Genomic DNA, 72089 nt, shown 5'->3' with positions numbered 1-72089 from the left:
GGATAAAAAATAATTAAAAAAAAAAAGAGTTTAATGCTGCCAGGAATATTTACTACTTGTTTCGGCTGAAATCTGATGTTATTTGAAAGAATTTTTTTTAAAGATTTATTTATTTGAGAGAGACAGAGAGAGTGTGTGAGCAGGGAGAGGGGCAGAGGGAGCCGGAGAGAGAGAATCTCAAGCAGACTCCCCCCTGAGAGCAGAGCCCGATGCAGGGCTCGATCTCACAATCCTGAGATCATGACCTGAGCCTAAATCAAGAGCAAGTCCCTTAACCGACTGAGGCACCCAGGTGCCCCTGAAATAATTTTTTTTTAAGAGTTCTATGATCAGAAAAGTTGGCCTAATTGGAAGTTGATACTCAGAGCCTGATAGGAGCTTTTCTCTTAATACCTGTTCTATTTGATCCTGTTCCTCACGTGGGAACTTCTCAGTCAACTAAAAGCCCCTTCGCAAATTCCTGCTGATTCTATGCTCCATCGACTCTGTCTACATCCTTTGTGTTGGCATGGTGTCGTTGAAGATTTCCTCGGCTTCTTTTGGAAATTTAATATCCCCCCAAACTGGCTTCTGCTTCTCTTTTCTCCTCATGCCCCCTTCGATCTTACAGTTTCCTAGAATCCTTGATCTGTCCCCCTCCAGCCCTCACCTCCTTCATCCTTCTGTCCATCCCTTCCAGATGTTTTCCTCGCCACTTCAGCCCCTCAGCTCCCTTTAGTCACTGGAACTTCTGGCCCCTTATCTTCCACCAGGGGCTCTCCAGGAGCATAGGGACCTCCAGAAGGAATTACCTGAGGCTGAAAAGAAAAAAGGAGCTCTTTGGAAGCTAGGCAAATGAAAAATCTTTAAAGTTCCTCCACAAATATTAGTAAAAGGCTTTGGCCATCTGAGCAGGTGTTCTGTAATCAAAATCAAAAGATTTACAACAGCCTGTTTCAGTTTTGAAAAAGAAAGAAAACGTTATTTTTGTTATAGAAACCTAATAGAAACAGAAGAAGAAAGGAATCTCTACACACAGATGAAGGTAATAGTAGGCAATAAATGAGAATAAAGCAGTTACATCAAATCGGGTGCTTACAACATCCAACCTTATCAGGTGGGGAAGCCCCGTGGAGACAGCCAGGCTGGAGTCCCCGTTGAGAGGTCTGGGCAGAGCGTCCTCCCCTCAGGTGAGACTTCCACTGACCATCCCTATAAGGGCCATATTTATGGGGCAAATGACAGGGTTTGAAGATAAACAGTTGTTCGCCTATATGCAGTTTAGAGCTAGCTGCATTTTTATGTTATCATGTTTTTATATTTTTAAGGAGCCTGGGCTATGTGTGTCTGCCTCCCCTCCCGGATTCCATTCTGGGGTGCCAGCCCAGCCTGGAGCAGGAGGGGATGTGAGACAACATTTGTAGCTCTTGGGTCCAGAACAGAAAGACCAGTTCTGACCTGGAGGCCAGATCATAGATTTCAAATAACCAGGCTCCCAAGGTCATTCACACAGCATGAGCGTCACAAACATCATTCCTTAGCTTGCCTGTGTGTATATGCAGATCCAGGTGGTCGGTTTTGTGGTTCTGTGGGACACGTCATAAAAACATCTATCATCTAGAACAGTAGGTAGCCTTAACACACTCCATCCGCCAGAAACACAGTGTGGATCCAATTGTTCTTTTATTTTTTTAATTTTTTAAAAAAGACTTTATTTAGGGCGCCTGGGTGGCTCAGATGGTTAAGGGTCTGCCTTCGGCTCAGGTCATGATCCCAGGGTCCTGGGATCGAGTCCCACATCGGGCTCCCAGCTCAGCGGGGAGCCTGCTTCTCCCTCTGACCCTCTCCCCTCTCATGCTGTTTCTTTCTCTCTCGCTCTCTAAAAAATAAATAAAATCTTTTAAAAAAAAAAAGACTTTATTTATTTGAGAGAGAGAGAGTGAGTGAGTATGGGGGAGGAGGGGCAGAGGGACAGAGAGAGAGAGAAGCAGACTCCCTGCAGAGCAGGGAGCCCAATGCAGGACTCGATCCTGGGACCCTGGGATCATGACCTGAGCCAAAGGCAGACGCTTAACCGACTGAGCCACCCAGGTGCCTTCCAACGATTCTTTTATAAACCAATGAGCTTTGTAGTATCCTACCTGTCTTGTGGCTAAAATTTGAGAATGAAAGCTATAAGATCTCTTTTTGTGCCTGTCTGTGTGGTTTATATATGTTTCTGTATGTATGGTATTTTTCTGCCTCTGGATGGTATTACTGGTTCTTGTCTGTTTTGTTTTCCAGAGTTAAGGAAACATTTTTTTTCTCTTTTCTCTCAAGCTATCTATAACTTACCTGAAGTTGGCAAATGACACCTCTGTAAATAGAAACAGAAAGTAGAAAAGTGGTTGCCAGGGGCGGCAGGGAGAGGTTGGTAACAGGGTATGAACTTTCAGTTTTAAGATGAATGAGGTCTGAAGATCTAATAAAAAACATGGTGGGTCTAGTCAATAACACTGTACTGCACAATTGAAATTTGCCAAGAGAGTAGAACTTAAATGTTCTCACACACAAAAAAGGTAACTATGTGAGGTGATTCACTGGATGGAGCAATCTTCACAATGTGTATGTGTATCAAACCATCATCTGTGTACTTTAAATGCCTTATGATGTGTCAATTATGCCTCAGTAAAGCTGAACACGAAATCACAAGACAATCTTACCGATGGGGAAAACACTGACTTAAATCTGCATAGCAAACTTTGCCCTTATTTACTGTGCCTTCCCTGGTAACCTCCCATGACTGGCCTCCTCCTTCCCCTTTCCCTATTAAGATAGTATTTAGGGCGCCTGGGTGGCTCAGTTGGTTGAGCGACTGCCTTCGGCTCAGGTCATGATCCTGGAGTCCCAGGATCGAGTCCCGCATCGGGCTCCCTGCTCTGCGGGGAGTCTGCTTCTCCCTCTGACCCTCCTCCCTCTCGTGTGCTCTCTCTGTCATTCTCTCTGTCAAATAAATAAATAAAATCTTTAAAAAAAAAAAAAGATAGTATTTAACCCTGAATTCTGAGCTGCCTCCCCCCACCAGGGAGTTACTCCTTCTCCACGCCCCCCCAGGTATCTCCCATGTACGCATGAGGTTTACATGTTAATACATCTGTTTATTTTTCTCTCTTTTATTACAGGGACCTCAGTCAAAAACTCAGAAAGGTAGAGGAAGATTATTTTTCCTTCACTGTACCAGCCTTTGGCAAGAACCCTAAGTTGGCTTAGCCAGAATCCCCCCCTTGCCCTTGATGTCCCTCTTAGTAATCTCCTGCTCACTGACCTCCCCGCTGTTGTTCCTTGGCTATGAACCCCCACTTGTCCCTGCTCTATTGGGACTGGAGCTCAGGTCTATCCTCGGGGCTCCTGTTCTCCTATTGCAGTACTTCCTGAATCAAATTTGCCATCACTGCTTTACCCTCTGTCTGATTCTGGTTTTCTTTCTTTTTTTTTTTTTTAAGATTTTATTTATTTATTTGAGACAGAGAGAATGAGAGAGAGAGAGCACATGAGAGGGGGGAGGGTCAGAGGGAGAAGCAGACTCCCTGCCGAGCAGGGAGCCCGATGCGGGACTCGATCCCGGGACTCCAGGATCATGACCTGAGCCGAAGGCAGTCGCTCAACCAACTGAGCCACCCAGGCGCCCTGATTCTGGTTTTCTTTGACACCAATAACAACTCGCTTTCCTTCTCACCAAGATCCGCTAACCATCTCTTTTTTTTTCCTGCATTTGCTTATTTGACTCCTTTTATTTCCTCTCACTCATTCAGCAAATATTGTCCACTGGGAGGAAGAGAAGCAATGCCTCCGAAGGAAGGTAGTGCGGCCCAGGAAGGGGGGGATGGTGGACACACCGAATAATACAAGCCCTCGATGCTCGCTCTTCCTTAAGCAGGTCACACTCCTGTCTTTGTCTCTCTCTTCATCATGGCGCGTCAACTCTAGTTATCTCTTATTTTTCCCATATCGTACGAGTTCCTCTTTCATAATAATTCATGGTAATGGGGGAAGTTGGCTCGTGTCAGACCAGAAAGTGAATTGCTGCCAGTTTGTAAAAATGCTAAAGGAGCTTTAGTTTTGTCCTTGGAGCAAAGGGGAGCTATTGACTGAAACACTCTGACAAGGGAGAGGTGTGGTCACATTTCTGCTTTAGTCGCGAAGTCATTCAACAAACATCACGTGCCCCTGGGTTCCGAGCATTGTTCTAAGCGCTGGGATACCTTCAGCGAAGGGACAAAAATCTGTGCTTTCTTGGAGCACCCATTCCGGTGGGTGGTGGAGAGAAGCAATACGCAGCTTGTACTAAGTAGTAAATTGTGTTTTAGAGGGTGATGCACACTATGGGGAAAATAGGGAGGGAAGCACATAGGAAATGTTGGGCTGTGTTGGGCTGAGCTGTGGTTCGAAATAGGGAGGTCAGGAAAGGGTTCACAGATGACACTTGAACAAAGATTCGAAGTTGTGGAGGGATCAAGCCACGCTGATATCTGCGGATATCAGGCACTTAGGCAGAAGGAGCAGAAGCGAAGGCCCTGCTGTGGCCACATGTCTGAACGAGTCAGCGGGGGCTAAGAGGCCAGGCAGGCAGGATCACCGAGGGGAGGGGAGAGGCCATTTCACAGACTGGCTGAGAGCGTCAACCAGATATAAATCACCAGGAAGGAAAGCAGCGTATCCATCAATGGATGAAGCTCCTCTATACCCAAAATACACCACACTGTACTCATCTTCTAAAAGTCAGACTGTCTCTGGGGCTCAGATACGTCTGGGCCGATGGCATGGGGGCTTCCAGAAGTCCGTTTGTGGGAGGAACTGTCAGATAACAAAGGAGTTCTTGGAAGTGGAGAAGAATGAAATGGTCATCATGTCTGGTGGAGGCCGGTCTCCGTGTGCACATGCGTGTGTGCCTGTGCCAAGGCCCAGCTTCCTGGCTGGTCCACAACCGGGGCAAGTGGGGTCCTTTGTTCTAGTGTAATTATCAATAGCATCCCTCTCCGTGAGAGGGAGCCCCAGGGAGTGAGAGTTCTGTGAGACACAGAGCCATGAATAGCATTGGGGGGGGACCCAACTTTCAAAAAGTGACCCAGCCACAGCAGAGCTGAAGGTTCTCAGCAAAGGTGCCCATCAAAAACAATGATGGGACAAAATCAAACTGCCTTGCAGAAAGGACCAGTCCAAATCATTTAGGGTCCTAGCAGGACACAGACGACACACTCAGATTAAGATACTGTGAGGTGCGTTGAAGAAGAGACCCTTTACAAGGGCAGTGAGAGTTTGCAGAGCACCCCAAGGCTTGAAGGGACGAGCAGATGGAGTGGCTACAGGGATCTGGAGGGAAAGGGTCCCATGGAGAGGCCGCCTGGAGAGGAGCAGTGCCCTCTGTCGATGAATCCAGCAGGAGTGAGGCAACCCAGCAGGGAGGGAGCCAGCTGGGGAAATGCTATGGTCTGAATGTTTCTATGTGCCACCCCAAGCGGATAGCTTGAAATCCTAACTCCTAAAGGTAGTGGTATTGGGACGTGGGCCTGTGAGAGGTGCTTCAGTCATGAAGGTGGGGCCTTATGAATGGGTCTGGTACCTTGTAAAAGAGATTCCTCAGAGATCTCTCACCCCTTCCACCATGTGAGCACACAGCAAGGAGGCACTGTCTATGAACCAGGAGGAGGGCCCTCATCAGAACATGACCATGCTGGTGGCTTGATCTCGGACTTCGGGAAAGAAATTTCGGTTGTTTCTAAGCCACCCAATCTTTGATATTTTGTGATAGCAGCCCTAAGGGACCCACTGTCTTTCCTCCCTCTGGGAGAGACTGCTGGGTCAGAGAGCCAGATGAAGAAAGGTGAAGAATAGAAGGCCAGGGGTGCCTGGCTGGCTCAGTTGGTAGACCATGCGACTCTTGATCTTAGGGTCATGAGTTTGAGCCCCACGTTGGGTATAGAGATTACTTAAAAAAAAAAAAAAAAGAATCTAGAAGGCCGAATGGAAGGTGTCCAGCCTGCAGCCTCTTCAGCCTAGTCCCCAGCGGTAATGGAGCAGAAAAGGAAAATCGTGATGGATGCCACAGGGCTGTGTGAGCAGAGATGAAACATTCCCTACGAGGACCTGCAGAAATAACGAAGGGGGGCTCTTTGGAAGGGGCTGATGCTCTGCCAGACAAGTGGAGGTTTCAAAAGCCACTGAAATGGAGTTTTTTGGAGTCACTGTGACCCCATCAGGAAGGGCCTGAAGGGACCCAGGGAAATGGGGATGTTTACCTGGGAAACATTTCTGAATTTCCAAATAGTCTTCTCTCGGGCATATACGTATTCATTGGTGCTCCTCTCTCTGAACCTAATGATAAATTTTTGCACTTCCTGTCTGGAGGCTCTGTTCTCAGGGCCCCTGGGGTGGCTGCAGAAGGGTCAAGGTGGAGCGGAAGGATGCTGTCATTAGCTTTGTGTGGTTTTGAATCACACGAAGAAAACAGAAAGGATGCAGCTGCACATACACTGGATGCAGTTGAATTCTCAACTGAAGGTGTTTTGATAAGCATGACTGATAAGATGTGAAACCCAGGCCATCCCCAATTGTTCTTTTTTGTAATATAAATAGTTACCTTTGCTTTATTTTTTTTTTAAGATTTTATTTATTTATTTGACAGAGAGAGAGAGAGAGAGAGAGCGCAAGTAGGCAGAGCGGCAGGCAGAAGGAGAAGCAGACTCCCCGCCAAGCTGGGAGCCCGAAGTGGGGCTCGAGCCCAGGACCCCGGGATCATGACCTGAGCCGAAGGCAGACACTTAACCGACTGAGCCACCCAGGTGCCCCAGTTATCTTTGTTTTAGATGATACTTGGTGATTTCTATATTATTTCTGAAAAGGCCATATATACACATGGTTCAAAACTGAAAGCAATATAAAAAGTTCCTTTTCCACTCTGCCATCTTTCTGTTCCCTACCCTTTACACTGATAACCACTTCTTTCTTTGCAGAGATACAGCACTTACAAATAAATATTATGACCTCCCCTATCATTCCTTACACAAGAGGGAGCATTCAATACATAACACTTTGTATCTTGCTCTTTTTCTACTTACTGATATATCCTAGAGATTGCTTCCTATCAACACATAGAGAGATTCTCCCTTTTTGTTATAGCTACATACTGTTCTGTGGGAAAGATGTTACATAATTGATTTAACCCATCCCCTGTCTAAAAATTCAACGCCCACTGCATTCAGTTTCCAAATCTGTGAAATGAATGTCGTAGCAGTACCTACCTGGGGTGGGGGGGGGGCTGTTTTTAGGATTTAATCCTAAAACATCTAAAAGCCCGGTGGTGTGTTTGGCACCTGCTTAATGCTCAGTTAATATTTCATCTTCCCCTTTCCTTTTCTTCCTCTTTCACTTCTCCTCTACTTCCTTTTATATTTTTTAAATTTTATTTATTTATTTGAGAGAGAGAGTGAGCGAGAGAGAATGCACACGTACAGAGGCAGAGGCAGAGACAGAGGGAGACTCACACGCAGACGCAGAGTCCCTGCTGAGAAAGGAGCCCCATGTGGGACTCGATCCCAGGACCCTGAGATCATGACCTGAGCCGCAGGCAGACGTGTGACTGACTGAGCCACCCAGGGGCCCCACCTCTACGTCCTTTTGAATCCTCCTTTTTCCTTTTTCTTTCCCTCATTCTCCTCTTAAGAGCCGGGAAAAGCAGCATATGAACAGTTCTGCCTATGGAAACAATTTTCCTTGTTTCCAGGTCCAGCAGGAGTTATGGGGAACAGTGCCAAAAAGCCACCATGGTGTTGGATAGTGCCATAAATTAATATGTATTAAATACACCTCTTTCCCCTTGTCTCCTTTTTCCCCTTGGTTTTTTTCTCAGTGGCATCAAATATGAAATGGGCTGTCTTCGTATCAGACCCAGGAGAAATGGGAAAGAGCAGCACTAGAGAATGTAAGCTCCATGGGGGCAGGAATTTTTAAAAAAGATTTTATTTATTCATTTGAGAGGGAGAGTGAGTGAGAGAGAGAGAGAGAGAGAGAGCATGAGTAGGGGAGTGGGTTGGGCAGAGGGAGAGAGAGAAGCAGACTCATTGCTGAGCAGGGAGCCTGATGTGGGACTCAATCCCAGGATCCTGGGATCATGATCTGAGCCGAAGGCAGATACTTAACCAACTGAGCCACCCAGGTGCCCCAAGGGCAGGAATTTTTTAAAACATTTCTATTGAGATATAATTCATGTACCTTAAAATTCATCCTTTTAAAGTACATGATGCAATGGTTTTTGGTATATTCAGTTTTGCAACTACCACACAATCCAAATTTAGGACATTTGAATCAACCCAAAAAGAAACCCCATACGCATTGGTCCTCATTCCTCATTCCCCAAACTTGCAGCTCTAGGCAACTAGTAATCTACTTTCTATCTCGATAGATTTGTCAGTTCTAGGCATTTCATATAAATGGAACTATACGATATATGGTCTTTTGCGACTGAGTTTTTTCACTTAGCATAATGTGTGCTAATTATTAATTTTAATATTAACAAGGAATTATTAACCAACAATAAATTATTAATAAATCCAACAAAATATCAATCATCTATTAATCAATTTAAGTATTAACAATAAATGGTCAATTGATAACAGGTTAGTAATTAAATAACTATACTCAGTAATATAATTAATAAATTATTCATCAAATATTATTACATTATTAATATTAATGACATTTGTTTCTGAGTGATGAAGTCATGAGTAATGTAATTTTCTTCTTCACACTCTTAGTTTTCTTTTTATTTTAGGGAGAGAGAGAGAAAGTGTGTGCAGGATTGGGGTGGGGTGGGGTGCGGTAGGGTGGGGTGGGGGAGGGTGGAGGGGAAGAGGGAGAGGGAGAATCTTAAGCAGATTCCCCACTCAGGGCAGAGCCAATCTCCAAGCTCCATCTCATGCCCGTGAGATCATGACCTGAGCCTAAATCAAGAGTTAGACACTTGGGCGCCTGGGTGGCTCAGTTGGTTAAGCGACTGCCTTCGGCTCAGGTCGTGATCCTGGAGTCCCAGGATCGAGTCCCACATCAGGCTCCCTGCTCAGCAGGGAGTCTGCTTCTCCTTCTGACCCTCCCCCCTCTCATGCTCTCTCTCACTCTCTCTCTCTCCAATGAATAAATAAAATCTTTAAAAAAAAAAAAAAGAGTTAGACACTTAACAGACTGAGCCACCCAGGTGTCCCTATACTCTTAATTTTCAAAATTACATCTGAGCATGTGATTGTTATTATAACTTGAAAAAATTATGCGTACATCTGTCACTTTGCAAGAAGGGATATCTTTCTAAAATAAATGTTTGGATTTTACTTTGACTACTAATTACTTGGTAAAATTAGCAGAATTTTAAAACTCTTTAGGTTGAAAAAAATTTAGTTTCAGAAAACACAACAAAATAACCAAAATGTCCTTTAGTAAGTGAATGGATAAGTAAACTTTAGTCCATCCAGACAATGGAATATTATTCAGTGCTAAAAAGAAAGGAGCTATTAAGCCGTGAAAAGACATGGTGGAAACTTAGATACATATTACTAAGTGAAAGAAGCCAAACTGAAAGTCTACTCATTGTAGGATTCTAACTATATGATGTTCTGGAAAAGGCAAAATCAGGGAGACAGTATAAAGATCAGTGGTTGCCAAAAGTGAGGGGGGGAAGGAGGGATAAACAGAGGGGCATGGAGTTTTTGGGCAGTGAAACTATTCTATGTGATACTATAATGGTGGATATACATTGCATTTGTCAAAATCCATGCAATGCACAACACTAAAGGCGAACTCTAAGTAACAATGTCTAAGTAACTGTCGATATCAGTGCATCTTTTGTAACCGGTGTACCGTTTTGTTGGGGGGTGTTGATAGTGGAGAAGCTGTGCATGTTGGGGCGAAGTGGGCATATGGGCACTTTGTATTTTCTGCTTAATTTTGCTGTGAACCTAAAACTGCTCTAAAAAGTTAAGTTTATTAAAAAAAAACAAATCAAAATATAAAAGTCAGTGAATGATCTTCAGCACCCTTACTTTCAACGAATTGCATCTGGGGCTTTGAGCTTTTCATTTGTTTTGTTTTGAGCCTGCTCCGAAGAACACTGCACAGTTGCCTCTCAGATATTCAAGAATGCGCTCCTCCTCCCTCCCAGCTGAGATACTTGACCTTTAGCCTCTTTGTGTTGGAATTTAAGAATTCAACACAAGTGTCCCAGGAAATCAAGTAAACATCTTATAAGAAAATTTGTTGAGAACACAAGTGTCCCAGGAAATCAAGTAAACATCTTATAAGAAAATCTGTTGAGAACTTTCTGGCATGAATTTTGGGGTGCTCTGGGTGGTTTGAAAAGCATATGTGACTAATCTATAAACTGCCTAAGTTGTTAGGAGTGGGCTACATCTGACATCAGCCAGTGGGCTTTTCTTGTTGTTTGTGAAATTTGGCATCTTTTCACTCTTCTTCTGGTGAGATATCTTGACTTTCCTCTGGGGAACTTCCCTTGCTCGGCTCTCAGCCCAAGTGGGGCTCCACCCCCACTCAGGTCAGGCAGCAGGAGACTCAGATGGAATCTAATAAGAGCACAGCAAGCCACAGGCAGTGGTGATTGCCTCAGAGCTAAAGGCAAGGATTTTCTTTCTTTCTTTTTTTTTTAGTTTTTTTTTTTAAATTAACATACAAAGTATTATTTGTTTCAGGGGTACAGGTCTGTGATTCATCATTCTTACATAATTCACAGCGCTCACCATAGCACATACCCTCCCCAGTGTCCATCACCCAGTCACCCCATCCCTCCCACCCCACCCCCTACTCCAGCAACCCTCAGTTTGTTTCCTGAGATTAAGAGTCTTTTATGGTTTGTCTTTCTCTCTGGTTTCATCTTGTTTCATTTTTCCCTCCCTTCGCCTATGATCCTCTATCTTGTTTCTCAAATTCCTCATATCAGTGAGATCATATGATACTTGTCTTTCTCTGATTGACTTATTTCGCTTAGCATAATACCCTCTAGTTCCATGCACGTCGTTGCAAAAGGCAAGATTTCATTTTTTCGATGGCTGCATAATATTCCATTGTTCATATATACACCACATCTTCTTTACCCATTCATCTGTTGGTGGACATCTAGGCTCTTTCCATAGTTTGGCTACTGTGGACATTGCTGCTATAAACATTGGGGTGCACGTGCCCCTTCGGATCCCTACATTTGTAACTTTGGGGTAAATACCCAGTAGAAGGCACGGATTTTCTTAAGTGACTGGCGTGATGTGGGGTGTGTGTGTTTGCTAGGCTAACAGGCAGCCTGGTGTAGAGGAGCATGCGTTCTGGAGCCCACTGTGCAGGTTTAAATCCCAGCTCCCCAGTCCCACCACCTACTAGCTGGTCACCTTGGGTAAGTCACTCATCCTCTCTGGGCCTCAGTTTTACCCTGTAAATTGGGACCAAGTATACTCCTTCCCTCGTGGCACTATTATTGGGATTGAATGAGTACTATCTGTAAGACCCGGCACAATCTTGCCTCCTCATTTTCACCTGGGTTATGTAGTAGGCATCTCAGATTTAACATGCCCCAAACGAATTCTCTTTCATTGTCTCTTCCTCAGTTCAGTTAATGACAACTCCCTCCTTCCAGTTGTCTCAAGCCCACATCCTTGGAGTTGCCTTTGACCTCTCTTATTGTCTCTTTATAAACAAATTCTCCCAGTTCTACCTTCAAAATATATCCAGAATTCAACCACATCCGCGGATGCCAACCTGGTCCAAGCCACTGTCATCTCTTGTCTGGATTATGGCGTCATTGTCTCCTGAGTGGTCTCCTTGCTTCTGCCCTTGCCCCACTTCAGTTTCTTCTCAACAAGGAGCCAGAGCGAGCCTGATAAAATGCAAGTCTGAAAACGTCATCTCCTGCTGCCCCTGTATGCATGCTGTTGCATTTCTGTCCTCAGCTCCTTCTTCTTTCCTGCTTGCTCCTTCTGCGCCACACATCCCTTCTTTGACCTTTGCTCCTCTCTCAACACACTCTTTTATTTTTCAACACTTCCTCCTTTCCCCGCCTCTCTGCTGGAACTGTGTCCTCGGACATCAGTTACCTTGACTTCCTCCGATCCTTACTCAGATGCCATTTTCTCAGTGAGAATATCCTGGCCCTCCACCCGATGTTGTAACCCGCCCCCCAGTCCTTCTGCCGTTCCCTCCTGTTTCATTTCTTGGTTCTCATCACCACCTGAAATACACTATGATTTACTTTTTTTATCTTGTCTATTACAGGTCTGTATCCCCCACCCCCTTTTCAGCCCTGTAAGGACTGAATTTTTTTAAAGTTTATTCATTTTATGTAGTAATCTCTACATCCAAGGTGGGACTCAAACCCATGACCCTGAGATTAAGAGTCACTCTTCCAACTGAGCCAGGTGGTGCCCCAGGACTGAATTTTTGTAAACCGTTGCATCTCAGTACCTAAAACAGTCCATGCAACACAGAAGGTACTTCGTGAACATGTAATGCGTGGATGGAAGAATAAGCAAACGAGGGAAAGAGATTAGCGTTGAAGTCTGATACTCATCAACACACAGTTTTGCAGGGTCTACTAGGTACCGGGGACTTGCTAGTCATTGGAATCATACTCAAGAAAAAGACTGTTTCAGAGTCCCATTTACAGTCTGTGTAGAGCAAAAGGGGATGAGGAAACTATTCAAATCCAAATATAAAATCAGGAAGTATAGGGTGTACAAAAACTTTAGGAAGGACAACAATGAGAAAGCTTATAAAAGATGTCCAAGGTGTGGGGTATCTGAGCTGTCCCCGGGAAGTTCAGGAAGTGCAAGTAAAGGTGAAGAGGTGAAGGGTGAAGAGGGGGTAGGGTGGAGAGAGCCAAGAAGTCACTGAATCTGTGAGGCTGAGGTTAGCCCAAACTGAGGGAGTGGCTGAGAAGTTGACTTCTCCTGCACTCAAACCTCTACCCAGATTAACTAAACAAACAAGCCAGTGACTACCAGTGATGTCCAAGTTAATGAAAAGCATTTCAAGGCATTCTTCAAAGTCCTACTAATTCTTGTGTCATTGAAAATGTAGAAGAAAGAGTGAATACAAGATTCAGCTCTGCTCAGTTTCTGGATGTAGGGGGAGAAATCATGCAGCTTTCCTTTTCACAAGACTACTAGAAAAAAACAGATCACAGCCTACATCAATGGGTGTGCTTTTCTGTTGTTTTTGATATTCAGCATCTATTCACTCTTTTTCTGGGGAAAGTTCTTTAATTTGAGGAGGTACAAAACATGTTGAGACGATAAACACCTTTCTAGGAGAACAGGTCCACTCCAAGCTTTTCAGTGATGCTCAGAGCCTCATGGCTGCCACCGACCCATGCCCAAGACATGTTTCCAGAAGTTCCCACTGTAGACCACAAATCCTTGTCTGGAACAGGTTGAGTCTACCAACTCTGAGCCAGCTCATAGTGGGTGTCCATTAACTATCTGTTGCCTAATCACGTAGAGGTAGTGTTCGCTGGACAAACTTGAAATGAGATTGTCTGGGTTCAAAACCCTTCTTGACTAACTTAATTTTGTCCAAATTGCTTAGCTTTGTAAACCTCTGGTTCCTTGTTGGTAATACGGAAATGATAAACTATTTCTATGATGGCGAAGTTGCAGGGCACATCTGTCAAATACTTTGTCAAACATTCAGTGATGTTAGCAATTACTGTTGAAGGAGGAAAAAGAAGAACTACGTAATTAACTGTAGCCTCTCCCCTCTTTCCACCTCAACACTGTGCTTCACTACTCAGCAGATGAACAACAGATGTTGACGGATGGGTTTTAGCTGGTGAATCTGTTGGAGACCCTGGACCTATCAGTTTCTCCATCTCTGGTGGGTGATCAGTCTGTTGGCACTGGGTTCGCACTGTGGGAGAGAGAGTTCTGCAGGCATTGCTTGAGTGCCAACGGTATACCAGGCATTGTTCTGATGGTAGGGGCTCAGTGGTGGAGAGTGATGGGGATTGGCCCTGCTCTCATGGAGCTGACCTTCTAGCAGGACGTGTGAGGAGAGGAAGAAGCACCATTACTAAGAGGCTGTGTCAGGGCTGTTCTTTACCGGTTCTTACAGGCAGCCCGAGACACAGGGAGATTACAGGATAAGTACTCAGCTCAAAGCTACCAATGGGTACGGAGTTGGGATTTGAGCCCAACTCAGAGTTTTGGGAGGGGAGACATGGTCTGGCAGGAACCATGCATGTACAGTGAAGTGGAAAGAGCAGAAATTTAAAAATGTATACATGTATATATAAAATATTAAATAGCATAGAGTATAACTAATTTTAAGGCCATCAAAGATTAGAATAAAGTCTGGAAGGAAAGATACCAAGTGGTTAGGTAGTTGGGTTAGGGTTTTGGAATGGGCGGCAGGGACATTTTTCTTCTTTTCTCTTTCCAATTTGTAAAACGTGATTGTGTTACTTGAATGATTTAAAAATGGTTAAGGAAGTTGACCAAGGAAAGAAGAGAGCTCGAAACCCACATGCCAGGACCCACACTTCCATGGACCAGCTATGTGGCCCAGTAGCCACTCCTCTGGTGTCTCAGGCATCCCAGTATCCACTCTGCAGTGCTCCCTACAGCTCTCTTTGAATGCCTTTCCCCACTTTTTGCTTGCCCTTCAACAGCCTGATCTAGCGTCACTGTTTTTTCAAAGCCTTCCTAGAATCTACTGATTCCTTGCGATCTTTCTAGTTTGTCCACAGCCATCCCAGTGCTAGTCAAGCGGTCCCCACCTATCCACAGTTTTACTTTCCATGGTTTCAATTACCAGTGGCCAACCATGGTCTGGAAGCAGATGCTCCTCCTGACAGATTGCCCGAAGGTCAAGAGTAGACTAGGGCTATATCACGATACCTGCATCATTCACCTCTCTTCATCTCTGACCTCGCAGGCACTTTATCATCTGATCATCATCACAAGAAGAAGGGTAAGTTCAGTATAATAAGATATTTTGAGAGAGAGAGATCACATTCACATGACTTTTATTACAGTATATCATTATAATTGTTCTATTTTATTATTAATTATTGTTGTTAATCTCTTACTGTGCCTAATATATAAATTAAACTTTATCATTAGGTCTGTATGTATAGGAACAAGCATAGTATATATAGGGTTTGTTGCTAAGAGCATCCACTGTGGGTTTTGGAAAGTATACCAAGGGGGGACCTCTTAGCTGAGTGCCTGGGGGGCCAGACACTCAGCTAAGTTCTCTGTATAGGTCACCTGTTTCAATCCTCAAAATAATTCAGTGATGCCCACAAGTAATTTCCAGCCCACTCTGCAGAAGAGGAACTTGTCCTTCAGAGAAGTTTTGTTACTTGCCCAAGTGGCAGAGTCCACTCAGGTCTCCCTGAGCAGAAAGGCTGTGTGTCCTTACTGCTCTACTCAGAGATTGCTCAGGGTCGCTTTATGTCTGTGCCTTCAGCAAGCTACCATGGTGCCTGGCACGTGGTCACTAATATTGGTTGAATGAATGAATGGTTACTAATATTGGTTGAAAGAATGAATGTCAGAATACGCCATTTTTGGAGTTCAGTGCATGGTAATGATGCGCAAATAAGTCCACAACAATATTACCATGTGTTGAGTGCCTGTCCTGTCCTAAGTGTGCCTGTTATCCCAGTTAATCTCCACTTTAACCTGATAAATAGGCATTACACTGTGTCTATTTTACAGAGGAGAAAACTGAAATTCTAAAGTGCAACTTGCCCTGGGGCGCCTGGGTGGCTCAGTCGGTTAAGTGTCTGACTTCAGCTCAAGTCAATGTCTCAAGGTCCTGGGATCCAGCCCCATGTTGGGCTCTGGGCTCAGTGAGGCATCTGCTTGTCCCTCTCCCTCTCCCTCTGTCCCTCTCCCTGCTCATGCTCTCTCTGCTCTCTCTCAAATACATAAATAAAATCTTTAAAAAAAAAGTGCAACTTGCCCCAAATCATACCACACTTAGATGGTACACTGGGAGGGTGGTCACTTTGTTGGGCCTTTGTGATCTTCCCCAAGGGGATACCAGAATGTTTGACATTTGTAGCTGAACATCTTACTTGTAGAAAGAGAAATACAAAGTGAGAGCGTTCACAAACCAAATGACTTTGCAAGAGCAAAGGATTACAGTGTCCTTTTAGAATTTATTTTCCAAGTGTTCATTACATTTAACAGAAGGAGAAACTGAAAGCCAAGGGCTCCCAAGTCAGTCCTGATTCATAATTAGAAATTAAGACAAAGCAAATCTGAAAGTGTAACTTGTGGATGTGAAAAAAAAACCCTCATTCTCGGTCACTGTTGTGTAAGTGCCAATTGGTACAACCTCTGATTGAGAGTATCTAGCAAACTTCTAAATGTCTGGGCCCTTTGACCCAGGAAACCTATTTTTAGGGGTGTGTGTATTTGGATATGTGAAAAAATTTGCTGACACAAGAATATTTATCCCAAAATTTAATGTCATAACAAAGGAGTAGAAAATCTAAGTGCCCATTGATATGGGTCTAGTTAAACAAACTTTAGTAGGCTATACAGTGGAATACTAGAAGTCATTTAATAGAATTAAGTAGAGCAATGTGTGATGATGGAGAATGTCTTCAACATATATCACGATGTGAAGGAAGCCAGGTGTACAACAGGGCATACAGGACGCTATAATTTTTATGAAATAGTGAAAACTTACTTCTCTCTATCTAAGTGTAAGTATGAATGCTGCCTGCTCCTTCCTATAGTAAGAGGAGAATCCAGGGAAGGAGAAAGAATGATTTTCTACACATATCACTTTGTTCTATTTGACTTTTAGTCCACGTATATTTATTGTATTTATCATCAAAAAACAAATACCCTTTTTAAAGGGGTTGTTTTATGGCAGGTCTTTGATGTTTTACAAGCCAGAATAATACCAGTCTGTTCAGTTGAGTAAGGAATGGGTGCCAGCCTCTGTTACACATTAGGTGATTTTGGACCTTGCACAATATTCAATATAGGAGAAAGTTCGTGCCCAGGACGAAGGGGTGGAGAAAGACACAGCAAGATCAGAGAGCAGATAAATGAATCCCCAGCAAAACCAACATTTCTCATCCCATTTCCACGTAATTTTGTTTAGATCTGGGATTGTGAGAACAAGTCTATGAATTCAGTTTGGAAAGCGTGGAATAATGGGTGCCAGAAATAAAACTTTGGTTGGTCATTCATTCATTTATTCATTCAACAACCACTTGTGGATGCCACTTTAAGTGCTGGGATACTAAAAGAATAAACTTCAATTCTTGCCAACCTAGGCCTGAGAAAACTCATAGTCTAGTTGGGAGACGACATCTTGAAAAAATTTTTAGAGGATGTGTTCCAGGGCTGGGCTAGCCAGACCAGAGCTTCTGAGATCTGTATTGTCCTAGGAGATCTACTGGCATGTGTGGTATTCTGCTAGGAAAGTGTTCCATTTGGAGATCAAACCCAGTTTAGTAGCTATATGGGATCAGGAAAGGCTTCTTTCCTGAGGATGTCACATAGAAGGAGATGTAACATAGGAGTTAGGAGGGGGCAAGGAACGACATCTCTGAAGGTCCCGTGCCAGGGAAGAGCTTAGGCTGGCTGGGGACAGAGAGAAAGCCAGCAGGTCTGGAGTGCTTTAGGGTTGGGGAGAGACATGCAGGCTGGAGGAGTAGCTAGGGGCTTACATGTTTGCTTGCTATGTCTAGAGCAAGTGGAGAGGTGAGATAATCAGAATTATGTTTCAAGAGTTGCTTCTTTACAAAGATTGGTTTAAAAGGAAGCTCCTACCCTGTCTGTGGTGGAGAAAATGGATGGAGGAGGTAGGGAGGGTGGATTTGGAGAGAATGGTTGGAAGTCCTTCAGAGGTGAGAAAGAGGGTAGACTTTCTCTTGGACTAAGCCAGTGGTAGTGGAGATGACCAAAGTGGATACTTAATACATAATTTTTAGGCAGAAGGAACCAACTTCTAGGCAGATATGTGGGATGAGAGAGAAGGAAGGAGCACAGAAGACTCAGACATTCCTAGCTTGAGCAATGGGACAGGGATGTGGGTTCTTTTTACCAGATTTCAAAAGATTAGAAAAGAAGGGTTCCCTGACCGGCTCCATCTGTACAGCATGACCCTTGATCTCAGGGGCATGAGTTCCAGCCCCACATTGGACACAGAGTTTAAGAAAACAAGTGAACAAACAGAAAAGAAGCTAGTTTGAAGGAGGAAGATCAACAGTTGAGTTTTGGATGGAGTGATTTGTAAGTGGAGATGTTCCCTCCTCTAGCACCATTCTGGTGAGACGGGTTCTCATCTTTCCAGTGTCTCGGATCCTCCTTTTGCCCTCCTTCTGCCCTCCTTTTGAAGAGAAAACTCTTCAAAACAAGTCATCTCGCTTACTGATACCACATTCTCTTCACGCACACTCTCGTGAACCTACACTTATCGGGCTTTGTCCTCCACATTCCTCTGAAACTGTTCTTGTCATGAGTACCAATAACTCCCTGTCTGGTCTCAGCCTCTTGTCTCAGGGGTCACTCTTGCCAGCTCCCCAGTTTGGGGGGGACTTTGGTGTGATGGTCCATTATTAAAATCCCATCTTTGCTTCTTTCCTTCCTTTTCTCTTACTCCATTGTACTTACCTGGTGTGACACGCTGAATGGTACCCCCCATCCCATTCATATGTTGAAGTCCTCACCCCCAGTACCTCAGAATGTGACCAGATTTGGAGACAGGGCCTTTAAAGAGGTAATTAAGTTACAGTGAGGTCATTAGGGTGAGCCCTAACCTGATAAATCTGGTGTCTTTATAAGAAGAAGAAATTGGAATGGAGAAGGGCACCTGGGTGGCTCAGTCAGTTAAGCGTCCGACTCATGATCTCATCTCAGAGCATGATCTCAGGGTTGTGAGATCAAGACCTGTGTCGGGCTCTGCCCTGGGCATGGAGCCTGCTTAAGATTCTCTCTCTCCCTCTTCCTCTGCCCCTTCCCCCACTTAAAAAAAAATAAAAAGCATGAAGAAAAAGAAATTGGAATGGACACACAAAGGGAAGACTGTGTGAGGACACAGTGAAAAGGTAGCCATCTACAAGCCAAGGAGAGAGGCCTCAGAGGAAATCAGCCCTGTGGGTATCTTGATGTCAGCTTCCAGAACGGGGAGACAATAAATTTCTGTTGGTTGAGCCACAACAGACTGTGTGGCTTTGTTACGTCAGCTCTGGCAAATCCAGCAAACCCCAACATCCTCATTCCCACACTTTGCCCACTTTTGCCCTTTCTCCTAGGCAGCAGGGAGTAGCCAGACAAAAGAGCACCCCCTCATTGACTGGCCTTTCTTTAAATTCCTGACCACTTCATGATACCCTGAGAACCTCTCTGGTTTCTCTACTCCATCTACTCTGCTGGTCTCCTGCAATTCTACCAGCACTCACCCACTCTCAGTAGGTGGATGACCTCATTCCACTGAGAAGCAGTCAGAAGAGGATGCCCCCACGTCACTGTCAGCCAACCCAATAACCTAACCCTGAAAGCCATGGTCTCCATCTTCCTTCTGCGAGGTAGCAGAGCTTCCACACCCACGCCCCTGTGCCTCCTCGGTTCCTCTCACCTGCACATGAACTTTTCACAAATTTTAAGCTTTTTCCAGCAATTTCCCCCTCGTCTGCATTATCAGCTGTTGCCTGTCTCTTAGGCTATCCAGTCATCCTAGAGACATAATGCTATAGGTCTTTCCTCGGAGAAAGGAGAGACTACACGGTGTCCCTCTTGCTGTGTCCTCATTTCGCTACTCTTTTGACAGAAAACTCTTCAAAACAAGTCATCTCGCTTACTGATACCACATTCTCTTCACGCACACTCTCGTGAACCTACTCTTATAGGGCTTTGTCCTCCACATTCCTCTGAAACTGTTCTTGTCAAGAGTACCAATAACGCCCTGTCTGGTCTCAGCCTCTTGTCTCAGGGGTCACTCTTGCCAGCTCCCTCTGCTGGAACTCTTCTCATCTTTCTGACCTCTGCTACAGGCACCCCCCCCCCCGGTGAGTCTCTGAAACTGCTGTTTCTGCACACGCTCTCTATGTGATCTTATTTATCCTCTGGGCTTTAAAAGCTATCTGCATGATAAAGCCTCCCATATTTATCTTTCCAGCACTGACCCCTTGAATTCCAGATATTTATACCCAAGTAGCTACTTGATGTCTCCTCCTGGGGGGTCTAATAGGCATCTTAAACTTACCTCCAAAAGCAAATTTTTGTTTGGTGCCTTTTCCCCCAAACCAAATCTCCTTCAGCCCCGGTTTTCCCATCACTATAATTGGCAATGCTGCCCTTCTTTTGATCAGTTACTCAGACCAGAATTCTTGGAGTCCTCTTCGACTCCTCTTTCTTGCAAACCCCGCATCCAACTCATCAGTAAATCCTGTTGCTTCTACTTTCAAAATGTATCCAGAATCCAACTGCTTGTTTTCTTTGCCACTTTTGTTACTACTTCCCTAGTCAAAGTCATCATAACTGGTCTCCGCCTTTCCACCTCTACTTTCCTACAATTATTCTCAACACAGAAGCCAGATTGAGCCTTTCAAATATCATGCCTGATCAAGTCACCCAGTGACCTTGAATAGGTTAAAAATAAAATTCCCTGTCCAAAAAGTCCTTATCCTGTCCCACGGGGCTATTAGTGATCTGGCCCTCCGCTACCCTCTGAACGTTCCTGTTCTGCCTCCCTTAACCCTGCATTCCAGCTCCAATGGCCTTCTTGAGGCTCCTGGAACAGGCCAAGGGCCTTTCTTTCTTTCTCCTCAGAGGTGTTTGTTTTTGTTTTTGTTTTTTTCCGCCTCAGCCATGACTTCTGTTATTCCTTCCATCTGGAAAACTTTTGCCCCAGGAAGTCCTGTGGCTTGATTTTTTCACTATCCTTAGGTCTCTGCTGAATGTCACAGATGGTCCTAGTGTTAAGGAACCTTAAGAAAGGTCAGGAGTTGTCTGAGACTAGCCACTTGATTATTTATTGAACCACCACTTAGAGTGCTTGCTGCATGCCAGACACTTCCAAGCACATCCCATGGATTCTAGAATTCCATCCCTAGCCTCACAGAGCAGGTAGTAATCGCTAACATTTGTTGAGCACTTAGCATGTGCCAGGCGTTGTGCTAAACACATTGCAAATATGACCTCTCTTAATCCTCATCATACCCCATGAAGTAGGCACTGCTATGATCCCTGCTTTACATCTGAAGCACAGAAAGGTCAAGTAACTTGCCCCATACCACTCCAGTAGTGGGTAGTGGAGCTGGATTTGAACCCAGGCTTAACTACTGATGTCACTTGAGTTAAGGGGTAAAGGGTGAGGCTTGAGTGGAGCTTTTGAAGGGGGTGGAGCAGGCATTTGTCAAGGCGAAGAAGTAGAGGTAGAGATCTCCCAGCAGTAGACCTTGCTTGTAGGCAGGTGCAGAGGCAGGCAGCCTGGACACTTTCCAGGATCAGGTGTGGCTAAAATGTAAAGGGCAAGGCTGATAAAAGGAGCGCGCGGAGAAGTATGAAGTGATAGTGTCTGTTTTTCAAACACCTGCAGAGAAAGCTTAAGGCCGGGGCTTTTCCCTGGAAATGCAGTCTGGTCCTTCTCTGCTCAGGAGGCTGGAGTGAGCGGCTGTAGTAGCAGAAATCTTTCAAGTTCTTTAAGTCTTTATTGGTCCGGCCGGCCACGGAACTTTGGAGGAGGGGGTGGGTGGGGAAGGAAGCCCATAAAGGGGAAGGGCAGTTTCAGAACCGGCCTAGCTCTCTCCTCTCTTGCTGACCGGCCTCTGGCGGGTCTCTCCTCCAACTTGGCCCAGCAGACCCCTCAGGGGACACCAATGGCCAACCACAGATTCAGTTCCGTGTCCGAGGAAGAACCCTGCTGCAACATTTCCAAGAAAACCCAGATCTGTCTCTGCGTCTTTTTTGGTCTCCTGATCGCGGTGATCATCGCGGTGCCGGTCGGAATCTTGATGTGGCGCCCTCCGCCCAAGCAGTGGAAGGGGGAGGGCACCACTGCCCATTTGTACGAGATCCTCCTGGGACGGTGCTACACCTACACTCAAATCGTGCGACCTGAGCTGGGGTAAGTCGGCGTCCGTGGCGCGCGGCTGGGCACGGCTGGGCACCGCGCGCGAAACAAAGCCTCTTCTATTCCGGGTCAGCAGAGAGCCCGCTGGCCAGGGCTGAGTAGGGAGTGCTGGCCTTGCGATTCCGTGCCACTCGCCAGAGCGCTTGGCCTTGGCACCGAGCGTGCGGACGGGGAGCGCGGGGCTGGCTGGTCCAGCCGGCTCAGCGGCCGAAGCCCCGGCGGAGATGCACGCCTTTTGCGCAAGGTGCTTGGAGCCGGGCGGGTCCCGCGCAGCAGCCCGGCTCAGAGCTCCCTGCCCGGCTGCTGGCGCGAAGGTAACTGGTAGGTGTGTGTGTGTGGATGGGGATCGCTGGCGTTTTCTACTTTGCATGGGATTTCTGTTCGCTGGCCCCAAAGTGCCCGGGCGGTTACAGCTGACACCAGGTCAAGTGGCTTGCGGAGCCTGCAAGGGGTTGGGGGAGCATCAGAGGGGCCAGACCACTAAAGTGAGTTTTTTTCATGAATATAAAGAAGTACTTCTTGCGCGCCCAGAGATACAGGAGACCAGAGAACTCAAAACAATAACCAAAACCAAAACTGAAACAATAACTTTTTTTAAAAAAGATTTTATTTACTTATTTGACAGAGGGAGACACAGCGAGAGAGGGAACACAAGCAGGGGGAGTGGGAGAGGGAGAAGAATACTTCCCGCTCAGCAGGGAGCCCAATGCGGGGCTCGATCCCAGGACCCTGGGATCCTGACCTGAGAGGAAGGCAGACGCTTAACGACTGAGCCACCCAGGCGCCCCAAAACAATAACAACCTTTAAAACTGAGATAAAATTTACACTGTAAGGTGCGTCAGCTGGATGGATCTGTGCAGACCCTGAAAAGACCCTCCCACATCAGTCTGTGGAAACTTTTCGGCCGGTTCCTCATGCCTCCTGCCAGCTAGTTCCTAATCTCCCGCAAAGGGAACCGCTCGTTTTCTTGACTTCCATTCCCAGGGTTTGGTTTCACCCAGAGAACTCATTTTTGAAGTTGTTCATAGAGGGGAACCAGCCAGAAGTAAAAAGCCATCCCTCAGGCTGCCCAAGGCGAGCACTGGGAGCCACGGTTTCTGCTGTAAGTTTGAGATTCCGCAGTTAATTCCGCTTGCAGAACCTCGGAAACCCGCGGAGCTGAGCAGTAAAACCGCGTCCCAACGCCAGACCCCGCCCGCCTCCCAGCGCGCTCTCAGCCCACCGATCCTAATGCAGATACCGGCGGTCTCGCTTGCACATTTTTCAAGGCCAAAGATTGCCAGGATCCCTTAAGTGCTTTGTTTCCAAGTAATTAAATAGTTAATGGAGAAACCAGCAGTTGACGCGTTCCTTCAGGTTACACTTCAAGTATCAATAAAATCAAGCGCTATCCGATCTGACACAGTAATGATAATAGCGGTCTTTTTTTTTTTAAATATATATATATTTTTATTATGTTATGTTAATCACCATACATTACATCATTAGTTTTAGATGTAGTGTTCCATGATTCATTGTTTGTGCATAACACCCAGTGCTCCATGCAGAACGTGCCCTTCTCAATACCCATCACCAGGCTAACCCATCCTCCCACTCCCCTCCCCTCTAGAACCCTCAGTTTGTTTTTCAGAGTCCATCATCTCTCATGGTTCTTCTACCCCTCCGATTCCCCCCCTTCATTCTTCCCCTCCTGCTATCTTTTTCTTCTTTTTTAAACGTATAATGTATTATTTGTTTCAGAGTTACAGATCTGTGATTCAACAGTCTTGCACAATTCACAGCACTCACCAGAGCACATACCCTCCCCAATGTCCATCACCCAGCTGCCCCATCCCTCCCACCCCCCACCACTCCAGCAGCCCTCAGTTTGTTTCCTGAGATTAAGAATTCCTCATATCAGTGAGGTCATATGATACATGTCTGTCTCTGATTGACTTATTTCGCTCAGCATTATACCCTCCAGTTCCATCCACGTCATTGCAAATGGCAAGATTTCATTTCTTTTGATGGCTGCATAATATTCCATTGTATATATATATACCACTTCTTCTTTATTCATTCATCTGTCGATGGACATCTTGTAATAGCGGTCTTTTAATTTTCATCTTAGTGTAACAGTTTTAAAATTTTTGTTGTTGTTCAATCATCTTTGGTAAATTCACACTATTGGTTAGATCATCACTGCTGAATGGCAAGCAAGATGCATCACAGAAGTCACATGACTTTCTAATGTTTGTCAGGGCACTTGCTCAGTATTAAACACACACACTCACACACAAATAGATATAGATATAGATATAGATCTCGATCTCCAACATATACACATACACATACATATATATGCATATGTGTAATGTTCAAAAATAACAAAAGAGGATATCTGTTGTTAATATTTTTTGAACATCCTTCCAGATATCTCACAATATACGCACGCACACACATACACACTATATATATATATGTGTGTGTGTGTATATATATATATATGTTAGTAATTAATATGGTCCTACGTGCCAGGCACTTAAGAAATATCAAATCATTGAGTCCTTCAACAACTATATGAGTCACTTATTACCGCCATCCCCATTTTACATATGAACAAACTGAAGGAGAGAGTGTGAGTAAATTGCCCAAATTTTGGCTCCAGAAACTGAACTCAGCCGCTACACTACGCCTATGCTGCTTATATGTGTTCTGTAAGTAGAGTGTCAATAAAATATACTGACCATGCGTGGGACTTTCTGAAAAGAAAGGGGATGCTCTTAATAATTATATGGAGTCAATAGACTTTTACTAGAACATGCAGTCACTTTATCCTTGGGTGGTTTCACAGGAGCCACACTGCCTGGGTTTAAATCTTGGCTCTGTCACAGTGTAATTACTTACTTAAGAAAGAAATTACTTACTTTCTCTGTGCTGCAGTGCTCTTAGCTGTAAAATGGAATGATGGGGGCCCCTTGGTGGCTCAGTCGTTAAGCGTCTGCCTTCAGCTCAGGTCATGATCCCAGGGTCCTGGGATCGAGCCGCGCATGGGGCTCCCTGCTCAGCAGGAAGCCTGCTTCTCCCTCTCCTACTCTCCCCTCCTTGTGTCCCTCTCTCACTGTGTCTCTCTCTGTCAAATGAATAAATAAAATCTTAAAAAAAAAAAATGGAATGATGGTACCCACCACATGTGGGAATTCTGAGGATCAGGAGGAATAATCTTGATGTGTACTGAGTGCTCATAATGCTACTGTTTTCGGAATTTCAGTATCCCAGACATCTTAGACAATAATAAATATAGATCAAGGCCAACATCAAAATGGATACCTAGTATTAAATTTATTTAAATCACAATCCAGCAAATCAGTCCTCTGATGATAGAATTTATGTCATTTCTAATTTTTTTTTTTTTTTTTTTACTGCTCTTGTTTTTTAAATTAAACACATGACCTTGGAGATCCTTCAGTGTTAGTACATGTAGATTTACCACATTCTTTTTAACAGCTCATGGTATCCCACAGGGTAGAGGTAACTATTTGGACAGAAAATTAGTTACCAATTTTCAGTCCTGTTCATTCATTCAGCAGATACTTGCTGAGCATCTACTATGTTCTAAGCAGCGATCTACTACGGACAACACAGGAGTGGATGACAAACTTCCCACTCTCACGAACCTTTCATCTCGGTTGGGAGTCACATGCTTCAATGAACGTCTTTGTACATATTTTTTTGTGCACTTACAGGAGTGTTTTTGTAGGATAGTTGTCTGGTGGTGCAACTGCTGGATCAAAGGGAGGATCATGCATATTTTAAATTTTGATAAGAATTTCTAAATTCCCTCCAAAATAATAGTACCATTTTAGGCTCCCATTACCGTCTATCACAGGACATGCTTTCCATTGCTCAACAGTATCAATTTTTTTTTTTTTTTTACTTATGAGAAAAATAGCACCTAATTCTTTTCTGATAATCAGAGGGTCTCAGCATGTTGTAAATATTTACTGGTCATTTATATTTTTATCTGTGGATTTTCTGTTCGGACCCTTGCTAATTTCCACTGAGTTGCTTATTTATTTCTTTTTAGGGGGGTTCTTTATATATTGTATATCCTATATATGGTATTTTCTTCCTCTCTGTTCATTGTCCTTGGAACCCTTGTACTTTCTGTTGCCCCCCACTCCCGAGACTTTAACTTCAAGGTTATGACTCTTTGATCAATAATCTCTTTCTTTCTATGTTGTTGCAACGAACGTCTTTGTTGTTGCAATAAAACATGACATGCTGATGTTTTCTCTTTTAGTCATACCCTCTTAGCATTAGAAATCTTTTCCCTGGGGCACCTGGGTGGCTTAACTGGTTAAGCCTCCCACTGTTTGTTGGTTTTCTCTCAGGTCATGAGTTCAGGGTCCTAGGATGAGCCTCTTGAGTCAGACTCTGCACTCAGCAGGGAGTCTGCTTGAGTTTCTCTCTCTCCTTCTGCCTCCCTCCCTGCACCTGCTGCCCCCCACTCCCTGTGCACGTGCGCTCGTGCTCTCTCTCTCTCTCAAATAAATAAATAAAAATCTTTTAAAAAAAGAAAAATATTTTCTCTGATGAGTTTTGAAATCATTCCTGTGATCCTCTTCTCACATCCCTCCCTTGCTGGGGTCTCCTGCTTTGGCCTTTTGTGTTGGGCCATAGCATCCAGTTATGTCAATTATTCAACCTTGTAGCTTCTCAGTATTTCTTTGTAGATCTTAGGACTTTATGTTCTTCATATATTCCTTTTCCTTCGTTTTCCTTTTCCAAAATCTCTTACCCCCATAGAAGTTACTTTTTGCCAGTCTTTGAGTATGGCTAGGCAGGCATTGAAACTTGTCCCTGCTTAGCAAGCTGGGACTTTCTGAAGTTTGACCAGGAGCATTAAATGCAGAGCACCCCCGAACAGATGACACCTGGTTCTGCTGTCTCAAGATCACATCCAGGAGCTGCATTCTGTCCTGAGATGGCCCTGAGCTCGTGGGACCTGAGAGACATGTGGCCAAGACTCACCAGAGTGTTAGCAGATGGTTAGTGCTATTGATACTGTGGGAGAGAGTCACCTGTCCGGGCAATAGTCGGGAGCCAGGGAATGTGCAGGGTCTGCAGGAGGGAATGGAGAGCCACCACACCCAGAGTGAGATGGGCTCTAGAAATGTACCCAGAGGTACCTTTCAGTTCCAGGAAGCTTCTCGCCTTGGGGAAAACCAGCCCTACCCATAAATTTTGGCCATCAGTGATAGCTGCTGGCTGTTTAGGGACAGGAGCAGGCATTCCTTTGACAGCTGTCTCCACCTGCACCATACAAGCTGGGGTTCCCAAAGGGAGAGACTGTTTTATAGTCATACCCTCTGTCGTCCAGCACCCTCTGTCATCCAGCACATTGCTCATCACATTATAGTCCCTTAGTAGATGCTTGCTACGTTGAACTCAGTCAAGTCCACATCATGCTGGTGGAAGCATAAACATACACAGTGAGAGACTTAATAGAGAACTTCTTCATCTGTTTTACTCTGCTTGCTGTTGATCACAGACAGCTAGATCATCTGCACTGGGACTTGTTTCTGATTCCTTTTTCTTCATTTCTCAATTTCCTTTTGCTTCTTCCTCTTCAAAATTTCTAACAAGATTTCTCAGGGGCCAATTCTTTGTTTTTATTTCCCCAAGCCTCCCATTTCAATGACTTTAGCATTTTATTCACTTCTACTCAGTAAAATTAGTGAGTTCAAAATGTACAACATAGCAAATTCCTACAGACACATAGTGAAGACTCCTTGTGTGCCTGGCGCTAGGGTTACTGGGGGGTGGGGGAGGGGTTGCTTCAGAGAGGAAGAAAACACCAGTCCTGCTGTCCAGGGTCCTATGGGGAGGTCTGGGAGGATGGCACTGGAGACAGCACTGCAGGGCAGCGTGATCTGTAACAGCACACAGCTGTGTCCATGGGCGACAGGGGCCCCACGGAGGGCGGAGTGGTTTCTGTTCTCTAAGCCCTTTGCTAGATTCTGTAGGAGGGCTTAAGGGGTACTCAGGTACCTATCAAATAAGAAAATATGTGAATTGCTGTGAGCAAAGTTCCCGCGCCATGCCACAGAGATTCAGAAACGAGCACCACCCCTCTGATGGAGCAGAGTCAGGAAGGACTCCATGAGAGAAGTAGCATATGAGGTCTTCCTTTGACAATAGAATTTCAGGAAAGGACGTGTATGTGTTAACACAGTGTGTGTTAACCCGTTGAATGAATCTGGGAGACAGATAAGATGCTACTTCGGAGGGAAGACGGACCAATGGTTAGATCAAAACTCTTTTTTTTTTTTTTTAAAGATTTTATTTATTTATTTGACAGAGAGAGACAGCGAGAGAGGGAACACAAGCAGGGGGAGTGGGAGAGGGAGAAGCAGGCTTCCCGCCGAGCAGGGAGCCCGATGCGGGGCTCGATCCCAGGACCCTGGGATCATGACCTGAGCCGAAGGCAGATGCTTAACGACTGAGCCACCCAGGCACCCCAGATCAAAACTCTTTAAAGGGTGTAGGACCTTGGCAGGACCCCACTGGTGAGAGGGTGTGGACCTCATGTTGGCCCACCCACAACCTGAACCTTCTCAGTGTGCGAGAGAGTATGAGCGTGGCCATATTTGCACAAGACAGAACTGTAGCATGTTTTCCCTGTGGGTGATGGAATGACCACCTGCTCAACATCTGTATTACCGGTGAGACCCTGAACCTCATCAGAGCAGAGTCAAGTTGATGGCCTCACGTTCACCTGTGTGTCCTCAGTGCTTAGTACTATGATTATCAGCCTTTAACCCCATCTTTCATGCTGGGACTCTAAGGCAGACCAGTGGCCAGAGTCTTAGATGCACTTGACTGAATACAGAAGGTGAAATAGGGAAAGTGAAACTGGTTTCCCAAGTGTGTGACCTGGGTGCAGCTGTGATTGCAAATGGGGAAATCGGACCACAGAGCTGAGTTATCTTTAGAAGGAAGGGTGGAGTACACATGCAAATAAATGGCGTTTTGGGGTAGAATCTTCTGGAAGGAGAGGCTACTTGAGAGCCCTGGGAACACCTCAGATGGCTGAGTGGGGGAAAGCAGAGATAAGAGGAGAGGGAAAAGGAGAGATGCTACTTCTGTGTTTCGCTTCAGAAATTCCTAGAAAGGTCAGGAGTGCTTACTGCTAATGTCATGCCCATGCTTCTTGTTCTGCTATCATTATTAAGAGCTGAAGGAAGTGATGGTATTCCGCCTGGAGAAAACTTTTGTTCTTTATCACAATGAATGCTCATGACTTCTCGGCTTCCCCTTTTCCTCCTTGGAGAGCAAGCCCTTGGAAAGCGGTTGCCAAAAGTCCGTCTAGAAATTTTGAAGAGAGAAAGGTTGGGAATCAATGTTTATGGGTTGTCTGCAATGTACTCGGGACTTTATATAGTTGGTTCTTTTATGAGAGTCCTGTCAGAAAAGTCTCACATCCCGTGGTGGAGGAAATGAAGCCCGAGAGAGGTTAAATAATTGGCTTATCCTACGATTGTTTGGAGCAAGCTGGGTAATTTGTGGGGCCCAGTGCAAAATGAAAATGTGGGACTCATTGTTCAAAAAGCAGGAGGAAGCTTTTACTTTCCTCTGAGGTCTTGTCACCAGCTGGATGGTTTTTATTTGCTATTTAATGTTGAGTTCCCTTGGGGACCAGGATTCTTGCAGGGACAAAGCTGACCCTCACAGGTGCCTGGGGCCGCACTCCAAAACTTCACACCTGGGGAAGGTGCACCTGATCCTACCCACCTGCATTCACGCTCCTGCTGGGGGTGGAGTGTGGCAGCCTGAGAACCCGCCCCAGGGAGGTGTGAGCCAAGGCTTCAAGACCCCAGTGCAGGCTCCAGTGTCCATTGGCCTTGTATCACAAGACGCAAAGCAAAGATAAAATTATTAAGAACTTCCGGACAGCAACTGCAGAGCATTAAACTCCAAGCCTGGGACCTGAGCCCAGGGCCCTGCGTGACTGCTTTGGTCAGATGCCTACAAGTTGGCTTTGTAGTTAGTACGTGGCAGAAACTCATCTCTTTCCGTTTTGGGATCGTCAGACCCATTCGACTGATGGGAAAACCGAGGCATGCAGTGATTTTTTTTTTTTTTTTTCCCCTAAGGACCAGGGCTGGTAAGTGGTAGAGGTGGTTTTTGAACTGAGTGACTGCACAGCTTACAGCCATCACAGCATACGACTTCCAAAAGAGTGTGTTCTCAGCTTGTCTCAGGGCCTGAGGCAACCCATTCCAAAGATAGGAGCATTTGTATAGTCTCCAGATGGAGGCATCTGTTTCTTTCTCTGTCTCAAAGGTGAGTCATGAGGCTGCAGTGTGAGGTCCTTGGGCTCCTCCTTTTAGGGAAGCAAGGTCCTAGAGCCCAGAGCTTTGTCTCTCTACTCCAGAAGCTATTATGGACCTCTGCAGGTAAAGCACCAGAATGCGAGTCCTGCCTGGTCGCCAGGACATTTTCTTTGTGGCTTATCTCTCCTCTTGAAACATCACCTCCCAGAACTGGGTCAGGAAAGATGTAGGGCACACTCTGCACTCCTAATCCTGTGCCTGTGGAAGGCAATCCTCATTGATCACACCTCACTGGGTGAGCCTGGCTTGACCTCAAAACTGTCTACACAGCAAGCTACCAGTTTCTTGGAGCTGTTCCAAGAGATGACATCTGTTTATGATTCTGCCAGAATCACATTGCTTGTCAGCCGAAGTAGGTAAATGTATTTTTTTTTTTTAAGTAGGCTCTACCCTGGGGCCTGAACTCATGACCTGAGATCAAAACCTGAGCTGACATCAAGAGTCACATGCTTAACTGATTGAGCCGCTCAGGAGTCCCTGTAAAGTATTTTTTATCCCACCTGGGGATAGTCACCATCATCCCATCCATTTTCAGTCCTGGGAGCTTAAGTTCAAAGGTGACTAACAAGTGAATAGGTCCTAAGGTAGGGGCAGCAGAGGAGAAGCTGGATCAAGAAATCTGAGGGCCTAGGGCAGCTTGGCTTGGAGAAATCTGATGGCACAGAATATCGGTGACCAGGTGGTCTCTACTGGTGGAAGAATAGTCTTTTTTTTTTTTTTTAAGATTTTATTTATTTATTTGAGAGTGAGAATGAGAGAGCATGAGAGGGGGAGGGTCAGAGGGAGAAGCAGACTCCCTGCCGAGCAGGGAGCCCGATGCGGGACTCGATCCCTGGACTCCAGGATCATGACCTGAGCCGAAGGCAGTCGTTTAACCAACTGAGCCACCCAGGCGCCCCGGAAGAATAGTCTTGATGCCCAGGGATCGGGTGTGTGTTATGTTGCTCTCTCTATAATGCAAACTCAAAACCTCAGATAGCAAAAAGTCAAGAATAATGGCCAATATTTGCACAGTTCATCACAATTTGTGTTCATTTGTCAGAGTAGAAGTTTCAAAAAGTTAAGGGCATGACTTTCATTAACATACAAAATCACTGCATGCCAAAGATTTATTTGCTCGTTTACGAAGGAATCAGGGAAATGATAAAGTCAGTTCAAAGAACACCTTGGGGGCACTAAGTATTTATATGTATTTAAAATAGAATATTAGAATTAGGTTGATAGGTCAGATATAAAGCTGGTTAATGTTCTACAGGTTAATTAAAAGCCATAACATTTGGGGTGTAGCTTTTCTATCAGACAGAAATTATTTGCATCTTTAACCAACAAAATGTATATTGTTAGCATCTAACTTCATAAACTTTGATAGTAAATAGGAAAGACAAAGACACATTCTGCTACATAATTAAATATTTCTAGGGGCAACCTGTCAATGCCCTTGTAAGATATTGAAAGGACATCTTGCCCACCTTCTTGCCTTATTTCCAAATTGTAAGTATTTTTTTGTTACACATTTATTCAATAAGTGTTTCTCAAGCTCCTATTATGTCCCACAGACTCTTCTAGATCCTGGGGATATAACAGTGAACAAAACAGACTATATTCTTGCTCACATGGGTCTTTTATTCTAGTGGGATTGGGATAAAGACAGTGAATAAAACAGGAAGATACACAGTGTGGCAGGTGGTGGAAGGTGCTAAAAAGAGTGCTGGGCAGGAGTGTTAGGGTGTTAAGTACAATAATAAAATAAGAAAGGCTTCACTGAAAGCTGACATTTTAGCAAAGACCTGGATAAAGAGGGAGAGCGAACTTAGAAACATCTGGGGGAGAGCCTTCTGGGCAAAAGGAAGGACAAAGACAGAGGCAGTGAGAAGCAGCAAGAATGCCAGGAGGATTGGATCTTTCTGTTACGGAAATATTAAAAGAAATGAAAAGCTAGACAAAATAGCCTCCTTTACCTAATACCCCTTGTCAGTAATTAACATTCTGCTCTTATTTCATCTACCTCCTCACTTTTTTCCCCTCTAAAGTGCTTTATTTATTTAAACCATTTTATTTTTAAAGATTTGTTTATTTATTTGAGAGAAAGAGAGAGAGAGCACGAGAGCGAGGGAGCTGGGAGGGGGAGGGGCAGAGGGAGAGGAAGAGGAAGAGAGAATCTTTAAGCAGACTCTGCACTCAGCTGGGGCCGGATCCCAGGACCCTGAGAGCATGACCTGAGCTGAGATCAAGAGTGACTCAACAGACTGAGCCACCCAGGGGCCCCTCCCCTAAAGTACTTTAAAGCAAATTTCAGACTTCGTATCATTTTGTCTATAAATACTTGTCTGTATCTCTCACAAAAAATAACATTAAAAAAATAGTTGACATACCATTGTCACACCTGACAAAACTAAGACTAATTCTTTAATATTACCCCGTATCCACCCTGTTTATTTTTCTCTGAGTTTCTTAAAAATGTAGTTTTATAATGGATTTGTTCAAATAAAAATTCACATGTTGCATTCAGCTACTTTATCCTTTAAGTAGTATCTTTTTTTTTTTTTTTTTAAGATTTTATTTATTTATTTGACAGAGAGAGACACAGCGAGAGAGGGAACATAAGCAGGGGGAGTGGGGGAGGGAGAAGCAGGCTTCCCGCCGAGCAGGGAGCCCGATGCGGGGCTCGATGTGGGACTCGATGTGGGACTCGATGTGGGACTCGATGTGGGACTCGATGTGGGACTCGATCCCAGGATCCTGGGATCATGACCTGAGCCGAAGGCAGACGCTTAACGACTGAGCCACCCAGGCGCCCCCTTTAAGTAGTATCTTAAAGGATACCTTAAGCATCCTTTTTTTTTTTTTTTTAAAGATCTTATCTTTATGTAATCTCTGCACCCGACACAGGGCTTAAACTCAGGATCTTGCTTGACCGCAAGATCAAGAGTCACATGCTCCACTGACTGAACCAGCCAGGTGCCCCTCTTAAGCATCCTTTAACTCCTAACCATTTTTCCTTCTCCATTTTTAAATGCCTATTAATTTGGAAGAGACTGGGGAGATGGATTGGATTTGAGGGTGGGCAACAATGCATTACAGAGGGAACTGTGGAATTCCTTGGGCATCAGTCACAGCAGGGGGCACATAATGTTGCAGCACCCCACATTTAGGGGGTTAACAGAATTGGGTATTATCTGCCTGATTCATCTATTATAAAGTTCTTCGACAACTTTTCATTTCATTAGTTTAGCACCATTTGATCATTGTTGCCAAGATCGATTATGTCCATAGGGGCTATACAGTGGATATTTTATAATTCTAAGACTCCTGCATTTATTTACTCTGATTCATCTAAACAGAAGCCTTTCTCACTTAACCCTGAAATAGAGTCCACAAAAGAAAGGCAGGAGAGATGCTTGATTCTTTTCCCTTATTTATCAGTTTACAGAATAATGAGTTGGTTAATGCCCTATCAATGTCTAGAGATTACCAACGAGTTTCTTTTTGGTTTCAAGTCTGTAACATTAAAAAAAAATAATAAATCACCTATGGTCATTTTTACCAAGCCATTCAACTCGGTTTTCATAGTTTAAAAAAAAAACAAAACAGGTTTTTCTTTTTCCACTTATCCAATTTATGTACAATTAAATTAAATTATATAATGAAAACAACAAGTATAAGCATATTTACAAATAGATAAATAAACAACCAAGCTGGGTGTACTAGACAGTAGCCTATTAATTATGTAGAGAGAATGAATAGTGTTGGTTAATGCAGTGAGTCACTGAGATAGGGGTCAGGTAAGAGTTTTTGCAATAAGTGAATTGAGAAGTGGTCAGGTATTTTTTTCTTGCCATTAAGGAACCTCTTAGAAATAGATCAGTTCAGAAAATTACCAAGACAAAGTTGTTTTTTTTTTTTTTTTAAGTAGGCTCCACGCCCAAGGTGGGGCTCAAACCCACACCCCTGAGACCAAGAGTTGCACGCTTCACTGACTGAGCCAGCCAGGTGCCCCAAGACAGAACAAAAGAGGAAACTGAATGAGATAAAATCAAGAATTGATTTGTGCGCGCGCGCGCGCGCATATGTGTGTGTGTGTGTGTGTGCGTGCACACACGGGTGTTTCAAGGATTCAGGGTTTGCTAGGGGAGGAATAATTATATTTGTGGATTTTTGTAGTTTATCTGAGTGGGGATCGTCTTTTTCAACAAAATATCACCAGGAAAATTTTCTACTGTGGAGGGAGGGGATGATGAGAATCTTGTTTTGAAGGCAAAAAAAAGTGAAAGTTGAGGTCAGAAATTTGAAGAATAAATGGAGCAAGAGAGTATCTTTCTTTTTCCTTGCAGTGACTCTTATTTTTTTCTAATTACAAAAATAAAACAAGCCTATTGGAGGACATTGAAAAAAAATACAAAAATATAGAGAAGAATACAAAATCACTTGACCCCCAAAGTGGAATTCTAAATAGTGATGAATGCCACAATTACAAAAAAGAAAAAAAAAAAAAGGAGAGTCACAAAAGGAAGATATAGAGCTGCTTAAATGGATGGTTTCAGCATACACAGTTTTTTTTTTTTAAAGATTTTATTTATTTATTTAACAGAGAGAGAGAGAGAGAGAGAGCACAAGCAGGGGGAGCTGGAGAGGGAGAAGCAGTCTCCCGGATGAGCAGGGAGCCCCATGTGGGCCTCGATCCCAGGACCCTCAGCGTATGCAGTTTTATAGATATAATTCAAATGTCTTCTATAATATGACATTTAGGAAAATCACTAAGCTCAGTTTTCTATTTCCTAATAGAATGTATCAAACATGATGCATCCACATGGTAGAAAGTTATCTACGTCTTTGATCCTTGGATGTTAAGAAGCAGTAAAGTCTGATTTGAAGGAACATGAGAAATTCCCCCAAGGCATATTTTTACTTGGCCTCGATCCATATTTGCCTTGATACCATTCAAATGTTACTTTTATTATGACTATCCAGCAAATTTTGAACACACTGAAATGTCTAGGGATTAATATTACAGATGCCTATCTACTCATCGTGCATAGTTAACAGGTGTAATTTGCTTTAGGTCTTTTTTCTAGGTTTTTTTTTTTTTGAGTTTGAGTTTGAGTTTGAGTTTGAGTCCCCGTGAGTTCAAACTCACGACCTGAGATCCTGAGGTCAAGACCTGAGCTGAGATCAAGGGTCAGATGCTCAACAGACTGAGCCGCCCAGGTGCCCCTTTTCTAGGTTTTACAGAAATAATATGCGACAGGTAAAATCAAAGTACCTCTGCCCACAATTCCCCTTTCTTCTTTCTCTGGAAGGGAGGCTTGTGAACTGAGTGTTTGATATTTTGGATCAATGTGATAGGAGGCATGCTTTGCCAAGAGGGAGGAAGAGTGAGGAAAATCTCTTTGGGTTTGGAACCAACAGTGTCTGCCACATTACATATGCCCAAACTGGTCTCCAAATTTGTGGTGTCAGCTTACTTTCAGAAAAGTAGCCTGAAGGTCCTTGTTGCTAGGCATCCTTACCATCGCTTAGAACAATTTCGCCCATCTCTTTGTGGCTTTAATTTTTGTTTCCCTAATTACGAACACAATCGCTCATCTTTTTACGTGTTTATTGGCCATTCTGTTTTCTTGTGTGGGGTGCCTGTTTTTGTTTTTTGCCTGTTTTTATGTTGAATTGTCTGTCCTTTTTATACATTCAAGATGCTAATTTTTTGTCAGTTAGGCGGATGGCAAATATGTCCTCCCAATCTATGTCTTGACTCTTGAATTTATCAGATCCTTTGCATTACATGATTTTAATGTAATCACATTTATCATTTATGGCTGTGCATTTTGTACCGTATTTAAGAACTTATTTTTTGGGGGGCACCTGGGTGGCTCACTTGGTTAGGCGACTGCCTTCGGCTCAGGTCATGATCCTGGAGTCCCTGGATCGAGTCCCGCATCGGGCTCCCCGCTCGATGGGGAGTCTGCTTCTCCCTCTGACCCTCCCCCCTCTCATGTGCTCTCTCTCATTCTCTCTCTCAATAAATAAAATCTAAAAAAAAAAAAAGAACTTATTTTTTTTTAATCAGAGGTCACAATAAAGGTCACATATATTCCAAAAATTTTAAACTTTTGCTTTTTGCAATGAACTTTTTTATCCATTTGGAATTTATCTCTGTGTGTGGTATAAGGTAGGGATATAATTTCATTTTTTCCCCACAGACGGATAGTCAGTCTGTGAGTACTATTTATTAAATAATTCACCCTTTACCGAGGGCTTTATAATGCCACTTCTATTGCATTTCAAGTTCATTAGTTTATTTTGGGATTCCCTAATCTGCTTTATAATCTGTTTAATCCCTAAATAATTACCACATTGTTTAAAATGCTAATGTCTTGATATCCAGCAGGGATGGTCCTATTTCTGTTACAACACATTAGTTTGTGTATTTTGGAAGTACTTACAGAAACAGAATCATAGGGCACCTGGGTGGCTCAGTGGGTTAAGCATCTGCCTTCAGTTCAGGTCATGATCCCAGGGTCCTGGGATTGAGCCCCTCATCGGGCTCCCTGCTCAGTGGGGAGTCTGTTTCTCTCGCCCTCTGCCCCCAACTTGTGCTTGCTCTCTCTAGTGCTCTCCATCTCTCTAATAAGTAAATAAAATCTTAAAAAAAAAAAAAAGAAACAGAATCATATACCATGTACTCTATCATGTCTGGCTTCTTCTTCTTTTTTTTTTTTTTAAGATTTTATTTACTTGACAGAGAGACAGCGAGAGAGGGAACACAGGCAGGGGGAGTGGGAGAGGGAGAAGCAGGCTTCCCACAGAGCAGGGAGACCGATGCAGGGCTCGATCCCAGGATCCTGGGATCATGACCTGAGCCGAAGGCAGACGCTTAACGACTGAGCCACCCCGGCGCCCCCATGTCTGGCTTCTTTAATGGCTTCGGCATGATGTTTTTGAAATTCATCCCTGTCGTGTGTATTAGTAGTCTGTTCCCTTTTATTGCTGAATAGTAGCCCATTGTGTGATTGTGCACCCCAAATTGTTTCTCCATTCATCTTTTGATGGACATTTGGCTTGAATTTCCTCTTTGGATATTATGAATAAAGCTCCTATGAACAAAGTGATTGTGTGAATATTGTGTTTCGTTTTTCTTGGGCAAATACCCAGAATTGAAATAGTGGACCCACATGCTTTGTAAAGCTAATGAAGAAACTACTAAAGGGTTTTACAAGGTAATCGTACAGTTTTACATGTTTACCATCAGTGTACGAATATTCTAGTTGCTACACATTCTTACTAACGCTTGATATTGTCAGACTTTTACACTTTAGCCGTTCTAATGGGTTTGTAGTGGTATTTTTATAGTGTTTTTAATTTTGCATTTCCCTCGTGACTAATGATGACGTTGAACATCATCTCATGGGCTTACTGAATTAGGTTTTCACCCCGCTGAGCAGGGAGCCTGATGCAGGACTCTATTCCAGGACCCCGGGATCATGACCTGAGTAGAAGGCAGATGCTTAACTGACCGAGCCACCCAGGCGACCCTAGCTCTTTAGTAAGTCTTGAAGTCAAATAACGTAACCTTTCCAGGTTTTTTCCTTTTGATTACTTTGGCTAGGTTGTTTGTATTTTCACATAAATTTTAGAATCATTTTGTCAATGTTAACAAAGCATGCTGAAATTTTGATTTGTGATCTGTTAAATCTACAGATACATTTTAGCGATAGTTACCATCTTAATAGGGAGCCTTCCAAGCCATGAATATGTTACACTTTGGTTTCTTCAGGCATTTAAAAATTTCTCTCAGCAATGTTTTATTTTCAGAGCACTAGTCTTGCATATATTTTGTTAAATTTTGGCTCAATAGTTCCTATTTTTGGATTGTTGTAGCTTTATTGCTATTATATCAAAGTAGGATATATATGTGTGTTTATATAATAAGTATATATGTGTGTATGTATATATATATAATTTAAAAAATGTTTTCTAATGGTTCAAGTTTTGAATGTTGGTATTGTATCCACAAGTTTTAGACAGAAACAAGTTTGACATGTTTGGGAAATAGAACAGTTTTGGCAAGTAGCTGATGAAGGGCAGAAACGAACAATTTTAGGTCAGAGATGGCCAGAGATCACATAATTATCAAGGTACAGGCGTTCAACATTTTTTCTTAAATATAGTCCAAAAAGATCCAACCTTACACAAGAGCAGGTCCCAGAGTGATACATTTCCATAGCGAACATTACATTTCACTTTATGATTACCTCCTATTTAATAACTGTAATTCCCTATGGACCAGAAGCTTTGGAGGTCAGGGGTGGTGTGTGTCTTGTTAACCGCTGTATTCTTAGAGTACACCTAATACAGAGCCTGGTGCTCTGTGTTAATTGGACAAAAGAATGGAAATACAAAATACAAATAATTTTGTTAATATATCTTATAAGTTCATATTTATAACATTTGGATATTACAGTAATGATAAGAGATCTTAATGAGTACAAAAATTTGAACTAAGGGATTACAAGAAGTGACTGCCACAGAATGATTCAAAGCTCAACATTAAATTTATTTTCTAATCTGTTTTGCTTTACAGTTTTAGGAAAATTGTCATTCCTAAATTAGTCATTAGTAAGGAATTGGCTTGCTTAATATTCTAGGAGAAGCAGCTCTTTCTGCCCACAGGTGCGTTCCCATGCTTTAATAAAGCCACCTTTTTGCACTGAAAAAAAAAAATTCTGGGAGAAGACATGCTCAGGCTTGAAATGGGCATGAAAGGTGAGCGCATGGAAAGATAAATTCAGGGATATTGCTTTCTTAATGATACATTTATAAAATATTTAAATATAGGCAGCATTTCCCACAATCTTCCCCCAAGTAAATTCACAAAATACATGATCTAACATATAGGCAAAAAACCCAAACCCAAACCCCAAACAAACCTAGGATCAATAACAAAAAGATAAGCACCCCCCCAACCCCCACTGCGTTTGGAAATTAAAACAGCTCTTCTTTGGTGATAATTCAGACAATCAGTTCACAGTCTTCATATTCCTAGACTAATCAAGAGCATCTGACACAGTTCATCACTTCCTCCAGCTTAATATACTTTCTTCAGTTGGCTTCCAGAATAACTCATTCTCCTGCTTTTTGTCCCACATTCCAGTCTTTGTTCGTTTTTTTTTTTTTTCTCCCAACTCTTCTGTTGGATTGTCTCAAAGCTAAATCCTTGGTCATTTTCTCCTGTTTGCTGATCTCAAATAGTTTCATGGCTTTATTTCTCCTGAACTTCAGACTCATATACCCCTCTGATTATTCCACAGCTTCACTGCATGTCTTATAGATATTTCAAATCCAGCGTGTTCCGAACTGAATGATCAGTGCTGCCTCCACCCAAGCCTTCTCCATCCCAGTTCTGGGCAACTCCATCCTTCCAGTGTCTCAGGCTACAAACCTTGGAATTATGATCTACTCCTTCTTTTTCTAACACTATGCATCTAATCCATTAGGAAATGTAAGGCAAATTGGAATCTATCACTTCTCACCATCTTAGCTGCTACCAGCCTGGTGCAGATTATCACTGGCACTTGCCCAGATTACTGGTCTCTCTGCCTCTGCTCTTTCCCTCCTTTGGACCATACTCAATGAGGCAGTCAGAGAAACCCTTTGAAACTTAAGAAATATCATGTGCTTCCTGTGTTCCAGCTCCTCTACGGCTCCTCAGTTCTGCATGAGTGGAAGCTAAATTCCAGACAATGGCTTGGGAAGCTCCCCCAGTCTGCCTTCACCTCTGTCTACTATCCACTGGGCTTTCTCTGCTCCCGCCACCAGCCACACAGACTTCTTTGCTGTTTCTTGAACAAGTCAGGCATTAGGGCCAAATTAATGGGATTAATGACTTCTGATCTTTCTTGATCGCGACTCGGAGATCACGAGTCCTCTGCTCTACCCCCTGAGCCAGCCAGGCGCCCCAAGAATCTTCTGCCTTTAAGACCCTCCTTGGAAAATCCTGACTTCTTCAGTGAATCTCGCCAGTTGCTCTCTTCGCCCACAAGGTGGCAGTCTTCACCTTCAGTACAGGATCCCCCGCCTTAAATTTGAGAATGAACCGCTGATGACTTAACCCGTTTGTTTTCTTTGGGCCCAGACACCGTGCCCTGCAGGACTTGACAGCAGGAAAATTCATAGAATGAGTGTAATTACCCCTCGAGATCCAAGTGCTTTTAGGGATGAGGATTTGGGGTGTGACAGCTTTCCCTGGGGGAGCAATACATTAAGGAGGTGATGTTGCTTTATGGGGGCGGGGCGGGGTGGGTGGTGGGACACTTTGAAATAAAACTTATTTGTGGGAAAGATGACGGCACATCCTGAGAGGTGACAGCACAGAGTTATGAAGCATAAGGTAGGCTGACAACATACATATTTAACCACCAAACGTACCTGGTTTTCCCCTTGGCATAGGACTTTAACTCTCTGCCCATCCCCTGGACCCCACTGGTTCTATCTCATCACCTGGGAAACACGTGCCCTGTTCTGGCCTGCAGCTTCTCATGGGCTCTAGGGAAAGGACCACCCCTCTGCGGTCCTAGGTCCTCATTTCTGTCGGAAACAACTTCGTTTCCTGTGGGAGGCAGCATTGTTCGGAGAGCTCAGGTTCTCCCTAATTGTTTGGCTGTAGTCCTTACTAATCTCCGAGCTTCTGCAGCTCTAAACAGAGATAATGACAGAGTTTCAGTAGCTCTAAAGCAGAGATAATGACAGGACCCTCCTCCTGGGGCTAGTGGGAGATTTAAGTAGGATAAGCATGAGTTACGGACTAGGCACAGTGTCCAGCATGTGGGGAGCCCTCTGTGGTGGGGGGGGTCATGCGCTCTCCCTTCCTCCTTCTCATGCTCCCCCCTGCCTCTGGGCTCCTGGAGGCCACTGCCTGGGTAGGTCAGAGGTAGGGACAAGGGGTGAGATTCGAACAAGAGGGATTGACTCCTGGGGGATAGGGCAACTGAGGAACCATCTGGTCTACTGGAAGGAGCAGAGTGGTCAGAACGGGGAGGATGTGCTGTTGACCTTGAATCCTGACGTTTGTGCTCAGCCTGGATGGCACGGAGCCTCCAGGTCACCAATGACAGAGGCAAGCAGAGAAATACTGTCACTAAGCTAAATATTGTCACTGAGCTAAGACACCAGCTCAATGTGCAGACTTTCTTACTAGCAAGCTGAGTCTTCCAGAAGCTGCTACTGCTGCCAAGCATAAACACTGCTTAAGGCATGCTGGTTTTCCCAGGCTTTTTGATTCTTTAACATCGCCCTCAAGATTGCAGGTTAATGTCAATGTCCCTCAGCCCAAGACCACCAAGAACACACAGCAGTTGAACAAGACAGGTTTCATGGCTCTTTGCAAGAGTGAGTGCTCACTATGGGATCCACGGGGGCAGGGGAGCGTTCAGTGCAAGGATGTAAGGAAGGATTTATAGGATTGGAGCTTGTTTTATGAGATTTGGGGCAGGCTTCAAGGAGGCTGGCTTTGCCTGGATGCTCCCCGGAAGCACCGGGAATGGGCAAGTCACTGGCGCCCTGATTGTAATTAGTTCTGTTCCTTCTCTGCCTTGTACTATAATATGAGTGCCTTGAGGATAGCTCCGGGCCTGTCGGAAGGCTCTCGGTAGGACCTAGGTAAGAATTTATGGAAAGACTAGCATAACGTAAAAAAAAAAAAATTTAAGTGCAATTTCTACTGAATGTGTATCACTTTTGCACTATGGTAATGTTGGAAACCTTTAAGTTGAATCATCCTAAATTGGGATCTATCAGTGTATACAATTGTATTTGTCAATTATTCCTCAATAAAATTAGAAAAATAAAAAATAAAATAAAATAATCATTTTCTTTTGGGTTGTTTATACAAGAAAAAAAAAAGAATTTGTGGAATGAAACAGTGCATGGAAGAGAGGCCCACGTGTCCATGGGGGATGAACGGATAAACAGAATGAGGAGTAAACCTACAACGGAATGTTATTTAGTCTTAAAGGGGCAGGGGATTCTGACACCTGCTACAACAAGGATGAGCCGTGAGGACAATTGTGCCAAGTGAAATCAGCCGGGGAGGGAAAGACAAACTGTATGATTCCACTTATACAGTTTCCAATTACTGGGATGGAAAGCGGGAAGGCAATTTCCAGGGACTGGGAGGAGCGAGGAACGGGAAGCTGTTTGAAAAATTGTCGGTTCGACTTTTTCCACTTTTCGCATTCTGACTTGGTTGTCCTGGAGTCAGGCTCCGTATCTTTTCCCAAACTCTGGAAGGTCTGGTCACTGGAACACTGGTCAAGGGTGGCTGGAGCTGAGAGCCGCAGGACCAGATGACTTCCAACAGCCTGTCTGGTTTGAGCACAGACAGCTCTCAGGAATAGCCCCAAGGCTGACAATCGCCACTTCACAGTCTCTATCACCGGCAGCAGGTTTGCTTGGAAGTATCACCGTCTGGGGACAGAGCAGCCATTTTTAATGAAAAAAAAATCTGAATTCCCAGAAATGACTCGTATTCCTTCCATGTTGCTTCTTTAGTCAGAGGTCGACCTCCGTCTCTGCCAGACACAGGAATTCCCGAGCCCTTGTGTTTCTCTGCACCAATTGACTCAAAACAGCTTTCCTTGGCTGCCGTTTGATCGAATGGAACTATGCTCCACCCAGGGGGACAAAAGCCAAGAATGGGGACTTCTGCAAAGAAGCCACACTTGTGAATTTGAGGCTCCTTCCTGCGATGACCTGTATAGATGAGTTCTGCAGACATTTCTGGACGATGCCATCTTAATGCCTTTTTATTTCTCTATATTTATGCCAATAAAAATGCTGATTTGCACATCCAGGGTGAAATGTTTACTTTTGACTTTAAGGATCAAAAGTAGCTTCACACAGCCTGCTCCCAGACTTCTCTCTGCCCCTCCCCATTTTTCCTAACTTGGGGGCACTTGGAAGCTGTGGTCTTTGAGACAGAGAAAGGGAAAGCAGCTGAGTCATAAACTCTTCCAAGGTCGCTTCAACTCTAATGTTCTGTCACTCTGCCCCTTCTAAACAAGGAGCTCTGTGAAAGTTTTAGCCTAGGGATTCTTGAGCCCAGCACGTAATGTTTCCTGAACTGGATCTATATGCCTAAGGAACATAAAAATAATTTTGGAGGTTTGTGAGTTCTGTAGGAGACTCCATTGAGTCTTTGGTGATTACATAAGAATACATTCATGAAGACATATGGCAAATAGTGGGGACTCTGTGCACGTTCCTTTCTCTTCCCTGCCAGATTTTTTGTAGTGGAAAATTCTCTTGCTCTTCATCTCAGGGAGATATCTTCCCTCCTTCAGCCTTTGTCTGCCTCAAGTCCCACAGATGCTGCTAGGGCCAGAGGTAGAAGAATTTTACGAGGGAGTTGGATCGGGAACAGCACATTTTTGAGAAGGCCACAGCATTAAGTTAATGGAATTAAAGCACGATCCCCATGAACACCATCAGGTGCCCCATGAATTTTGACTGACATTGAAGTGCATAATGCAATAGCCTTTTTTCCTTTAAATGTATAACATATGGAGGAAGTCAGGTGGAAAATGGTTTCCTGGCACAACTTTGGAAGGGAAGCTGTGATGCAGTTGAAATGTCCTGTGCAGATTAGGGAACGGAGGGACCTTGGCATGAGAGACACCCCCCCACCCCGGCCCCAGAAGCCAGGAGCATGTCGTGTGTTAGCTCATGGAATCCTCACAAACCTTCATGAGTGAAGTGTTATTACCTCCCCTTTAAGGTGAGGAGGCTAAGGCTGGACCACTTTGCCTCAGTAGTGAGGTGGGAGCCTGACCTTGAGGTTCACACAGACCTGGGATCCAGCCGGCTTCCCTCTGACCTCGGATGCTTTGCTTAAGTTCACAGCCATCAAATGTCCTCATCCGTAAAATGGGACAATGGTGGTACCTCCCTGTGACAGAGGCCCTTTCTTCTCTAGAATCGAAACAGTGATTTTAGATGTGCAATGGCATCAAGGTTAAAGATTGCATTTCTCACCTTCCCTTGCAGCTAGGTGTGGCCTGTGACAACATTTTAGCAAATGAAATGGGAGCAAACAGAAAGAACATCTTCCAAGTACCCGTCCTTAGGAGGCAGCCCACATGCCCGCCGCTGCTGCTGTTGTCCCTTCCTCTTCCTTCTTTCTTTTCCCTAGTTTTTTGTGCTGGCTGGAATGTAGTCATGATGGCTGGAACTGAAGCAGCCATTTTGGACAGAGCAGATGGGTCTCTCACATATGGAATGTCATAGAAATCCCAGATACTGGCCTTGAGATTGAGGTATGGGCAAGAAATAAAGTTTTCTCTTAAGTCCCTGCAATTTTAGATCTTATTAACTCAAATCAAATCCTGATACATTTGCTAATAGAAATGTTATGAGGTTAAATGAGATATGTATGTGAAATACATATATATTTAGCCCCTAATAAGTGTTACCTTCTGTTGTTATTGTTTTATTATTATCATTACTATTACTATTATTATTATTACCTCAGCCCACCCAGGGTGGGCTGGATGACTGATCTGGAATTCTGTCCTGTGGCTGTTTTACATCAAAGCCATTATATTTTTTTATCGTCTGATTCTTACTAAGGTGAGGATGGATGCCATGCCCATCCAAAGCTGAGAGCCAGGAGACAATCATATTGTCTGTGGACAAGGGGATAAGCTGTGGTGTTACCCTCTGGCTTGTGTTTGCACCCTAGGTCTGACTCCTAGTAGCTGGGTGTTTCTCACCACCCCAGGCGTGGACATACTGACTCTGTGTGCCCTTCCAGGCCCTGTGAGGATGAGCCCCATTCCTAAGTCAGCCCAGGAGTTATGGGCCACACCTGCTTCTGTTGGCTACGGATGACTGCTCACAGCCAGGAAGTTCTGAGCAAGGGGCAGGAAAAGAAAGATAGGAAATATAATGCTGATGTGGAGCGAGCTCTTATTCTGTGCTGGGCACTGTTCTGAAAGGATTTACCATGCGCTTTATTTAAGCCCAGAACATCTGTATTCAGTAGATTCTTTACAGATGAGGAAACAGAGGCAGAGCGAAGCTGAGGTGACTTTCCCAAGGACACACAGCGTAACTGGCAGCACCAGAGAGTTCAGGCGGGCAGCCCAACTCAAGGGCTCTCCTCCTTGCCCTAAACAAAGGGGCTTTCTGACATTTCCTGCTCCAAAAAGAACAGGTGGGCAGGGTAGCTTCTGTTCAAAAGGCCAGTGCCACGCTAATATTCTCTGATTCCTTGGCTTCTCAGCGAGGAGCCAGTTTGAGCTGGGAAGGCAGAAGACCCTCTGGAGGGCAGTGGGAAAGAAGCTCAGAAGGGATTGGAAAACTAGGGGTCTTTATTTCCCCCGGGTCATGTTGCCTGACTTGGTGCAGTACCTAGGATCCTCACTGCAAAGGCCGGAGTTTATCCCAATAATGATAACTGAGCGCTCCCAGGGGAGCACTCCTACTTCTTTGTCCCGAGGAAATGATGGGTTTCTGTGCACCTGTTACCAGAAACGCAAGGAGAGTTCCAGTTGCTGTCTTCTCCAGCACGCCTTGGTTCCCTCATCCCTCCATCCCTTCTTCCCTGCCACGGGCTGTCTGGAGGGGACATGGACTTGGAACTGTTTCAGAGAGTTTTCTCCTTCTTCAGGCCAGCTTAGAGTCTTCCAGTGATGGCTCAAAAAAAAAAAAAAAAAAAAAAAAAAAGAGGAGAAAATTTTTTTAAAAAATTTTATTTGTTTATTTGAAAGAGAGAACACGAGTGGGGGGGAGGGGCAGAGGGAGAAACAGGTTCCCCACTGAGCAGGGAGCCCAATGCAGGGCTTGATCCCAGGACCCCGGGATCATGACCTGAGCCGAAGGCAGACTCTTAACCGACCAAGCCACCAGGTGTCCCTAGATGACACCACTTTCATGCTTAAAACCATCCAACAGCTTCCCACTATAATTAGAGTAAAATCTGAAATAGTTTCTTTGGCCCAAGGGGTCTAAGTGATCTACCACCTGATTATTGTTTCTGACCTGATTTCTTAAGCCCTCTCTCACTTGTTCTTTTCGGCTGCAGCTATGTTGTGTGCCTCAGGGCCTTTGTACCTGCAATACCCTCTGTCTGGAATGCTCTCCTTCTCATCATTCAGTCTCAGCTTAAATGGCCTCTCAGGGACACCTCTCCTGACCAGCCTCCCCAATCGGTCATTGCTTCAGTAAACAATGCCGCCCCTCCCCACTGATTTTCTGAATACTTAGAATAATTTGTACTTATTTTGTTAACTAATCTGCTTGTTTGCGTACTGTCTGTCTCTCTAACCACAGTGAGCTCCAGGAGGGGCAGGGGCCTTGTGGGGTAGGGAGGGTACTGCTCGTCTCATAAAAAATGCTGTACAATTGGATGGAACGATGTTTCTGAACTACTTGGCTCATAGTGCTTCCCAAGTGACATTTTTCTGGGTAATCATGCTTCCCAAATATGTTTGAAATCTAACCTTTCACGCTTTCTTTTATTTTCCATGTTTTATCCCTCAGACATAAAGACTGCCAAAAGATAGGGAAGGCATTCACAAAGGCATTTCTTATGAAGGATCCTTGCAGCAGCACAGAACAGGACTATCAGCTGCTAATGGAGCTGACAGATGAAGCTGTCCCTTGTGACAAGGTAAAGGGGGCAAGTGATTGATTTTTAAAATGGACGATAAAAGCCAAAGGAAGGGGTCACAGGACCACATTTTGACCAGAATGACGGAAGAGGAAAATCTGGATGTTCGAATGTATGTGTGGTTGGCCGAGATGGAGTTTGTGGGGTTTTGGAGGGACTGGGATCTCATCAGGGTTTAGGATGTCTGGGGGAAGGACAGTAAGAGAGAGAAATGGGAACGGGGAAAGAGGAAGGAGACGTGGCCGGCGATCAGGCAAAGCGAGCTTACCCGAAACCCAACCCAACCCAATCCAAACAAAAACGACCCAACCTTACATCATTGCCAAACTCTCCCCTGACCCCTGACAATGATGATGTTAATAATGACTCACAGTCACTCTGCAAAATAAAGAGGTCAAGAATCAACATCCCCATTTTACCAGTAAGAAACCTAGGCTTAGTGAGGTCAGGGGTCAGTGATGGCTCAGGTCTGATGGCCTCGAGAGTGACCGGCTGAAATGTTAATAGCACAGGATTAGGAGCCAAAGAGGCCTGGGTTTTATACATTGATCGTCCCGGAAAAGGTGTGTAATGGGTACGTCTTGCGTAAAGTCCGCATTCAGGGTGAAAATTCAGTGTATGACCGGTCATCTTTGTGAAACCCCAAGCCAGCCACATGTTACAGCTGCTCATCCTGGTGGCAGAGAACTGGGATTCGGACGGAGCTCCCGCCTGGAGCACGGAGGGGCTGCTTGGTAAATGACCCCCAGTGACAGGTCTCGAGGCCACAGACACGGGACTAAGCACTTTATTTGCAATTGTCTCATCGCATCTCCTGAGTTCCTTACGGTTATTGGTTACCACCCATATCATTTTACAGATGGGGAAATCGAGGCATAGTGAGGCTTTGGCCGCCCGGGGTCAGACAACTGCAAGGGCTGATGAGGGCTTCCCTCCTGGGCCCACGCTTCCAGCCACGCCCTCCACAGTCTCCTGTCAAGAAGGCAGAGACCAGGGCGCCTGGGTGGCTCAGTCGGTTGGGCAACTGCCTTCGGCTCAGGTCATGATCCTGGAGTCCTGGGATCGAGTCCCATGTCGGGCTCCCTGCTCGGCTGAGTCTGCTTCTCCCTCTGACCCTCCCCCCTCTCATGTGCTCTCTCTCATTCTCTCTCTCTCAAATAAATAAATAAATAAATCTTTAAAAAAAAATATTTCTATGACCTTATTAACTCTGCCATCTATGAAAAAAGCTGGAAGAGTGTCACATGCTTTTTGACTGCAAGGTGATAATAATGCACCGGATGTGCACACAGGTCCTAAAACTACTTCTAGGGGCGCCTGGGTGGCTCAGTCGTTAAGTGACTGCCTTTGGCTCAGGTCATGATCCTGGAGTCCCTGGATCGAGTCCCGCATTGGGTTCCCTGCTCGGCTGGGAGTCTGCTCCTCCCTCTGACCTCCCCTCTCTCATGCTCTCTCTCTCTCTCTCAAATAAATAAATAAAATCTTTAAAAAAAAAAGAAGGCATAGACCCACGGGCTCAAGATTGTTCTGAAATTTTACCTTCTCTACCTTTACAAGGGAGTCTGAAGAAACTCACTGTATTTGTTTTTTTTCTCTTTCTTTTCTCTTTGTGGGGATAGGAGAGAGTTGGGGAAAGAAGCAGAGGTTACAGAGCCTGTGAAGAATCAAAGAGCACTTTTCCCAGAAAACAGCCCGGAGACAAAATGGTTTTGCAGATAACTTTAGGAATTTCCTAATATCTGCTCCAGATGTGTTCTGGTTCGGTGTTTATTGTAAGATTCTGATCAGTGGCTTTCGGACTTATTTTTGCTGCCACCAAAAATAATAAGGCATTTCATATTATGACCTAGGAGACACACACACACACACACGCACACACTCACACACACATGCACACGCACACACGCACACATGCACACCCTCTAACCATGCTCTCAGGTTCACACACAGAAAGCCCTGATGTGGTCAACAACACCCACCTTTACTCTCTATGATTTTCTCTGATATTTTGTTTTTCTTTAATTTAAAAAGACGTGGGTTTGTGTGTGTGTGTGTGTGTGTGTGTGTGTGTGTGTGAGACTTACTGAATTGCTCTCGATGACAGGCTGTGTTTTTCCTTCCTAGACCCTTTTCTGGAGCAAATCCAGCGAGCTGGCGCATGACTACACGCGGGTCCGGCGGGACATGTTCACGCTGGAGGACACACTGCTGGGCTACATGGCGGACGGCCTCAAGTGGTGTGGAGACCCAGGCTCTTCTGGTGAGGTTCAGGGCCTTTTGGGGTTGCCCAGGGACGTGTCGGGCAGACCAGTACCTGCCCTCATGCCATCCCTACCCTTAATGACAATCCAGGCTCATGTAAAATAGCATTCTTTAGATCAACTCAGTTTTCTAGAAAAATCAACTTCAGAGTTTGGGCTTGTCCATGTTCCCTGATTCCCTCCTTCCTGAGAGCTGGTGTAGCTGCTTCTGGATTGGAGGTGTTCTATTTTCTCTGAGGCCGTTATTCAGGACTAAAGGGTGCTAGAGCCGGATGCAGCCTGAGAGGAGCCAGGCCAAAGCCCTTGCTCCACAGAATGGCCGCGGCCACGACCACGGCCACAGCCACGACTCCAGAGGGCTGGGCTCTTCCGTGTCTCAGGCCAGTGTGGGACTTTGCTGTCATTTTTCAGAGGCCACCTTACCTTGTCCAGAAAGACCCAGAACACCACACTGTGGGAAGGTTCTTTCTACTCAGAAAACTCTATTGAGCCCGTTTTCACTTCTTTTCTTTCTCTTTTTATTTATAGTGTGCATGTTTTTACTTTATATTGTTTTATTCTTATTTTTATTGCTTTTGGCTGTTTTTCTTTTAAAGATTTATTTATTTATTTGAGAGAGAGAGAGCACTAGGGGGAGGAGCAGAGAGAGAGAGAGAGAGAGAGAGAGATAGAACCCTCAGGCAGACTCTCTGCTAAGGGTGGAGCCCAACTCGGGGCTTGATTCCAGGACCCCGAGATTTTGACTTGAGCCGAAATCAAGAGTCAGATGCTTAACCGACTGAGCCACCCAGGCACCCCACTTTTGACTGTTTTAAAAAACTTATTATACGTGCTGCCGAAGCAAGCACTTAAAAAAACTTACTATAAAACTTCATCGCAGGCTTACATTATTTCCAATTACAAAAATGATGCATGCTTATTTGCAAAGTACTTGCATGTTATAGAAATGTATAAAAGTAAAAAATGAAGGTCACCCTGCCCCTCCCCCACTCCTCAGTTTCCATATCATTTCTCAAAAGGGGAATGTTGTCAACAATTCGGCACGAATCCTTCCACACATGGCCCCACACTCACATAAACACATATATTAAAATGTACACATACTATTCTGCAACTTTGCTTTATTCATTTAGAATTAGTAGATAGAAATACAGCCATATTGGGGTGCCTGGGTGGCCCAGTTGGTTGAGCACCAGACTATTGGTTTGGGCTCAGGTCGTGATCTCAGAGTCATGAGACTGAGCCCCGGGTCAGGCTCCCCGCTCAGTGCAGAGTCTGCTTGGGTTTCCCTCTCCCTCTCCCTCTGCCCCTCCCTTCTATGCTCGCTCTCTTTCTCTCCCTCTCTCTAAAATAAATAAATAAAATGTTAAAAAAAATACAGCCATATTTTTTTAAAAGCCCTCATTTATTTCCTCTATGGATGTTATCATAATTTATTTAGCCAATTTCCTATTGATGGACATTTAGGTTGAGATATTGCTATTGCAACTGTTGCAAGGAGCACTTGTGTATACAACACACACACACACACACACACTCACAAACACACACTCACACACACCACGGGCACATGTACATCTGCCTGCTTGGGGAAGTACTTCGGAAAGATAAATTTCTACGAATGAAATTTCAGTGCCGAACAAATTGCGGTAGAAACTGACACATTGTCATTCAAAAGGTGGTAACCATTTACACTCTCATCAGAATATAGGTTACTTGTTTGCCCAAACTCTCACCAACACTGGTGCAACTTATAAAAATGTCTTTGCCAATTTGATAAAGAAATAATACCTTGACTTGTTTTGCTTTGCTCTGACAGTGAGGCTGATCATATTTATTTATTTAATGGTAGATATTTCTATTTCTTTTATAAACTGGCAGTTCATATATCTCAGCCATTTTTATTGGGATGCCTGTTATTTTCTTATTTATAGATGTTCTGTATAAATTCAAAATAGTAGCTAATACTTATTGCTCACTTACAAAATCTCAGCCATTAGGGGCGCCTGGGTAGCTCAGTTGGTTAAGCGACCAACTCTTGATTTTGGCTCAGGTCATGATCTCAGGGTCGAGCCCTGGGATCAAGCCCTGTGATTGAGCCCCGCATCAGGCTCCATACTCAGTGTGGAGTCTGCTTGTCCCTCTCCCTCAGCACCTCCCCGCATTCATGATCTCCCTCTCTCTCAAATAAATAAATAAAGTCTTAAAAAAAAAAAGAGTCTCATGCCCTACCAACTGAGCCAGCCAAGAGCCCCTAAATTTTATAGTTTTTGCCATGTTTCCTGCTTTCCATTTTGAATTTCCCATTTTGCAAGTCAGCTTTTCTTAGTCATTCATTTAATTCTTTTAGGTTTTAAAGTTGTTTACCATAAAACCTTCTCATTTTAGCTTTATTTTTCAATTCTAAATCATGTACTCTCTGAAAGCAGGGCTTCTATCTGATTCATCTCTTTCTCCCCAGGACCTAACACTCAATTAAGGTTTGTGTAGTCAAGTGCAATGAGTAAAAAAAACAAAAAGTATGTACACATATACACACACATACTTATATACACACACCATGGAATATTATTCATTCTTTTTTAAAAAAGAAAATCCTTGGGGTGCCTGGGTGGCTCAGTCGTTAAGCGTCTGCCGTCAGCTGAGGTCATGATCCCGGGGTCCTGGGATCGAGCCCCGCATCGGGCTCCCTGCTCCGCGGGAAGCCTGCTTCTCCCTCTCCCACTCCCCCTGCTTGTGTTCCCTCTTTCGCTGTCTCTCTCTCTCTGTCAAATAAATAAATAAAATCTTAAAAAAAAAAAAGAAATCCTGCCATTTGCAACCATACAGATAAATCTGAGGGCATTGTGCAAAGTGAAATAAGCCAGACAGAGAAAGACAAATGCATGATATCACTTATATGTAGAATCTTAAAAAAGAAAAAAAAAGTCAAACTCCTAGAAACAGAGAGAAAAGTGGTTGCAAGGGGCTGGGAGGTGGAGGAATGAGGGAGAGGTTGGTAAAAGGGTACAAACTTTCAGTTATAAGATGAGTAAGTTCTGAGGTTCTGATGTACAGCATGGTGATTATAGTTGCTAACACTGTTTATATAATTGAAATTTGCTGAGAGTAGAACTTAAATGTTCTCTCATACACATAAAGAGATCAATATGGGAGGTGATAAATGTGTTAAATTAACTCCATGTGGGGGTATCCTTGCACAATGTCTCTCTCTCTCTCTCTCTCTAAATCCTCACATGGTCCACTTCAAATATCTTACAATTTTGTCAATTATATCTCAAAAAATAATTTAAACAATTTTTGTGCATTTGACAGATATGCTTGGGAGAAGTACCGTGGAAACGATGTACTCATGCTCTATACCTGCTGAATCTCACTGACTCCTGAGCCTGTCTTGTTGCGGGAGAGTGAGTGTAGAAGGACTCAGGGGTTCTCTGAGCCTGGGGATGTGGGGACTGAGGCAGGTCGAGGAGGAAAGCTGTCAGCCAGAGAGAGTTGGCAGGAAGCAGAGGAGTAATTGGAAAGAGGGGCCCCTGAGGGCCCAGTTTTATCTCTAGTTTTTCCTGGATGAGGGGATAATGTCGAGGGCTTGTTTCTGCCAGATGAACTTTGGCTGCAATTTCCCAGAACGATGACTCAAAGCTGGTCACTGTGTTCCCGTCTGGAATTTGGAGGGTAAGGTAAGGACTTGGAAGGGATTCAGGAGGCATTTAGTGAAATTGGGGCCAGATGAGTCCATTCTCCATCCTCCATCTTGGCAGTGAGGCCATTGGAATATGGCTCCACTGTGATCGAACAGCCCGGGAAAAACAAAGCTTAATTATGCCCTTACTTTTCTGCTTTAATTATTTTCTAAAAACTATGTCTTTTAGAAATGAACTATCACTCTTGTCCCGACTGGAGGGAAGACTGCAGCAACAACCCTTTTTCTGTATTCTGGAACACGGTGTCCAAAAGGGTAAGTACCAAAAGGGAAATTTTTAAAATTTTGGAGACCAAAGAACTTAAGAGGTCATCCTGTCAGTGGTTGGTTTTAATCCTTTTTAGATCACAGATCCTTTTAGGAAAAAAAGTTTAGGATTCTTTCTTGAGAATAAGGTACCTAAGCACGTAACAGAAGATTTTCACATATAATTTTAGGTCATTCATAGAGGGTCCATAAGCTTTAGTTGGTGAATCCCTGCTCTTACCCAAGTTTTGGCTTTGGTTCAGCTTGGTTTAATGCTCTGATCTAGGCGCTGGCCTAACTTAGATCCCTGATCGATCTGAATTATCAGTGTTTGCAGACCGCTTACTATGTGCCAGGTAGAGGCACATAGTACACGTATTAAAAGCTTTCATCCTCACAAGAATCCTATCAAGTGGGTACCATGTGTACCCATTTTACAGATGACAGAATGGAGGTGCAGGTAAATACACTGTCTACTAACCATACACAGTAAGTGGCAGATCTGGGAGTTTGTCCCAAATTCTCTGACTCCAGATCCAGAATTCCCGCTGGGAGTTACTCCCATCATCCCTCGGAGGCCCCACTGCTCTCTATTTCTGACTTCACTCTAAGCGGCCTTGGTGTACATTTATTTTTCTTATGAGTTGCTTCTCTGCAAGTGGACTAAGGAAAAGAGGGAAAGCAAGGAATAAAGAAAGAACTGGAGGAGAGAAAACCAGGGAGAAAGTAAAACAATACTGTTTATAATTCTCCAGAATTGAGTCTAGACATCAGAGGAACTGGGCAAGTGAAACTCACATTTGCTAAGTGCATATTCATGACAAGTCCTGGGCCAGATGCTGTACCCGCGTCATCCCAGTTAGTCCTCACCATAGGGGCTGTGGGAAGGTGCAAAGACTCAGAGGTTAAGTGACTCATCCAAGGTCAACAGGCTAGTTTGTAGAGGAGCTGAGAGCCTCACCGTCCTTAAGGAGATTCAGGTAAACTCTAGTATGGTAGAGAAGAGGAGGATGGCCTGGGATTTGATGTAAGGAGACCATTTAAACGTGGACAGATTCTTTTTTTTTTTTTTTTTAAAGATTTTTATTTATTTATTGAGAGAGAGAGTGATAGAGAGAGAGCATGAGAGGGGGAGAGTCAGAGGGAGATGCAGACTCCCCGCCGAGCAGGGAGCCCGATGCGGGACTCGATCCCGGGACTCCAGGATCATGACCTGAGCTGAAGGCAGTTGCTTAAACAACTGAGCCACCCAGGCGCCTCCGTGGACAGATTCTTTAACTGTTCTGACCTTCAGATTCCTCATTTGTCGAAGAGGGGTAAGAATAATGGTTGTCCTGGGGTGCCTGAGTGGCTCACTCCATTAAGCATCAGACTCTTGATTTCCGCTCAGGTCACGATCTCAGGATGGTGAGAGGGAGCCTTGCGTCAGGCTCCCTGCCCAGCAGGGAGTCTGCTTGAAGACACTCTCCCTCTACACCTCTCCCCATTCTCTCTCTCTCTCTCACTCTCTCAAATAAATAAATCTTAAAAAAAAAAATAATAATGCTTGTCCCATGGGGTTACTGCCATGTTTAAACAAGATACCCCTACCCCATTAACTAACTCAGAATGCGTTCCTTTAATGAATATGTTGAGCACCTACCAAGTGCTGTGCAATTATACAGAGGCACTTATAAATTGTTGTTTGCTTGCTTGCTGTTTCTGAGAAAGGTTCCTACTTACTTTCTCACTCTCTGCTATATTTTGGGGTAGTGCTATTGTAAACAACCCTTAAAGCCAAGCCACATTTCATATGTGTCAAGCACCAACCTGGAGCTAAGAGCACAGTGGTGAAGGTGATGGAAGGTACCCTACCATGGTGAGCTACCCTGGGGCTGCAGCTTTATTTTGGCTAAATGCTCACAGATGTACCAAGAAAACCTTGTGTTATCAGACGAGAGCCTTCCTTTTGCTCACAAGAGAGGCAGAACTGCTTGGGGTTTGAATCCCCCTTGCACTTCCTTGCTTCCAAGTGATGTGACTTTGGGGCCAATTGACCCAATGCGTATTTCCTGGGGGCTCTTGAGAATCATAGATGGCAGGCTCAGTGCTTGGCCCCCGGAAGGACTCTGTTGACTTAGCATTTGCGATTGTTAGAAATCGGGCCCCTGTCCTCTGTTCATCACCCCCAGCAGAAAGACAGAAGCTGCTCTGGATTCTTATAATTTGGTTTCCAATGGTTCAGTGGTGTCTCATCCCCTGCAGAATACAGGTCAGATTCCTTGGCCAAGCATTCACGGCCCTCTGTGAACTCACTTTTCTAGCCAACTTTTGCATCCACGGAGGTTTTCACCAAAACCACTGTTTTCTCAAACCCCTAGGCCTTTCTGTTTGCAGCTGCCTCAGCCTTTCTGGGGTGAGAGCCTATCTGTCCTGCAGGACCTAGCTTTTGTTGCCCTGTGCCTTGCCTTTTCTATTTCTTTCCTAATCTCCATCACTAAGCGTTTAGACTTCTTGCTTCTCTTTCCCTCCCTTCCTCCTTCCCTCTTTTCCCTCTGTAGATTTTCTCTGGGTTCCCACTCTGTGCTATGCCCCAGCTCCAAGCTCCAGGGGTGTGGTGGCAGGCAGGATAGCCAGGCTCGAAACTCTCAAAGAGTGCTCAGTACCGTCCATTTAACAACCCGTGAACAATGATGTTGACCTTCATTGTTCAAACACAGATTGGAGCAACTGCTTCCAGAATTCTCCTGTGAAGCATAATCCTGCCAATGGCTTAGGATGCAAATTACATACACCTGGCATTGCTGAGGGAGAATCATACAGGCTCTTCCCTCCTTAACCAGCTAATGCTAAGAGTTGTTTTGGAAGGAGCTGCTGGGGTGTGGCAATTAAATTTGCATGCTGAGGAATGGTGGGCTTTTTTTTTTTTTTTCTTTTAAGTTTGCAGAAGATGCCTGTGGTGTGGTCCATGTGGTGCTCAATGGGTCCATCAGTAACACCTTTGATGAAAGAAGGTACTCGTTTCTTTGCGTCCTATTTGCAAGTGTTAGTATAGCCTCCTATTAAATATTTCATCCCTGGAAGAAGATGCTTTTCATGGTCAAGTCAGTACTGAAGATTTGGGCTAAAGAGGTAAAATGTTTGTTTTCTATGGAGACGGTTGTCTAAGTCAATGCTTTTGTCTGGTGTCTCCTTTGTGTAAAATCCTCTAAATGTCCTGTCGGTCCTGCTCTGTGACCAGCCCCTCCTCTTGGCTTTTCAAGGCCTGGTGCAATTTTCTGAGCTCTCCCAACTTCCCGTCTTTGTTCATGCTGTTCCCCCTGTCCGGCCCCCATCTGCTCTCCCCACCATCCACGAAGATCTGGCCTGGCTCCTCTGTCCTCCATGAAGATTGTGTGTCCCAGTTAAGCAGTCAGACCACTACTGTGCTGGGCTCTTGGCCTTCACGATCTCTTTCTAGGCATTGCCCATCATTTATTGTAGTGATTGAAAGCAGGGGGTCCGGTCATGACCTGTTACCTGTGTAACCGATGGCTGGGCTCCTAACCTCCGGGAGCCCCTGTAGTATGCACCAGAAGAGGTGGTGGTGGTGGTTGGAAGATTAGCTGAGATGACATATGACAAGGGCTGAGCTCTGTGCCTCACAACAGAGAGAGGGCTCAGCAGGTATTAGCTGTCATTCCGCATTTAATCCACAGTGCTGAACCTGGCCACACTGATGCCCTTCTTCTCTGACCTCTTCTATACTTAGTTTTTACCACATTGGATACTTTTCCAGCCTTTGTTCTCCAGTATTTCCCTGGAAAAGGATTGAGAAGAGAGGCAGATACTGGTGGGCTGCTCCAGGCTCTCTGGATACCCCAAATGAATTTTCCTTCTCTCCTGTTTTAGTATTTAATTGTGCAACAAAGCATTTGTCCTTTTGTCTTCTTCTGACCCTAAGCTTGCAGGCTTTTGGGTGAAAGTGTTAACACCCCATGATTTTATAATCTGATATTCGGCGTCCAGCTACTTGCAATGGCTGTCAGAGACCAATGGGGAAGAGTTTGGGGCTGGGGTCCGAGCAGCGCACCAGGGGCTCTCAGAGCAGTGCATCTCGAACCTCACTGAATGTGGGTCATCGGGGGACGGTTCAGCTGCAGATTCTGCTTCAGCAGGTGCTGGTGGGCTGAGATTCTGCAGGTTCCAACTAGCTCCCAGACGATGCTCATTATGTCGGTGCAAGGCCCCCCTCTTTGAATAGCAAGTATTTAAAGAATCACCATCAAGGTACTGATTAAGAATTTTATTTTGAGACTCTTATTCAATGAGGGTCACACTGGTTGAGACTGGCTGTTTCTAGTACAAATCACCGGTCAATCCCAAAGGGCAGGTTCTAACCAGTGGTTCCCTGCCTGCTGGCTCTTGACAAGGCCTGGGGATGGCTGAACAATTCAGTTTGGGGTTAACAATATTCTCTGCCTCTTCTATCGTAGCACTTTTGGACGTGTGGAAGTCTTTAATTTGCATCCGGAGAAGGTTAATAGACTAGAGGCCTGGGTGATGCATGACATTGGAAGTGTTCACAGGTATACATTCCTACTTTGTGCGTGTATATCCTCGGGGTGATTTTCGGAATCAGTCCATGGCAGAAGACACAATGGTAAGAATGCATTGAGAACAGAGTGACCAGGAAATGACTGGGGCCTCCCTGGACATGCCGCCCATCCTAACAACCTCTCAGTTTCATATCCACAATAAGTATCTGTGCAGTTCACACTGTCAGCCCCCTGCTGCCCTGTGAGCTCTTAAAAACAGCTTCTGCTCCCCTCTCCCAGGGCCTGGCCCAGGGCTTGCTACCTAGAAGAAACTGAGAGCAGGAAATGTCTGCAAGAACCTTATCGCTTAACTCTTCTTTCTTTCTTTCTTTCCCAGTGACTCATGCTCAAGTTCCTCCGTAAATGATCTGAAACAGATTCTAAAGAGAAGGAATATTACATTTTCCTGCCAGAATAATTACGGGTAATTGACTTCTTGAAAAAGAAATGGCTGTTTTGCCATCTGTGGGTATTTTCCTCTCCTCGGCCTCCTCTGAGCCAGGAGGGCTGTGGGAATCCCTCTTGGGCCTTGTTGGTGATCTGGGATGGTGACCTATGGTGAGCATTCCTCCTCCCCCCCCCCCCCCGGGCTCACCCTACAGGCTGTGTCCAGCCAGTGGCCTTCCATTGGCCACCTTTCCCCCATCTTCCTCTTCCTTTCTTCTCCACCTGTCCGCAGTCATTGATTTGCCTCTGAAGCTGACCCAGCTTTTGAGAACGTGTTTCCTGGTTTCCTACATGAGACACCTGACCCAGGGCTTGCAAACCTGCTGGCTTTCAGGGAAGTGGAGGCACATTTTGTCCAGTGCAAAGGATTTGTAAAATCCTTGTGACATGGCAATATTTTGCATGTGAAGTTTCTTTAGTTGGATCTCAGTGTAGATGCCTAATACTTGATAAGTTGCCACATGGATGTCTACTAAACTTTATCTTTTATAAATTAGAAAATGTAAGATCTTAATTTTTTTTCAAAGATTTTATTTATTTGACAGAGAGAGAGACACAGTGAGAGAGGGAACACAAGCAGGGGGAGTGGGAGAGGGAGAAGCAGGCTTCCCGCTGAGCAGGGAGCCCGATGCGCGGCTCGATCCCAGGACCCTGGGATCATGACCTGAGCCGAAAGCAGACGCCCAATGACTGAGCCACCCAGGTGCCCCTTATTTATTTATTTATTTATTTATTTATTTATTTATTACCAGTAATACATGTTTATTGGGAAAAAGTTTAAAATTACAGATGGTATATATTTTTAAAGTCATCTGCAACTCTGTTATCCAAACTGGGACCCTCACTCATTTTTAAGTAGTTGTGTCAGGGACTCCTTGCTAGAAGCATCTTTGGAGATTTGCCCATAAGTGATGGCTTAGAATAAGGATGCGGACAGAAAAATTTTCTCAAAGAACACAGAGGCTGGAATTCAAGAATCCTTTTCCTGTCTCCTTCTGTCACCACCTTCTCCCACCAACCCTGTCAGAAAGGCAGAAGGACAGATTCCAGGGACATTCACTGAGGGCTTTTGTCTCAAAATGACCTGAATTCCCCCTCAGTCAGCTGGCTCCTCTCTGGAAACTGCCAGAAAATAACACAAGCTTCTACCGCAGTTAGATGGGAAAACAAGCTGAACAAAGGAGCGAGAACAACCATAAAAGAAGCATTGCAGACATCTGACCAGTCTCAGTTATTCAAAGATATTTCGTGTTGGGAAAATAGAACACTAAACACCTAGGAGAAGATTGGGGAATGTACATGGGTCTTATCCTCAACATCCCCTGTTTTTCTCATTTTAATCATTCCCCTTTCTTTCATTAGAAAGGCCATCAGTCAGCCTCATTCATACCGACTGCAGGCTCCAGGTGAGCTCACTTTCTCCACCTGGGAAGAAGGTAAAAACGTACCTCCCATCTGGACATGTACAGTGGCCCATGTTGAAGGAAGTGATTTGTAAGCCAGCACCTGTCATTCTGAGCATCAGCTCATGGGACCTTAAATTTGGGGATCATATTTGAAATCACTTAGACCTTTTCTCCAACCACAAGGTTTAATATATTCAGCATGATTCTTTAAATTACCAGCTCCTCGGGGACCCTTGTTGTATCTTAAAAGTTCTGTGGCTTTGCAAGAAAGCTGCTTGTCCCCACGGGAGCCTGAAGTGAATGTCAGGGATATAGACGTAGACTGAAGTTGAAATCACTCCATGCCAAACGTACTTCCCAGTTTATCAAACTTTTGTCCAGCTGTTGCGGTGTGATTGTGTAATAGGCAAATAGAAGTGTAAATACATTTATATAGATTAGACCTTCTACTGATTCTGCTGTTATCCCCTTATAAATCCCACCTGGAGACAAATGCTATTAACATTTGGCTGTATATCCTTCAAGTCCTTTTCTTTTTCCCCATATGCACACTCACACTCCCGATGAAATATATACAGAATTTCTTCACATATGTTCTAACCAGTGGAATGAACAGAGAGTCACAGTACTTTTATGGATGACCTTAAAAATATCAGCATATTTTTTCCTGGTTAGTGCCCCCTTGTGACATATTTATTAAAAACCTAAAGGGTGCACTTCTACCTCTATGTTACTTCAAAATACACTCCCTCTCTATCCATCAATGTGTTATCCAAAGGGTGTCCGTTTTATTGTAACACTGGATGTAAATATTTATATATCTGTGGAAAGAGATCATCTTAACGGCATAATTGCTGTTAATAATCACTTTCCCCCTGGAAAGTATTCATGCGGGGCTACCATATTGGTGAGGATGGAGTGACTACACCTAGAACCGCTGTGCCCGGCTGGTCACGGTAGTTGGCCAGAAGTGAGCCTGAGATGGCCCATTCCAGAAGCCTGGGGGTGCTGGTAGCTGCTTCTAAGGATCTCTCTCTTTCTTGACTCACATTTAGCAAAATCAGATTCAGCTACAATTTAATGAACCACATTCCTTACTATCCACCCTTCTGCAGAGGCCAGCCACTCCCATTGGACCCTGTTGTTTTCTTACCTCATTTTTATGAAACAGAGAGCCACTCACTGGCTAGATTCTTATCTAGAATTTGTTCTGTGCAAAGGACGTGTGGTCTTCCTGCTAATGGCTACCAGCCTTCCCCCAGAGAGTCTCTACCCTCCCTTCTGCCCCTGACCCTATGGCTCAGCCCTCTCTCAGGAAACTTCTGAAGAGAAGAAGGCAAATCATCAACAGGAAAGATGGAGGTCTCTCATCGCAGGTTGCTGCTCTGTTGTGTCTTGATCATTAGCTGACATTCATAGCATGTGTCTGTGACGTGTTTGAGCCACACATTTGTTTTCATTTCCACACGTTATCATCAAACATCCCTTCTCAGTATTTATTTCTGTGGCTTTACAAGTGAAATGAAACACAATCGGGCCATACTTTAAGTTGTTCACTCCTGGACTTGACCTTTCTCTGTGTTGTCACTGCAGGAGAGGAAGCTGTGTGGATGCTGAGTGGTCCATGCGTACTTTTGTTGCTAATGGAGGGGCTGCTTGTATTGGGGAATTGAACCATAGATGTAGTGTACTGCTGATTGATCTTTTTTTTCCTTTTCTTTCTTGTCATAGGCCTATCAGGCTTCTTCAGTGTGTGAAAAATCCTGGGGATTCATCTTGCTGATCTTACATATGAGCCAATCAGCACGGTCATTTCAGATCTTTGAGCCTTGCAGTATATACTGGCATGTGTGATTCAGGAGACACACTGCTGGGAAGCTGAAGACTTGGGGGAGGGGGATCTTCTGTCATGATGCCAACACTAGAGTTAGAAGCCTTTCCCCCAAACTTTTAAAATAACATGTTATTGGCATAGTTTTTATTTTGATTTCCTAAAACTCATGAAAAAAATTATGGTATATTAGAATGAAAATTTTATATTAAGTTATTTCATTTTAATTTTCATAGGTGCTTTTATGTTGTTTATATGTTGGTAGCATCCTTTCTGTTGAAAATGACTATACCAAACCTCTCTTATTGGTGCAGGTAATTAAGAGAAAGTAAATGACCATGAATGACCTTGTCTCAGGATATATTTTTGTACCCTTTCTACAAATAAAGTATAAATGCCGTGGTTAGGGCGCCTGGGTGGCTCAGTCGTTAAGCATCTGCCTTCGGCTCAGGTCATGATCCCAGGGTCCTGGGATCGAGTCCCACATCGGGCTCCCTGCTCGGCGGGAAGCCTGCTTCTCCCTCTCCCACTCCCCCTGCTTGTGTTCCTGCTCTCGCTATCTCTCTCTCTGTCAAATAAATAAATAAAATCTTTAAAAAAAAAAAATAAATGCCATGGTTATGGGTCATGTTGGGAAATGAATTCTATAGGATATAAGCTACTCATGTGATTTACCTCCCACTCTTCCAACAGCCCTATGAGGTTGGTACTGTTAACTCCCGTTTGTTGGATAAGAAATGGAAGTTCAGAGAGGTTATGTAATTTGCCTAAAGTCATACATTTAGTTCAAGGTAGAGGCTGGATTTCAACTCAGCTCTGTCTGACTCCAAAATATATATGCTCTCTTTCTAGGCCTATAATACCAGCTGACATGCTTTATGTTCTCTTCTAATAAATGCATGTTGGATTAAATTGAATATAATAGAATCCGAACTGTGGTTTTTCTTTTTAAAGATTTTATTTATTTATTTGACAGAGAGAGAGACAGCGAGAGAGGGAACACAAGCAGGGGGAGTGGGAGAGGGAGAAGCAGGCTTCCCACAGAGCAGGGAGCCCAGTGCAGGGCTCAATCCCAGGATCCTGGGACCATGACCCTGTTCAATGAACAGACGCTTAACGACTAAGCCACTCAGACGCCCCCGAACTGTGGTTTTTCTGGGTATCTTCAAAAACAGATACATTTTTTTCCCTCTTCATCCTCTTCCTTCTCCTCCTGCTCAGTGTCTTACATATATAATAGGCAGTTAAAATATATATATTTGTTCCTGATACTGGGAATTTGTTCTCCCTTTTTTTCTTGATTAGTCTTGCTTGGGGATTTATCACTTTTATTACTCTTTCAAAGAACTAACTTTTAGTTTTGTTTTCTCTTTCTATTTAATTGGTTTTCACTCTTCTCTTTATTATTAGGGATATAAAAATTCCTTCTAATTTCCTTGGGTTTCCTTATTCAGCTTCTTAAGATGGAAGCTTAGATCATTGATTTTTCAGCACACTTTTTTTTTTCTATATATCACTTAGTACTATAAATTTTCCTCTGAATGCTGCTTTAGCTGCAGATCTTAAATTTGGTATGTCTCTTTTTATTATCATTTAGTTAAAAATATTTTCTAATTTAATTGTTATTTAGAAATGTGTGGAGTTATTCTTAGAAAATATATTGTAAGACCTAAGGAGTGATTGTGGAAGCAGCTAAAGGTCAGCAGCATTCCTGTTCTTGAGCTATTGAACAAAGTGGCCCGGTAGGAGCAGGATCCCATGATCCCCAAGGGCAGGGCATAAGTTAGGAGCTATGAAAGAATGTGACACTCAGTCCCCCCTTTCTGCACTTGATGACTGCTAGCCCAAACATCCCACTCTTCCCTTATCCCAAGACTGAACTCCCTGCATGCCTATGTGTAGGGGAGAGTGCAAGCCTGCTTCAAGATATTTGCCATCCCTTTGCACTCTTTCCCATGATTTGAGGCATCTGTCCTTGCTTTTCTGATAAAAAACAAAATAAAAGTTATGTGCAAGATTCAGCTGCTGCTGCTCTCCTTTGCAGAGGCAGCCCTGCACGGCTGCTCAGATTGGTGTCTGAGAACTTTATTTCAGTGCGCGATGACAGAAATGTGTTGCCTAATTTTCAAACATCTGGAGATTTTCTAGGTTTTTTTTCTCCTAAGTGTAGATTTGTTGTTGGGCGCCTGGGTGGCTCAGTTGGTTAAGTGGCTGCCTTCGGCTCAGGTCATGACCCTGGAGTCTAGGATCGAGTCCCACATTGGGCTCCCTGCTCAGCTGGGAGTCTGCTTCTCCCTGTGACCCTCCCCCCTCTCATGTGCTCTCTCTGTCTCTCTCACTCTCTCTCTCAAATAAATAAATAAAATCTTTAAAAAAAAGGTAGATTTGTTGAAGAATAAACTAATTTGAGGGTCTCTCAGGGAACCCATTAGTTTTGTTGAAAACAGCATAAATTTTGGAGTCAGCTGTTTCTAGGTTCATATTTTGGCATTGCTCTGTAATTGTGAATGAAATACTTACCTTCTTTGAACTTTGGCTCCCTTGCCACTCAAATAAGGATTATCATTTACCCCCCTGAAGGTGTGGTGGGACTAAAAGATGACAACAATTAACAGTGTAGTTTGGTGCCTCATATGTCAGCAAGCATTCCACAAAGGTTGGCCCCTTTCTGCTGGCCCCTGGCTGGCAGTCCAGTTTCCTTCAGGAGTCATGGCAGCTGTAGCCACTGTGGGCAGTCCACAGATTCTTCTTATGTGGCCCCCATGTACACATATGCACATCCTCACAGGCTTTAGTTTGGGCTGGACATGAAGATGGATGCTCAAGACCAGTTCTGATTAAGGCTCAGGCTTGCCCCAGGGTTCAATGAACTCCATCTGCAGAATGTCCTCAGTGATAAGTCCCTGCTAACCCCCTGGGTGACCTGGCTGTTTTCCTCTCAGGACCCTTTCTGCCTTACTGTTGGGCCTTCTTGATGATTTCTGGACTCTCTAATGTATCTTCCTTCTTCCCCACGATACCCCTTGAAGTGTCAGAAAAATTTTGTTCTTTACATCCCCTTCCACAGATGAAACAGGTAGAGTAGCAGTCAGTTTGCAAGAGGCTTCCCCCAAGAAGACTCAGTTGAGTGTTCAAGTTCAAAGCTGGTGGAGACTAAGAGGAGGCTGATCCCAAGGTTTTCACACTGTGCACAGAGCACCCCAGTGAGCTCTGGGAGTATAGGGGGACTGGGGCACTCTTTCCTTGTATGCCATCTCTGTATCTTCATTCCCATGATGCCCATCCCTGCCCCCTGTCTCTCTGCATTTCCAACTTTGGGTATCTTTGCATGACCGTGACTGTGACCATGCAGCCATCTCTAGTCCTAAGGAGACCTTCTGGCCTACATGTATGAATATATCCTTCATATCCCTCTTCTTATAAGTGACATCCTCACTGAATTACTGACTGCTCATAGCCTCATACTTTACTCATCAACCTGCTGCTCCCTGTCTCCCCACTCCATTCATGCTTGCTCTAGAATATGCTCTTACCATCCCAACTTGTACCCACCATCATACTTAACCTGAAGGATGTAACCTAGGACCTAAGTTCCCCTTTTCTCACTCCCGAAGGCTCACTATTTTCTTTCTGTAGTGGTTCTTGACCTTATAATATTTGAGACACTCTTTAAATACAGTTCTGAAATTTTAGGTTGAATACTTGAAAGAAGACACACTTAAACACATGCATATATATATATAGCTCTTGTTGGAAACAAGCTCAGCTCATGTCTGCACACTCCCTGATACAAAGGACCCAGCAGGAGCAGTGCTGATTTACTTCCTGGCATCTCATTTCTCCTTAAACAATTCCTACGACTGTGACTTGAGTTTCTCAGGTAGAATCCATACTACACAGAAGGTTCGTTTTTTAAAAGGCAAGGATAAATGTTACTCATGGCAAATTAAAACTGTATGAAGTAAGATGTTAAAGTAAACCTAGAGTATGCCATAACTTTGAAAGGCATTATGGGAATGCAGTGTTAACCCAGGCATTCTCCCAGTTTTTAAAAAATAATGAAGCAGTTTATTTATACTACTAAGAGCTGTCATTTTTAACACATATGTTTTTAAACAATTCATCGGGAACTCAGTAGCTGGGTGTGCTTTCCTGAGAGGCAGTGGTTTGCTGGCTTTCACATCATACTCACAAAACACAGAAGGCTTTGTACTGGTCCCTGACAGGGCATTTATCCTCGAACTTGATTCACATAGATGCACAGTGCCGTTCATCTTCTGATTGAAGTGTAAGCTGCCCAAGGTAGTGAAAACCATGCAATTAACTCATAGTGACCCACTGGAGCAAATTCATGGCTTCTGTGAATCTCAGGTTCAAAATGTACTTATAATAGACATAAATAAATTACACAAACAATAAAAGAATAATAAAAGACTTTGTGCAATCATTTTTTTTGAACTGTTATCTCTGCAAATACCAGATGATCTCATGTATATGTGGAATTTTAAAAAGTCAGACTCATAATAACAGAGAGTAGAGTGGTGGTTGCCAGGGGCTGGGGGTGGGAGAAACAAGGAGACAAACCTGGTCGGGGGTCTGAACTTTTAGTTATAGGAGGAATACTTAATGTACAGCATGGTGACTATAGTTAATAATAGTGTATTGTTTACTTCAAATTTGCTAAGAGAGTAGATCTCGAGTGTTCATATCACACACACACACGATTATGTGAGGTGATATGTTAATTAGCTTAATTGTGGTAATTGTTTCCCAGTGTTTATGTATATCAAAACATCACATGTATACCTTAAATACATACAATTTTTGGGGCGCCTGGGTGGCTCAGTTGGTTAAGCGACTGCCTTCGGCTCAGGTCATGATCCCAGGGTCCTGGGATCGAGCCCCGCATCGGGCTCCCTGCTCGGCCGGAAGCCTGCTTCATCCTCTCCCACTCCCCCTGCTTGTGTTCCCTCTCACACTGTCTCTCTCTCTCTCTCTCCCTGTCAATTAAATAAATAAATAAAATCTTTAAAAAAAATACATACAATTTTTTTGGTCAATCATAACTCAATAAAGCTGGAAAAAAAACTCCACAGTCACTTCTGGCTTGAAGAGAGAATCAAGTAAGTGATGCACTGCCAAAGGCGGTGAGTCCTCTCGTGCACCCCATCCCAAGACCAGGGGAGTTGGACAGCTGGAAACAGGATGTATCATCACCCTGAGTGTGTCTCATAGGTGAGGGAGGTGGGAATAGATGCCCAAAAGAGTCTGAACTTACAGTCTGTTGAAAGGCCAAAAGTCGTTATACACCCCTTTTTATCCTTTGAGATATTGAGGAAGGAATAGTACTGTTTGTCTTCTAGCAAGAATCTCAGCTTTGAGAAACACCTTTGTTCTCTATGGAAGAAAATTTACCTTGAGACCTCCCAGGAGTTTAATGTGATAACATAGCGCAATGTGTGATTCTTAATAAGGTCCATAAATGTGAAACACCATTTAAAGGCTTGATGCACAATGCAGACCTGCAGAGAAGAGAAAACTAATGCGTGATGTATCAGGCACTTCATATTTAATATCAGCCAGTGATCTCAGCCACAACAATGGAATGCAACTCTGGCTGGAAATAAATTTCTAGACAATAACAACAGCTTATAGATTCTCCAGGAGGGCAAGAAAACAGTTTAGAAGCCTCTTAGCCAAGGACAACACCCAAAATTACTCCACAGACCGGTCAGATAGAGGAGTTGTTCTTGTCCTGAGGACACTTGGCTGTCATTTCGTCACTGCAAGATGCAGCCACTGCTGTGTCTGGGAATAGAAGTAGAGTAGTCTCCCCCACCGCTCTGTGAGGGATACGTTCCAAGACCCCCGATGGATGCCTGAGACTGTGGATAATACTGAGCCCTACGTATACTATGTTTTTTCTTATACATACCTATGGTAAAGTTTATAAATTAAGCTCAGTAAGAGATTAACAACAATAACTATGAATAAAATAGAACAATTATGACTATACTGTAATGAAAGTTATGTGAATGTGGTCTCTCTCTCAAAATACCTTGTTGTATTATACTCACCCTTCTTGTGATGATGCAAGATGTCAAAATGCCTGTGTGATGAGATGGAGTGAGGTGAATGATGCAGGCTTTGCGACCTAGTGTTAGCCTACTGTCGACCTGCTGACAACCGGTCAGAAAGAGGATCACCTGCTTCTGGACTGTGGCTGACCAGAGTGACTGAAACCATGGATAAGGGGGGGCTACTGTAACCAAAGTGTGTGGTGATGGCTCATGGCGGATGGCACATCAAGTGTGGTGCCTGCCTCCTCATCTCACTAGACTCAGATTCATGGCTGTGCAGATCTGTCTGTTGTATGGGCCTGATACATGTCAAATGCTTAGAACAGAGCTCAGTTTCTCTACCTATAAAATGAAGGAGTAATAGTGCTTACCTCTGGGTTGTTTTGACCATTGAACAAGTTGATAGATGTACAATTCTCCAAATAGCGCTTAACACATAGTAAGAGCTCTATTAAAGTTAGGTGTTTTTTTTTTAATTAAAAAAAAAAGGTTGGAACTGTTTTTATTCTGGAGGAAATTCCTTGACAAACCTACTTGGTTTAGAAGCTGAGACCCTGGGGGCAATGGAGAACAGGGTAGGGATGGCCCTCTTGCCAACCAGCAGGGTTGTCCCATCCCTAGCTGGATGTTGATGAACATTATCAACAGAACCTCCCTTCCCCTCCCCTGCAACCTCCCCACTGCCCCAAGTCTAAGAATTTGACATTTGTAACTTTAATTTTTCAAGCCGACCAGGAGGACAACAGCCTCCCTTGGCATTGCCAACCCAACCCCTGCTTTCTAGTCATAATAAAGGTGTGCAGCTCTCCTTGGTAGATGAAATCAGAAGGAAAAGGGTGCTGGAAGTAGACATGGTCTCCTGTGTAACGAGCAAACAGAAAGAACACTGGAAAAGGGTAAGACTGAGAAGAAATGGGATAACCAACCCAAGCCTTAACTTGGAACCGAATAAATCTCCCCTTGTGAATGACACAATAATCACTCCAGTTTCGTCAGAGTTGCCTTCCAAGAATTTCCCTGAATGGGTAGAACAGTGAGATCCATGTTGGCTGTTGGAGGGAGAAAAGCCCCTCTGGGAGCCACTGAATCTGATTACTCTGTGTTGCTCAGTCTTATGACTTTGGCTCATGGCCATGGAAGTTGGGGGCTTCTCCAGGCACAGCTTGGTTGGACTGGTGAGGTGTGAAGAAGGAAGCTCTGTGTGGTGGCATTAGGTGTCCTTTCTGCTGTCAGCTTTCTGGAACATGGGGATGAGTCATTGAGTCTGTGTTGTCAGGTGGGTAATGGTAAAGATGGGTTATTTTTTCAGTGTCACCCATGACCATTACCAAGTCAAATACTTTCATCATGAAAAGATGAGATGAAGTAGACGTTTCTGTAATAACTTATTACAGAATCATGAAACACTTATGGAACATTATGGCTGCAGAGCAGTGACTCCATTCCTTCACTTGATAAGCAAGAAAACAGTCCTTCTCCTGGGAGTCATGGAGGGTAGGTGTTGAGTTGTAGGCAGTAGCCTAGGAGTCAAGGATGTCCTCCCTGGATGTCTCCCTTTCTTCTCACAAAGCCTAAAAACCCACAAATGGGAATGGTGGAGATTGCTGACTGTTGCCTAGTGTCCATTATTTCCTCCTCTTCTTTTTTTTAAAGATTTTATTTATTTATTTGAGACAGAGAGAATGAGAGACAGAGAGCATGAGAGGGAGGAGGGTCAGAGGGAGAAGCAGACTCCCTGCCGAGCAGGGAGCCCGATGCGGGACTCGATCCCGGGACTCCAGGATCATGACCTGAGCCGAAGGCAGTCGCTTAACCAACTGAGCCACCCAGGCGCCCCTATTTCCTCCTCTTCTTAAATAGTATTCTCCAACCCCCATTATTAACTAGGAACATGGTTTCCCGACCACAGAATACATTCTCAGCTGTGTCTGGATCTGACCAATGGGATGTAAACAGACATGATTAATGCAATTGTTTGGTTGTCTTAGAGACAAAGCCACTTGCCCCAGATTTTCCATTTCCCCCTTCCCTTTGCTGAAAAACACTGAAACTCCAGTAGCAGCCTTAGACCTAGAGATGGAAGCCACAGGCAGAGGACAGCAAGTCCCTTCCCTCAGCCCCATCCATGTTCACCCTGAATCTCATCCCAGGATGCAAAACTTGGTCTGCTTTATCCTCAACCCTGGGCATGTCATAGAAACTCAGAAAGTATTTGCTCCCGTCTCCATGATACCCTGTTTGATTCTTGCCTCTGCATCCCAGTTCCCTCTTCCAGACTTGGCTTTACTGGCCACTTCAGCCTCACTATTAAAAAAACTGATTTACTGTTTATTCGTTTAGTCACCACTATTAGTCAGTTGTTTTCTTGGTCTCAGATGCTAGTGACAGAATATTGATAGAAACAGACAAGGGCTGCTTCATGGAGCTTATGGCCTACTCCCTGTGGGTTCAAGGGGGAAGCTCTTTGCTGCAGCTTGGGCCTAGAAGTGATTACCCTGCCCTGCTTCACAGTTGCCCTCTGTGTTGACTGGGAAACCCATTTTTCAAGAGAACTGAGGATGACATGATTAGGATTGTCAAGGACCCAGATGTGCTCCATGAGCAAAAAACACACTGCTGGCTGGCAGGAAGCACAGGATGAAAGCTTCCCCAAAGAGGTGGATTGGTTAGTTTTCCTTTAAAACGGTTTTATTAGGGGTGCCTAGGTGGCTCAGTCGGTTAAGTGTCCAACCCATGATTTCGGGTCAGGTAATGATCTTGGGGTCCTGGGATTGAGCCCTGTGTGGGGCTTTGTGCTCAGCGGGGAGTCTGCTTGAGGATTCTCTCCCTCTCCCTCTGCCCCTCCCTGCCCCCCCCATTCATGCACGTGCTCGCTCTCTCTCTCTAAGATAAATAAATAAATCTTTAAAAAAAATAAAATGGTTTTATTAGCCAAGTTGCCATTTCTTCAATGTAAAGCAATACAGATAATAAAAAACAAAAGTAAAATAATCTATAAATCTTACCACCCAGGGGTCACTACTCTTAACATCTATGTATATATTACACACTTTTCATGTAAATCACATTTTTCATATAAATCATACATGCACAGCTAAGAAGGTTTTTTTTCACATTTTAGAATTTCTGAAATCAGGATAGGTCTAGAAACAATGTATTTAGAAAGCAACATGTCATGGTTTCATTGGCAGTATGTTTCTTCTTAGTGATGAGTAAATTAATAGCCCATCTTACAACTGATGACATTTGAGATCTAATGAAGTAGATACATGTTTAGAGAAATGCCATCACCCTGCAGTGACCTGAATTTTTCAATTAATATGTTACGAACATCACCCTAAGTCAATAGAGTTTTACATTGTCATTTTTTTTTTTTAAAGATTTTATTTATTCATTTGAGACACAGAGATACACAGAGAGAGAGAGAGAGCATGAGCAGGGAGAGAGGCAGAGGGAGAGGGAGAAGCAGGCTCCCCACCGAGCAGGGAGCCCGATGTGGGGCTCGATCCCAGGACCTGAGCCAAAGACAGACGCTTAACGACTGAGCCACCCAGGCGCCCCTGTTATCATTCTTATTGTCCATCCACGTACACTTTGCTTGTCTGAGGACTCAGGAGAAAGACTCTCAGCACTGACATTCCTGGCACTTCACTGTTCTGATTCCTGGAAATTAGGAGCAATCTTGTGACTGTGAGCCCAGACATATTCTTCAAGGTGTCTTCCAAAAGCTTCACCCACGTGTTTGAAATTATCAGAAGAGATCAATAAAACTGTGGTTTTTTAAAAAGATTTTATTTATTTATTTGACAGAGAGAGACAGCGAGAGAGGGAACACAAGCAGGGGGAGTGGAAGAGGGAGAAGCAGGCTTCCCGCTGAGCAGGGAGCCCGACATGGGGCTCGATCCCAGGACTCTAGGATCATGACCTGAGCCGAAGGCAGATGCTTAACGACTGAGCCACCCAGGCGCCCCAAAATTGTGTTTTTTTTATAAGCTGGGATGTATTGGGGTTTAAAATAGAATGTAATCTTTGAATTGAATAGAAATGTCAATATATAGTTTAAAAAATAGTTGATAGAGGGGCGCCTGGGTGGCTCAGTCGTTAAGCATCTGTCTTCAGCTCAGGTCATGATCCCAGGGTCCTGGGATCGAGCCCCACATCGGGCTCCCTGCTCGGCCGGAAGCCTGCTTCTCCCTCTCCCGCTCCCCCTGCTTGTGTTCCCTCTCTCGTTGTGGCTCTCTCTGTCAAATAAATAATAAATAAAATCTTTAAAAAAATAGTTGATAGAAATATATTTTATCTGAATGAATTATGTACGGAAGAAAAAAAGTTGGTAGAATTAGATGGAAATCTTCATAAATGACAAAGTGTTTGAAAATGTAGATATCAACATGGGGTTTTCCTATTGAGTTAATTTAA

At 44.2% G+C, this 72089-nt stretch overlaps 1 protein-coding gene across 1 annotated transcript; it reads left to right on the top strand.

Annotated features, from left to right (window-relative positions):
• The first annotated feature begins 21787 nt into the window (after positions 1-21787).
• On the top strand, positions 21788-61577 carry CD38 (CD38 molecule). Its single transcript, XM_021679382.1, has 8 exons — positions 21788-22095; positions 47011-47140; positions 49265-49400; positions 53274-53359; positions 56270-56343; positions 57805-57897; positions 58244-58330; positions 61491-61577. Exons 1-8 carry the CDS (start codon positions 21848-21850, stop codon positions 61540-61542), a joined length of 906 nt encoding a protein of 301 aa, XP_021535057.1. The 5' UTR covers positions 21788-21847; the 3' UTR covers positions 61543-61577.
• Positions 61578-72089: the final 10512 nt, after the last annotated feature.

This window comes from Neomonachus schauinslandi, chromosome 2, assembly GCF_002201575.2.
Source record: "Neomonachus schauinslandi chromosome 2, ASM220157v2, whole genome shotgun sequence".
Classification (NCBI taxonomy): Eukaryota; Metazoa; Chordata; class Mammalia; order Carnivora; family Phocidae; genus Neomonachus; species Neomonachus schauinslandi.
This window is presented reverse-complemented; position numbering and strand designations above follow the sequence as displayed.

Bases quoted from the DNA above. Each gene is read 5' to 3' on its own strand.
- CD38 (XM_021679382.1), top strand. From the start codon at position 21,848: ATGGCCAACCACAGATTCAGTTCCGTGTCCGAGGAAGAACCCTGCTGC. The intron at 53,360-56,269 runs GTAAGTACCAAA...TTTTCTTTTAAG, and splicing joins GGAACACGGTGTCCAAAAGG to TTTGCAGAAGATGCCTGTGG. The intron at 58,331-61,490 runs GTAATTGACTTC...TTCTTGTCATAG, and splicing joins TCCTGCCAGAATAATTACGG to GCCTATCAGGCTTCTTCAGT.